Source organism: Cinclus cinclus, chromosome 5 (genome assembly GCF_963662255.1).
Source record: "Cinclus cinclus chromosome 5, bCinCin1.1, whole genome shotgun sequence".
Lineage (NCBI taxonomy): Eukaryota > Metazoa > Chordata > Aves > Passeriformes > Cinclidae > Cinclus > Cinclus cinclus.
In genome coordinates, this window is record NC_085050.1 from 65,111,503 (window position 1) to 65,183,591 (window position 72,089).

A 72,089-nucleotide genomic window follows, 5' to 3' on the forward strand; every position below is an offset into this window, starting at 1 on the left:
AAGTGGTGTGGGAGAGGGACACGGGAAAGAGATTGCTGCGATGGGCTCATCTGGCAGAAGCAAACAATCATTGAAACAAGATCCTTTTAATGAAGGTGTATGTTTTCCACTTGATCAGAAGTTGATAATTAAAAAATGTTGTGTTCTGTCAGCGAAATTGAATTAATTTTGGAGTTGGAAGTATATTGGAAACCGCAAATGTGTTTTTGTCTCCTAAGATCATGGTATTTCAACAAATTTGAGTAAAATTAAACCTGTTTTAAGAAATGAAAGCCCGCTTTCAGCTTGATATGACACAACACTGTGGAGATGATGAAAAAAGAAGATTAATTTTTTCTACTTCTAGCTTAAATACTTTTCTTCTTGTTCTTACCTATCATCTGAAAAAAGGCAGAAAAGAGTGATGCAAAATCCTCTTAACATTAGGTGCTCAAAACAGTTCTCTAAAGCCTCTGAAAATTAATTCTAAACTGTGCCTTAATGGGCCATGTCGTGCAATGCCTTGTCTAATAATCTTGCTGAAACAAAATTTGGCTCTTGCATTTCTACAGCCTTCAGTGCCCAGTTGGTTTTGATGTCAGCTGAAGGCACTCATGGTGATATATGGGAATTGATGGTAGGCTCTTGCAGGCCTGCTTCTTCTTAAACTGTGTTGGCAACTTGGGGAAAAGCAGGAATGCTCAGTTTTAATATGTCTGTTAACAAGATGAAGGCAAAATATTTTCAGGGAAGCAGTAATGTAAATTCTAATCCATTCAAAAGGTTTACGGTCTTCTGAACTCGTGGTGAAAGTATGTCCTTGAAGGCAAGGAAAAGAATTATATATGAGAATTATATATTTTGAGAGGAATTAACTTCAAAGATAATTTAAAACTTGTTTTTACATCCCGATGCCTATGGCTGAGTGCATTTTTTGTGTTATAGGAACGTCACAATTATGAATATCATATAAATTATTCAATATAATCCTGGATTTAAGAAGAATCCTACTATTAATATGAGACTTTTAAGTATTTCAGAACCCAAAAAAATAAGTTAAGAGCACAGTAGCTTCTAGATTCTTCAAATGGTCACCCACTTCAGTATGCCGAGTAAAATTTTCCAAATGTTATTATACCATGCATGCTAGAAAAGTTAAATATAGTTGTTCGGTGACTACAAATATGCTATGAAATCCCCTAATAAGCAAACAAACATATGGGGCTCTAGATTAGAAGTTGCCAGGTTCCTCTTGTCAGTACTGACTGTATGCCAAATTCTGCCAGAGGTGTGCAGTGAAAATAAAAAATTGAACTTTGCAATTTGCATTTCAGTGGCAGGGGAACTTGGAGCCAGTCTTGCTAGAAATTATCACTGTTCATGTGTGTTACACCATGGCAAAGAATGCTGTCAATAGCATGAAGTCTGGCATCAAAAGAGAGTAATTTGACTTCCTAATTACCTGCTCAAAATCTTGTTAAAAATGCATTATAACAGAAAGCTAACAATGACTATGAGCATGTGTGGAAGCTCTTAAGAAAAACTTCAAAAAAATTCAAAGTTATTTGCACTCTATGTACTAGTCCCTCCTTTTAAACAGATTCCTCTTACATTTTCTCCTTGACTATATGGGGGTTTTATGGTTTTCGGCATCTTTAGTCCTTTTTTCAATATCTCGGTTTTCTACACCCCTGTTTTGATTGTCTTTGCTCACCTGTTTATGAAATGGCTTGTTTATATCTATACTAGCCCTCTAGTTTTTAGAGAGTAGGAGCTCATTTCTTCAGAGAAATCAGGTAATATTTTAAGCTTATTATCCATCTTATCCGTTTAAACCTGTTGCTCTGAACAGTTCTAATGAAATGCCTTGAAGATATCTTTCTAGGAGGCTTTTTTGGGTCTATATTCTATTTAAATGAAATAATTTATCTGCTATCCAACACCATGTTATTGGCTTTTCTGAATCACTGGCAGTTTAAAAAATAGATTATTTTTTAATGCTATTGTGAATCCCTCTCATGGTGTGAAATTTGATTTAAGCTGTAATCTTACATAGCAGATTTCCTCACAAATTTTATTTCTAGGTGCAATGTGCATTTTTTTTTTTAGTTTCAAAAAGGCAAGCCTTTGACAGAGTGGTTCAAAATGAAGTTATCTTCATTAAAATACATCTTATGAACATAATACAACTTTCTTTTAAATAAATGTGATATGAAATAAATGTTTAACTAAAACTTCTACAGGAAAAATCATTCATGAAGAAACTTTTTTTGAGTACTAGTTACATCAGGGCTGAATTTTAGTAACCCTAGAATACCATACCCTTTCCTTTGACTGCTAACACCCTTTTTGTCTCATATGCACAATATTTTATTTAAACAGAATAGCAAGCAGATTATCATAAATGAATGTGTTTTCACTGAGAATTTTGATTTATTAATACTGTTAAATAACATGGTACAAATATAATGGAAAATATTTGGATATGATAGTGTGTTTTGTCAGTGAGGAATTGTTTGTGGACATAGGTATCCATATTGACCAAATTTTCATATTTTGTTGGAAGCTTGGGCCAGGGTGAGAAACACATGTACATAATCACACTGACCTCTAAATGATGGTCCTTGGTTGAACTTATTAAAGGGAAAACATATACTTCACTGTACTGAATGTGTGATATAATAATCTTATAGGAACTAAAGAGAAATCTAGACTTTGTACTAAAAAAGAGTCACTTCATCTTTCAAGGATTTCTTTATTAATAAGTGCATCTCAAGGTGGTTAAAAGCTCAAACTGAGAGTTACCCTTGAAGGTAATACAAATTACATTTGTATTGTGCCAAATGACCAATGATGCATGTATTGGAACAATAATGTACTTCTCTTAAGACATTTTTTTTTTCATCCATTCTATTGCTGTGATTTGCTAACACACAAAGAATAAATTGTAACAAAAAGTAAAATACTTAAGAGAATAAATTAATCTCTATAAAAGCTGTGCATGGATTGTATTAATATTTAAATATATGATCAAACTATGACATTCTTGGTTAAAAAAATGAGCCATTGATAATTGAAAAAATACACCCTCAACCAGTTTGATTAAAGATGTAAGCCATAATCAGTAGTTCTGATTTTTCCAGAAATCCTCTCTGGACTTGACCAGTCATAACAATTTCAGAAAGACCAAATGCAAAAGAAGTGACTGTAAGTTGTTTGCTAAATTGTAGAACCTTTGGCAGGGCAGTGTGTAGCCAGTGTCAGCATGCTCAGAATCCAACTGAAAATCACAGCTTAGTGAAGTTGATAATTTAGCAGGAATATCTGTGGTCTTAGCAATACTGAAGTAAATGTGATAGGAGCTTACATGTGCTTCTTGGGTATTCCACTGCTTTCAGAGGTGATGCATATGAGGTGTAGATGTGTGATCAGTTTATATCAAGCATGGGAATATGGAGTAAGATCATATGGATTCTGCTGGATTGTCCTTTTCTTGTTATGTATATCTGCTTCAGGCGATCTGCAGTGTGTGGAGATATTCCAGGAAATAAGGAGCCAAAAATTGGTTGTTAAAGACAGATATTTTTATTGGGTAAGTCTGACAAACTTATCAGATGGAATTGTGAGTTCTGAGACTCCAACAGTGAAAAGATTCAGCAACTAAGACCTTCACCATTTGACTAACCCAGCTGGAAGTGTGCAGTAAGTGGAAGTCAATACTGCACAATCTGTCAATTCAAATACAGATCACTACAAAAATTCACTTGCTCTGTCACTGGGACCTCATTACTGATAAATTACACTGGAAGGAGATAGCACATTTAACAAAGAGCTCAGCTGCTGTTTGCACAGACCTACTGGAGAGCTCCACCTGGTTTGAGCAGGATGTTCTGCAGTTGTGGCTATGAGCTGCAGTTTGAGTTGCAGTATATCCATCAATAGAAATTATTGCATTGCACAGGGCTGCTCCATTTGAGGAAAGGACCAGAAGGTGAAGGGACTCCTATTTCTTGTCAGTGTGCCACCATTTAACAGTTTATCAAATTTGCCTTATTGAAAGGCTCTGAAGCATTTTGAGAACTCCTGGCAGTTCTGTGAATATCTTGTATCTTATTCTCTCATACTGATAGAAATTTTTGCTATGAGTAGCTGCTAGGGTCCAGAGTAGTTTCTCTGTATTATATACATTTATAACATTAGTTGGTAATTTTCCTGCTATGACTGCACAGACAACTTCAGGTATGAAGTTGTTCACAAGCCTATTGCTTTTCTTCAGTCTTGCTCATTTAAAATTGTAACAGATTAAAAGCAGAAGTCATTAGACTTGGGAATTAAAAATATAACTGAAACTTCAGGTTGCCCTAAATAGCTTGCATAGTCTCATATATTCTGGTATTATGACTTCATATATTAATACATGCTTTCTTCAAATAGTGGGAAATTACTTGGATACATTTCACATCTTTTATTTACTGATGCTCTTTTCTTGTATTTAGTTAATTTATATTTAGCTGTTAGTCACATGCTTTGATATCAAGGTACCTGTAAAATATAAGCTGCAATATAACATCCAAATTATTATTATAGTAACATTTGGTATTTCTCAACAGAAATACGAACATGCAACCTCAGTGTTTTCATTTTCCTTTGAAAGAAAAGATGTTCTGGAACATGTATTTTCTTTACAAATTAGTAATAAAATTCTTCAAAATGGAAAATAATTTTACTAAATAAATTGTGCAAGACATTTGAAAATGGAATGAATAGGAAAGCATATTTGTTAATACAATTTCGTAAGCAAAATATGTGTTCTAAAGAAGTAATTCTTTGGTGTTACAATTTGGTTTCGTCATCTGATGAGTAACATGAAATGGGTAACATTGAGCGGTATCTGCTGATTAGATAAATTAATTTTGTTCTCAAATAATTATATTTAACTTTTAAAAATATTTAAAGGCATTCTTTTCTTGCTTTTCATAGATAGGAATCTTTATCTACTAAGTGAGATCTGCTCTAGAATACAGTTATTTGCATGATCTTCCTTGTTCAAATATTACCAGTATATAAAAACTCTTGTTCTAAACTTTGGTTATAATTAGAACTAGCTTCTCTTTTTCATGAAAGAAAACATTGAATTTATAGGTTTTTCTTGTGTAATCACCTAGGCTGGATTTTTATTTTGTATTTTTCCTCTTTTTATTTTAATTTTGTAAATATTCAGAGAATAGCTGTTTAAAATAACAATCCCCCTCCCCCTACAAATCCTAAAATTTAGCAAGGAGAACATTTTCTTTGATACATTATTCAGTTTCCTTAGGGTTGTCACATCAAAGAGAGCACAAAATTATTTTACGTTAGTTTAACACTCTTCCAATGCCCAGAGAGTAGGAAAATCAACACTATTTGTGTAAGAGAATACAGGAATCAGGAAAAGCATGCGTGGTGCTTTCTCCCCAGTGTCCTTCCAATCCCCAGCTACTCACTGCTCAGGGTGGTTTGGACAAATTTCTGTGTTCAATTACCTCAGCTGCATTTTTTGCTGTTTTTTGAGAAGGCTCAAGAGAGACTGGTATTTTGGCATGGGAAAGACAAATTTCTCCTTAGTTTTGTTATGGATCACATGAACTATTTTGGTATTTCCTGATGGCTTGGTTCAGTGCCTTATTTGTATGGGAAAGGAGAATAACTTAACTCATGCTTGGTGAGCCTCTATGCTACTTTTATAGACAAGCAGATTTGTCTGTGTGATTTTATATGCAATATTATATGCAATTGTTTCTACCTCTGTTACAATTACAACATTAACAAAGCGATAACAGTCCCTTTTTATTTTTTTTTCTTTTTAGTTTTGCAGCCTAGCAAGCAAACACTGATAGACAAAGTTAGACATGATTGCAGATGTGTGTGGGGGTATGGAAATCTCTTTAGGCTGCTGATGTGTGCAAACTGTGTGGAAAAAAATACATAACCTACTTTATGACTGTTTTGTGAGAGTGTAATAGAGAATTCATGAATATTCAACTGCTCACAGTTGTAATTTTGTGTATTTTTAGACTAACATTAATAGTTTTCTATAATTAAGTAAGGAAGCAAACATGTTTGTGTGAGGATAATTCTGGGAATAAAGTTGGAAGGATTTTAAGTCAAGGATATTTGAGGATTTTAAAGTCCAAATGCATACATTTTAAAGAAAGTTTCATTTAAATGGTTGTCACCATCTTTTCAGCACGACCCAGTAATTCTGTTTAAGACTAATAATGTTAAAGTCCTAAAATATGCTTAGCAGCAGCAATTCAGCCCTCAACATTTTTCTCCTCCTATTTTTTCTTGCCCTATGAGCAATGTGTGATAGTTGAGCAGTATTACACTTGACCTGAACTTGTGTTCATTTTGCGCATAGCTCCATGCAGCAGCAAAGTAAACTTGACAGCTTAATTCTACATTAGGGGAATGTTTGCAGGGATAATCCTGTTCACACTGCAGGATGAGGATGCCCTGCTAGTGGCTTTGGCCTCTAAAACCATTAGCTTTAAATTGTGTGCTCGCATTGTCATCTTATTAGTGTGCAAACCAGATCTTTTTTAGCAGTTTATTGGTGAGAGTGGGTAATTTTATGATACGTTTTCCTAGCCAATGCCCACTTCCTTTTAAAATGCAGCCGCAAAAGCCAGCAAAAATTTCACTTCATACGGATTATCTGATAGAAGACACATGATTTTATGTTGTAAAGCTGTTTTGTATTAAATTGTATGTAATGACAAAAAAGACCATCTTGGTCTAGAGGTCTAAAGATAATATTTCACAGGCCTCCACAAGTGGAGGCAGAGAGAAGCAGACAGAATATACATTAAGATATATCCCTGCCTTTTTCTTAAATACCTTACAGTAGGCCATTATTACTCCTGTATACATAAAAAGTTTGTTGCTATGGGATAATTTTTGGTTTTTTGTCATGCTGTCCTGAGGCTTCTCATTGAAGATGGATCTTAAAAATGGCTTGATCATTTTATTTTATGGTTTTTGTATGCTAACCTTAATTAGATATTAGGGAAAAAAAATATTCTCTTAAATTTGTTTTTTGGGTGGTCAAGCATTGGAACAGGCTGCCCAAGAATATGGTGAAGTCGCCATCTGTGAAGGCACTGGAAAAACATTCAGATGTGGCACTTTGGGATATGGCTTAGTGGTAAACACGGCAGTGCTGGGCTGATGGTTGGACTTGATGATCTTAGAGGTCTTCTCCAATTTTAACAATTCTTGGATTAATGGAAAGAAAATCAGCCTGTAGGATCAACACGAGTCTGTTATTTCTTGGCAGATGTAGAGAAAATATATTGATATGGTGTGTTCAAATATATTTATTCTCATATTTTTTTAATATTTATATATCTTTATTTGGAAGGGCAAGTGTTAATATACTGTCTCCTTTATGTATCCAAAAGCTGAAGTACATTACTTCAAAAATATCAACAGTGCACCTGAAAATTTATAGTAATATATACCTTGTTAATATCTTGCTTGCAATGTGGCTGCTTTTAATCATATCTAGAGGTGGTTGTCCTAGCTTTGAAAATGTGGGAAGAACAGGAAAGGCAGACAGACTCTTCAGAGTGAAGCAGCAGATAAAGAGTGATCCTCACGTCCATTTTTCAGTTCCATTTTGAAACATGGAACAGAGGACACTAAAGATGCTTGCTCTACTTGGCCCCCTATGATAGAGGTGAAAATCCAAAACCCAGGACAGTGTTCAGCCAGAATTCTCAGTGTGGCCCCACGTGCACTTGTTTCTGACGCTAGAGGGAAGGTACTAGCCCAGCTTGAGTCTTTTGTGCCCACCTGTGTATTTTAAAATACCTGTGTATTTTATTGTCCTTGGTAAGCAATCTGCCCTGTGCAGCTCTGATCCTCACATGGAGAACCACCACAGCTCCTGGGTTTTTCCTGGTGTAGCTGCAAATTATAATATTGAATTCAGTCCAATTCAATCCTGCGAATCAATCTGAATTCCATTTAGGTGCTCAGTAGAAGTGCAAATTAAATCTTTGGCTTCTACCCTGCAACCTTCAGTGCTCTGAATCTCACAAGCTCAACAGGAGACGAAACTCTAAATTTTATGCACACACTTTGCATTAAGAGTCAAGACTCACATGTCTACTTCATTTCCAAGTTCCTTCTGCATGTGAAGACTGAAGACTTTTTACCCAGAGCTATAACCAAGAGTTCATCATGTTTATTGCAGCTGAAGTTGTGCATGGCTTCAGCAAGGTGAAAGCCTTGCTGGCATGTACCAAAATCTTGAAGAATGGGTAATAAACACAAGAATCACCAAGAAATAATCAGTATTTCTTTAACAGTTGGTAGAAAAACACTGAACTATGATTAGAATTAAGTTTTCCCTCAGAATTAACAATTTCTCAAAGTCTAGAAAACTTGGGAAGTGGAATGCATGATAAGAATATTCTTGGATGTCCAGTACCTGATAATAATTTTTAATTTTTTTAAAATTTATTCACAAGAAACTACTATTTTGGAAATGAAATTCTCTGCACTACTGGTCCAGAAGTATGTGAGAGAATAAAGTTATTTCACTAATAATGCAGCAAAAATTAGATATAAAACTGAATTGAGAGATGAGGGGAAAATATATAGCTTCAGTACATGAAATTTAAAGCTCAAATGAAAAGATACTTTTCTAGAAAAAAAAAAAAAAGAAAAACTGTTATTACTTTTAAGGTCCCTGACAAGGATTTAGTGATTAATTGCAGATTAACAGTTGCTGAGTTTATTTTTCATTTGTGCATTATGTTTTCAATGTATTAGCTTTGGGATTCTTGTTTTGTGCAAAACAAATCTAACCTTTTTTGATTTTTTTTTGTTAAACTTTTCAAAATGTTATTCAATATCACAAATGGAGGTTAATTTCTTGCTTGAGACAACACAATATTTTTATACCTCATGGATTTATGCAGAATTTTCCCTGTTTTGGATAGTTTTCTCAAAGAGCTAATGACAAAATTGTTTGCTCTTTTTACAGAAAAAAAAAATCTGCCTCTTTATAGTGCTGGCACTGACAGTGTTAAGCTTTAGCAGTGTAGTCCAAGTCCCAGATAACTTGGATTTCACATCTAACCTGTTTCAGAATAAAGACTAGCATACAGATTGTTGTCATTTATCTTGACTTACAGTGCATAGTAATGTCCATTATAGGAGATGACCAACTGTAAGCACAGTCCACAAACCTTCAGTGAAGACCTTTTATTTACCCAAATATTTCAAAATGTTAACTTGTACCCATCAGTCCAAATCTCGTTTTGTAAGGCCACATAAAATTAATGATTTTCTGCAAGCACTGACAAGTAATACCATAATAATAAGAAATGAAAACACTTAGAGTTGCATATCAGAATATCATCACTGCCTTATACTACCTTGAAGACAATACTGGAATAATACTGACCTAGTGGGGTGATATGCCTTCTATTTTATGTTTTATAAAAAACGTTGTGAATCAAAAGGGAAGATGATTAAAGTATACAAACAATGTTTTTAAAATCTGAAAATAAGAGACGTTTAATGAAAGTTAGAAATAGCTGTGAGGAAGTATAATCTTTCATGCTAGAGATCCAGCCTTTCTTTGGGCCTTGTAAGCATAAAGAGTACTCTAAGGAACCACTTTCCTGTGTTCAAGATCTTCACCTGAATGAAGTAGTATAAGGAAAAGAATAGTAGCAAAGATTATGCTTTTCCCCCCTCTTTTCTGTATGAGTTCATGCACCTGCTGCATACAAGAAATTATTGTCCTTTGAATAACCTACCAAAGACTTTCAGAATCCTTTAAAATATATCTCCAGTCATCATTGTTTCAAAGACAGAAACAAATGTCAATTAAGTGCTAACTGAGTTTAAATCAATACTGTGATGAGTGGTTTGCTGATAGGTGCTCAGTGCAATATGCTATCCCTAACAGAGTCAGTAGAAGACCCAGATAATCTATTTAAGTATGTCTCAAGTCAGCACAAAGCCCATAATGTCCCTTTTCTTAATTATTTGTTTGACGGAATGGCAGTGCCTAAAAAGTCACTAGAAATTAAGATCAAACTTTGAATGAATGTCAACTGATACTTGAGCTATCTGTAGCAGAAAGAAGCATGAACAGGGTAGGTTTTCAGAACCCAGGGTTAATAACATAAGTATTTGAAAACCTTGCAAGCCAAAGAAAAATGTTAAATATCATCATGGCTCCAAATGTTGCACAAACTTGCTACCTAGTATAAAGTAATACAGTGCACACTGGATAATAGGGATATACCCATTTTATTCCCTTTTATTCTTTTTGCTGATGAGGTTTTACACTCAGCACGCTACTTTTGTGATCCCAACTCCAATAAATCAGTTGCACTTCTATGGATTTTAGGGTACTTGTGTCCAATTTGTTTTATATGGGAGGAAGATCTGCAAAAAACCCTCAATGGTATGAAGGTAGCTATTGATGTACCTTGAAGAAATTTGTATTTTCTTTGGACCACTGATTTTCCTTGTCCAATATTACAAACCCCAAAGTTAAAGGAATTATACAGCTGTGATCACGTCCTATTGATCTTGCACCTATTTTTCCTTGTTTTGGAAACAGAATTATCTATGTCCACAGCTGTACTGTTTCGGATTGCAATCCTTGAGGATAAATTTGGTTTCTGTTGATATGCTGGTTTGCTTTCTGCTTTGGCTGAGTTCTCACTGTTTACCCCACATCAGGACTGGCATTCAGTGGAGTTTTGTGAGCTGATTCAGCACACACAAACCAGGGAGTGCAGCAAAAGGCAAATATGAGGTGTCCTGCTCTCAGAAGTGACCTTAATCGTTTGAGCAGCGAGTGCTGCGCTGCCCCCAAGGGAGAAAGAGAAGCTGTGCAAATGAAGAGAGCCAGGAGTGAGGTGCCCTGTGGTAGATTATCTCAATGATCCTGGTGGATTTTGTCCAGAGATACTACCTTTTATTTTTGGCAGAGACTGTTGAACATCAATCTGACAGTACCCCATGGCAGCTCTTCTTGCCTTATCAGTATGGGTTATTCACCTTGCCCTACAGAGAGCTAGTCAGGGATAGAAAGAAATTGAGATGCAAGTGCCTGAAGTTACCCTGAGCTTTGAGTTTCAATGTTGTTGTGCATCTGCAGTAATTTGACAAATGAATTATGCAGTAGAAACCAATGACTTGAATAGTTTGGTGGGAGGTCAGACTGGTGCCTCTGTAGTTCAGGAGAATGCAAGAGAAGCCTTAGCATGAAACAGCTAAAAAACTGCATTACTCCCATATATGAGTCTTATTGCTGCATGAAAGAGGTTATTTCATGTGTGTTTTATCTTTACATTTAAGTGCAGACCATATGGACAAAAATGCTGCTACACGTGCTTATAGCATGGGTAATGCTAATTGCACAGGCTTAGCATTTTCTTTGATCTAAGTCAAGCCACCCAGGCATTTGAGGCAGTATATAAACAACATGAGAGTAAAATATATTTACTGACCAGAAGCCCTGTGGTAGAATGGACTGGCAAAGGTGTTCTTCCCTGCAGCAGCAATATATTTGTGACTTTAAAATCTAGTCTTCAGATGCTGACTACATACTTGCTACTTTAGCATACTTATTGATAAAAAAAAAAACAAACAGCAAAGCAGAAATTCCCCCCCAAGAAGTGAAACTTCAAAATTAATGTGTTTTGACTTTTGCTGTCTAGCTCCTGCAAAAGGCTAGTAAGACTTTTGGTGTGTTACCTCTCACTCCTCCGTGAAGGACTCTGACTTATCATAGAATGTGCAAATGTCACAGCCGGCTAGTGGCAACCAGGAACTAGCAGTTGTTTGTGACAAACTATTGCATAGGTTACAGTTTCAAGCTTTTTATAGATTTATAAAGTAGAATGATTATATCATGATTCTTTTTCTGTCAGAACTATTTACAATATAAGAGTGGGCCAGCAGTCAGATTTGCTTGTTATTCTTAACCCAATGAAAATAGCCCAAGGGGTACAGACATCACTTAATGTAACTGGGATTGTGGGAAAATTGTAGGCAGAATCTTCACAGCTACAAATCTAAAATCACAGTTACTGAAGTAGGCAGCCACACTCTATCAACCTAGCAGCTCCTAATTCCAGGATAGTTGGCTGGCATGAAGAAAACAGTACATGACATATGCCAGAAGTTTATTCTTTATTGAAAGAAACACTGATTTTTATTTTGTCACTTTCTTCCCCCAAACACTGAGGGGGAAAGACGCCTGGTGCTGCAGTACATGCTGTAGTACTGAAATGAAACACTGTCAGGGAAAGCAAGAGATGGAATCATTTGGGGAAGTTGTAGCCAGGCTTAATAGCCAAACTCCTGTTCAGTTCTGTATGTGAGTTTGTCATTAACCCAGTGCTTGCCAGGACAGGTCACAGCACTGCTCCCTCGTGACCTTAACTGGGACAGCTGCCTTTGCCAGGTCTCTTAGTAGTGCTGGGGAGCCTTAATCTACCCTTAATCTAAGGTATGGCTAAAACAGCTTTGGTTTTAGTGGTTTGATGCTGGGTGTTTTTTGGTTGTGTATTTCTGTTGCATACTTATGGGTTAATAACCCCAAAACAACCAAACCACACAATATTCTGCCTTCATGCTCCATAAAATCCCAATCCACGCATGGTTTAAACAGTACTTTTATTATATGGAAGTGGTAAGCGTTCCTTAAAAAAACAGCTTTTTAATTACTGCTCTGGGCACTTGAATAAGTGCAAATGAATTTCCTAGTAAACACAGGTGTATTGAAGTTATAGTCTGTGACATGCTGGGGAATTTTTAAAGCATAACCATCATTAAAAGGATATTCATGTGTAGTGGTTTTGGTTTTTCACTGCTTACAAACCACCACATCCAGCTAGTTTTCACTGCTACTTCAAGTGCGCTAATTCTGTTGCTTGTGAAACGCCAATTATTTTGCAGCACAGCAATAATATTTAGTGACATTGTTTTTGAAGACCCTTTTCTCCTCCTCTTGGTTATTTCCAGTGCCTTGGTTCTTACAGCATGTTCCTACGTACAGTTGTACCACTGCTATCTGGGGCAGGTGTGCACGGCCAACACAGGAAAGTCTTTGGCTATTGTCACTTCTAACAACAATGAAACCCTCTCAAGAGCATTATACAGTTCTAAAGTGTTATGTTAAAATAGATTTTAAAAAAATAGTTCTAGAACAAATCTGAACTAAAATCTGAACATGAAGGAAGACAGTGATACTGCCAGGTTGGAAATGAGGTCACTTCAAAACATTCCAGAAAAGCTGTGAAACACAGCTCTGAACTAAGCTCCTTAACAGCTCCTGTGAGTACTTGTGTAGAGTGTCAAGCAAGATTATGCATTTTCCTACTGTAGACTGAAATCTGCAGATTTATTTATTAATGCCTATAATCAGACAGAATCAAGCAACCAAAAAAGAGAAGACTAAGATAGCTTAGGAGCCAGGGTGAAGATATATAGGTTAAGGGAGTCAAAAATCTGCTCCTCTTGTTTTGTTCAAATCCTGTGCAATTCATTTTTAAAGGGACCATCTCATCATTGTGCAAGACCATGTTTTTAATCACCCACTATTTTTTTTCCCCCTTTCTTTAAATTCATTACAGCAGCATTTCCAGGGTGTTAAGGAGGGAAGGCTGGAAGGGAAAAAGAGAATCATATTTCAGGAGGTTTTTGACACCTAGAAGAACTGCTTTTTAATGATTAACACTAGTTATCAGATCTTTCCTTTCTGAAACAGTATCACAAAGATCTCCTGCTGTTCCCAGCAGTGCCCCTCTAATTCCGTTCACTAGCAAAATTAGCAGCAGGAAACCAACCTTTGAAATTTTCATCATTTATGAATAGCATTGTTCATGTAATAAAGGATATGGGCTCCTGCTGTAATTGTTCCTGTGTTAAGGAGGCTGCAAGTTATTTTCTCTCCATCAGTCTTTAAAAGAAAAAGAAAAATCAATAGAAATAAATACACATACAATTAAATAGTGGATTTGCAGCCAACAGAGTGACTAAAAATTCCTTTCACTTTTGAACTCTTCCTATTTTTTTTTTCCCCTGCTCTGAGGGAGAATATTGTACTGCCATTTCTTCACAAACACTCGATAATGCTAAAGGACTTTGAAGTTGCCACTGGAGAAAATAGTACAACAGATGGAGCATGAATAAACTCACAATGCTGTCTCTTTAATCTGAACAAAGGCAATTTTTCTTGGCAAAAATATTTAATATTTAATTCCATTTACTTATAGAAGTTAGATCCCAGATGACAACACGAAAACTGAGGCAGAGCTGTATATACAACAAATCCTGGGGTTTTTTTTATTAGGAGGATTAAAAAAACTTCATCTAGCTTGTGTTATAATAGATGTGATAGATCTTCTTCAATACTGGTCTGGCCACTGGACCCAAAGGAATCTGAGTTAGACTCTCAGTAAGTTGCTAGTACTCTTTTTGCTTTGTACTGTGGAAACCAGACCTTGGCCCTCACACTTAGTATGTCTTTTCTCATGTGTAAATATTATCAGTGGTTATGGGTAATGTTCCCATTCTGGTATGAAAATTAGTGTTTGAACCTCAGGTGTATTTCCACTATAAATAAAACTTTTATGTACTTTTATTACCACTTCCTGAGATTCTTTTTCTTTTGTTACGCAGCTAAAGATGGGATTTTAAATCCTTCCTTTAGTCATATCATTCACCACAATGGTTTTACTAAAACTCTTTATCTGAAAGATTAAAACAAGGTGGTTTTGATGTTTCTGTCAAGCATCTTGCAGTTAAAAGACTTCGGGACACCCATGTTCTCTTCTTTGTCCTTCAGTTTTTAAAAAGATATTATAGTTCTAGCAGAAAAATGTGAAATAAGTTACTGTATATTTTCTATAGACATTTTTTACATTTATACATTTTCTGGACAGTACAGAATTTCATATTGAATTGGCAGTTGTGTTCTTTCACTTTCATGCAATAACTGGTGCTTATTAACCCTCAAAAGTTGCTTATCTTCCTAAATTCTGTTCCCCCTCCTGATTGAGGGCTTCATGATCACTACTGCTCTTAAGATGTGAGGAGAGAGATACATGGCGAGTCAAGGTTTGGAAGTTCAGGCAGCAATACTGCTTCCAAAATTTGGGTAATGGTTCAGAATTTGAAGGGTACACTCAATCTGACTTCTTTAAATTTGTTATAAAGGCAAGGTGCTGGAAAGCAAACACTCAGAAGAGGTTAATCATGAGCACCCTGTGCAATCTAACTGAGTTTGGATAAAAAGTCACAAAGTTTCATAACAGAAATATATCAGGGCAGCACAAATTAATGGAATTTCTACCTACATAGGTAGAATTGTTAGATATTCCCGTGTCTAATCATAGGAACAAAGGAAAAATATTGTAAGGCTGTAATAACTCTCTTTTCCAACATACTTTTTGAAGTGACACCAACAATTAGTCAAATTCTTCCCCCCATCACTGTTGCACAGAAACAAAGGGAAACATGTGACATATTACAGTTTTTTGAGAGAACAGTAGCATGTGGTTGGTGTGTTTCAGTGTCTTCTCTTTCTGAAGCAAATGTAGGAAAAGTGTGCTTGAAATGGCTTTTCTGTGCAAGAGATGCAGTTCAGACTAGTTCCAAGTGGAGGACACAACTACAATCGTGCTGTGTGTGTTTGCTGTGCTGATACAGAACTGAACTCCAAGTCTTCTATAAGCACTTAGAGACCAGCAGAGAGTACCAGTCCTCTCTCTGACCTCGGTGTCTGCAGGGCTGCTCTTCTCACCCCTCTCAACTATAGCTGTGAATTTTTTTCCCCCATCATCTTAAACCTGCTATCAAAGTGATGCTACCACCATTTCTAATGGGCCCAGCCTTGACCAGCAGCAAATCCATCTTCAGAGCCACCAGGCACTGGCTCTGCTGGACATGGGGAAGCTTCCAGGAGTTTGTGACAAAAGTCCCTCCTGCAGCACCCCAGCTACCAAAGCTTGGCCATGTAAACCCAATACAACTGTTCTATTGTGTTTCACTGGTTTAACAGAAATTCAGTGCGTTTTTTTTTTTTTTTTGGACACAAATTCCTGCTATGCCTTCAGAATTCAATTAAGTACTATGCACTCCTGCTGTGCCAAGATAAGAATATCAGAACTTTTAAGAGCATGAAAATGTTATCTACATAGTAGGTCTCTTTCTGTTGCTGATCCCAATCCATTTTTCAGCTTTCCTACTATTCCTTCAATCATTCCCTCCAGAAATACATCTAGATTACTCTTGAACTAATTTATATGCTTGGCAGGCACTGCCTTCCTCTATAATATATCTCTGCAATAAACAGTTTTATTTTCACCAAATATGTGACTTTCAGCTTTTCTGCAGGCATTGTTACCAGATTAATGTCAGAGATTTTATTTAAGGTTTAATCAGCAATTTAACTCAAATTTGATTTTGTTTTTTCATTGTGTCTTACATATCTGAAACATATTGGTTATTTAAAAATTTGTCTCTGCAAAGAGAATGTGTCTTTATCCCAGTTATAAAACAAAAGGATCTTGTCAGATATTTGAAATATGAACATAGACTTAGCTACTTTTTTCCCTGAAGGGAAATTGCACATGTATCTGCATTGAAACAGCAGGGTGAAATAATTTAAACAAGCAAGTTAAGCAAGTTTGCATGCCTGAACTTGTTGACATTCCCCTTTTTGTTGTTTTTGTGAGTTGTTTATTTTGCTTTGCTCTGTTTTAGTAGTGTTAGCAGGTGCTTACAAGTGGTCCACATGTTAAACATAAAATCAAGCCAGCATTTTCAAGGAATATTTGTTCTGTAATGGACTCTTTTCCTTGTTTTGTTTGGGGATTTTTTTCATCCCAAAAGAGACCATTTTTTACCTTTAATTTTCTTAATCAAAGCTTATATAAAAACCAAAAAAAATTCCCTGAGTGAGAGGCTCCTACAGAAAGCCAGAGTATGACTTTAACAGTATTTAAGTTGACTCTTACTGATATATTTATGATATTCCTGTCATGACTACAAATTAAGCTGAATGTTGCTTAATCGTGCTCATTTTTATATAGGTGATCTTTATGATGATCATAACTGTGGTGAAGTAAACTTCATCTTACTGTAGGATCTTTGAGAATCTTCCTATATGAACCGTCTTTCACGAAAGGCAAAAGAAGACCTAAAATTTCAAGTCATCAGTGTTATCTAGCTCTTTGTAAAGATTTTGGGAAGATAGAAGTCAGAAATTTAGATATTTGGGAGACTCAATAATGGAAATAATAAAGTTCTATGTGCCAAAACTCTTTATAAAGAAATTTCAGAATCTAATTTATTTCGAGTTACCTGGGGATTTTGTTTATGCTCTCTTTATATTTATACCCCTTTAAAGCTCATAGTGCTTGTGTTGTAAAACACTATAAAAATAAATCAATATTAAAAAATATTAAGTTTGGGTTGTAGACTCAGTCCTTAATGGCTTACAAAATGACAGTTGTAATTTACTTTTCTGGAATGAAAAAAAAAAATGATAATTTGCATTCATGATGCCATCTGCCCTATACAGGAATTTTGTTCGGGTTTTTTTTTTTTTCAAGCATGCTCAAGTTGCTTAATTTTACTCTCTAAACAGAGAGAAAAAATGGTCATCGTGAAATATTAATTTTTAATGAGATAATTTCCCAAAGTTTTCTTTGGAAGACAGTGGCTGCCAAGAGAGTACATTTCTTCTACATTAATCTAGATGTATTTTGGAAGGAATTATTTTTATATTTTGCAACATAACCAAGAAAAGAAACATCTAAGTATTTTGTATTTCATTTAGTTTCTGAATGTTGGGAGATGATTTTGGGTCAGACTAAATGACAGAATATCTTTGTTGATTTGGAAGTATTTGTAGATAATGTACTAGCCAAATGCTTTTTATAGAGCAAGGACTGACAGGAAAGTTTTCCATTAGACAGTTTCTCATACTATTGATTCCAAAATGTTTGTGCCTTGATTGTTTCACATTGTGGCTTTAAATTATGATCTTATGACTATATGCAGTTTACATCAATAAAATGGATTTGCTTCCATCTTTGATTGTAAATGTTCCTTTGGGAAATAATGTTTTTGCTCTGCATTGGATTTTGCAAAGTCTTCTGTGAACAGAGCAGAGAACAGCACACTGAAGTGTCTAAACTGTCAAAAGCCTGTGAAAATGGCAAAACAAAAATCAGGAAGTCAGAGCTGGATAGATTGTGGAAATAATACTGGTAAATAAGAATGATCTGCATTCAAATAATTAGTTTTACTCAGGTTAATTTGAATCATTACTTCGAGGTTATAGATTGCACTACAATTTTCAAGAAGATTAATACTAACATGAAATCTTTATTTTAAAGTTTTATAATTCAAATTTTTAGATTACATAAGCACTTTACTAACGCATGAAAAAATATTTTCAATTTCTGTGCTGCAATTACACACACGAGTATAAATTTGGAGTAAAATGAACTGGCCTTTTGCTCTCACGCACTGTTGAAATATTCTTAAATGATAGAGACTTTTTTTAAGACCTGCATTTTCCATGGATTTTGAAACAGAAATTAGAAGAGCAAGAACAGAATACTATGTCAAGATGTTAATAAAAATAACGTTCTTGACATTGGGTATACTTACAGGAGAAAGGTTTAAAGTTAGGAAATGTTTGAATTTCTATTAGTAGTCCGTAAAAGCCATTTATTTCTTCCTTTTCTCTTAACTCTGTGAATTGTTCCTTAAATAATTGTTATTAAATTTTAGGATCTCCTTTATTTTAAAACATTACACTATGCAACTTAAAAAAATCACTGAGGTATTGAAAATATTTGTCTGAGTACATACAGGGGACTCACTAACAGGCAATTAGTTGCTAAAAGATTGTAATCTCTGACTGTGTTTTTTTTCAGTCAAATTGAAAAAAAATCTAAAACAGGGCAGAGAGAAGAATCTGAGGAAAAGGATTTGCTCGGATATGGAAGACACAAGAGGAAAGGAGGATTCTTTCCATTAAATGAACAAACAAAAAAGTCCAAAATAAAGTGCAAACAAAAGAACAACAAAAAACCCCCAAAGAAATAAAAAAAACCCCAGTCAAATGAAAACTAATTATCCCCAAAAAACCAAAATAATAAAAAAAAGAACCCCTGAAAATAACCCCCTCCTTATCTCCTAATTTCCTTCTTGCATTTTTTCATTTTTTGAACTGTTATAAAGCAGTAAATAATACAAAAATTTATCTTGTGTCTTAAGATTTAGATTAGATGCCTCAAATTCTTAAGGGTAGTTTTCTGGTGAACTTCTGGAGATGAGTCAGGGCTTTTTCTCATGAGAAGGAACAAAAGGAAAAAAAAAAAAAAAAGCCAAAACACACTAGCTAGAATTCTTTGGAGAGAGAAATAATTTATTTTTAACTGCAGTTTTCATTAACCACAACCCTTTGATGGATAAAATGTCAGCATATCAAGAAAAGCATAGGGATTTGTTACAAACTTATACTCAAGATAAGAATATTTGATAAACACAGGGCACTCTTCCGTTTCAAGTCTATTCCTCTTGCCCTTCTTTGGGGATAAATCAGATGCTGAATAACCAACCCTTCCTGGCTTAATAATGGAAATATATCGTGCCTCTTTCAATATGGAAGCATAATTATCCATTGATTTGACCATTTTGGATGCCTTTCATGCTTAAGCTTAACTTTGAATATTAAATCGTGATTTGAAGGGAAAGTTCAGCTGTCAGTTTTAAGCATTTCTTTAATGAATGACTGAAGAGGGTCAGAGGTTCCCAGATACTAAGGCACAGAAATGAAGAGTAAATTAAGTTCTTGATGAGACCATGAAGTATGAATTTTTTTTTCTTTTTATTTTCAGTAGGTCATTGCAGTAAGCTAAAATTCGATGGCATCTCATATTACCCTTGAGTTTACTTAAAAACAGATCTTGATGCTAAACAGAGCGCAAATGCAGAAAATAATTTATGGTGCACAAATGCAGAAAATAATTTATGGTGGGATTTGAGTTTGTTTGTCCTCCTCCTACATTTTATCGTAATTAAAAATATCTTTACTGTTACTAAGAGCCCTCGTAAACCTTGTGTAACTTTTTTGCAACCTATTTAGTACCTCAAACCTAGAGGTATTTTGAATTTTTTTTTTTTTAATTTTTATTTTAATGAACATGTCTAGAATGAACAGGTCAAAATATACCTCAGCTATTTTTTTGGTTTATCTTTCAGTGCATACTGTTCTAAAAGACATATGTCCTATAAATGGACAACAAATTCATATGCTTCAAATTTCAGTAGCTCAATAGAAATTATTTTTATACCCACGGACAACTGCATTTTTCTTGTTAATTTGATTTTAAAATGTTTTTATTCAGGCGTTAACTAGCAAAAATATTTTGGATTTTACTTTAAAATACACCGCTAGAAAAACCTATGAACATGATTTAAATTTTTCACTTCATCTCTGCATGTAATTGCACAATAATCCCTAATTTCTATTTAAGCTATGAAAAGGGCCTAAAACTGTGATGGTTAAGGAAAAAACAACCTGAAAACAGAATGTGCATATTGGACTGAATTAAATGTACTTGCACATCAATCACTTTTCTGAAAAAGGACCTACTACTTTCCCCAGTAATATGAACTATTGTTTTTGTCATAGTCTTTCTTAAAATATCCTTCCTAGAAAGAGTCAGCACTTTTGCTGCTCCATAAATTCTACAAGTAGTGTTGGAAATGCTGCCTTTTTTTTTTTTTTTCCTTCATTTCCCCAGCTGTTGGCAACAAATATTTACAGAGTGATCTCACCATTAAATAACAGTTACATTGTCGTGTCACTGGGATGTGTGCTCAGTCACCAGGAAAATCTTGTGTACTTTGGGTCCATTGCTCTTTATTTGTTTTCACGTAAGAGCAATCAGTTTCATGCCTCGATACATTTTTTTTTTCCTCAATTGTCAGTTGCAAATGACTTCTTAATTCTGCATCTAAATATACAATCAATTATGGCTTCATTTTTTTTAGTGATAACTTTGTGTCTAGCAGTTGGAATCAGTGCAGATATGTAACAACTGTTATAAGTAATGGAAAAAGTACCATAAATCTGGAGGTATCAGTAATTTTGGATATCTTTTAAAGATATCAAATCTTTCTAAATTTGGTAACTCCTGAAGTTATAAAAATTGATTAGAGAAACAAGTATTCTGCATCTTCTTCATTTCAGAGGAGGGGAGAGTAATAGGAGTAGTTAAATTGTTTTATCAGCTTTTGTCTTCAGGCAAAAGATTAACCCAAGAGAAGAAAAGGCAAAACCTAAGCATGAATGAGACAAACAAAGGCATTCAGAAGCCAAGAAATGGTTGAGTAGGCAAGCAAAAAGCCATTTAAAAAAGATTTTGATAGAAGTTTTATGTACTTGTTAACATCAACAGTAAGCAGTGATATTTTAAATATTTGAAAATGTTTATTATCTGGGTTTGCAGAACCATACCTCCATCAATGGCCACAAGAAAACAGTTCTCAAACATGACTTACAACAGCAAATTTCCTTGAGAAGTGTTTTATCTGAATTGCTAGAACCTTTAAATATCACTAAAACAAAGAATTTCAAGGCAACCTGATATAATTTCTCCTTTCCCAGTAAGTTTCTAATATGTCAGGCAAAGCATTAGAAAAGAGTGAAATCTAAAAATGGCACAGCTTAACCTGTCATTTTAATGCCAGATTTGTAACTTGTTAACTAAAGGGATTGCAGCAGTGTTTATTGACTCAAAGAAACAGTTTGTATGTTTTTAAACAGTCTGAAAAAGAAAGTGTAATTGTAATTATTGTCTTGAACATCTAATTATATTGACAGATGACATAAAGGGGGAAAGCACTGCAGCTTTAGAGGTTCAGGTGAATCAAAAAAAAAGAAAAAAAAATCACAAAAGCTACAAACAGCTATATTAAGAAACTTATCATGCTTAAGAGAGTCAATCTTCCAATAGGTTTCTTCAGCAACACTCATACATTTGTAAACAAAATATTTCTGCTACACGTTGTGTTGTTCTGTGGGTGAAAAGATTGTTATTTTATACTGTTGATCAGTAGTCTATGTAGGTGAAATATAAAATATTTAATGAAATTTGTAAACAGGTCTAAAAGAGTTGAGAATATAAATCCTCAACCCTGACTCCATACATGGGACCTGCATAGATTAACAAACTGGATTTCATGCAAAAATCATGAAGCAAACTACCCAAAGAAATTGCTGTAAAGAACTAAATCAAAATCCATCATTTAAAATCGTTTTGCATCTTTCTCATAATTTCCCATCAAGACAAGAAAAACATTGTAATTAAAGCCAACAATGTTCCATTATGTGGGAGGACACAGAAAGTTTTAGTGTTTTGCAAACATGCAATTAAGATTATTTCAGAGGAAATTTATATATGCTGTATTTTCCACTTGATTTTACAGAATTTTCTGAGGCTAATTTAAATTTAAAAACTGCTGGAAGGGAAAACCCAATCTTTCTTATGTCTAGAAATGCATAACAGGCATGAAAAGCACACAACATTTTGCATTGTTTTAATTTGATTTTGTTTGTCTGTTTGGAGGGGATTTTCTTGGGTTGTAAGGGTTTTGTAGTGCATTGAATCTGTTTTTTTATGCAAGGTGACATTTGCCAAATGATAAACAAAATTTCAACTCCCTTGTTAATAAAATAATTATTATTCATTTAATTCCTGGTCCTCATAAAGCATTCTACAATAACATTAAAAATTGAAGCATAAAGAATTGTGGACATTTTTATAGATAATAGTCTAGTGCTTGCAGCTCCAGTTAACAAACAAACAAACAACAAAAGAAATTTATGTACAGGAAGTTGTTTTTTTAAAATTTTAGCTGTGGAAATATAGCTCATTATTTATGCCCCTCTGGTTTTTTAGTGAAATGCATCAATATAGCCTTGCAAACACAAGCCACGATGTAAAATTTTAATTTGTCTAATAGGCATTTTGGCACTTAAGTAAAAGTTTACAGAATGGATTATACTTGAGAAGTATCAGTTCAAGATTTTACATGAAAGATGGATTTTATCCTTGTTAGCAGTGATGAGGCTTTCAGGCTTTTTAATCTGTATTTAAAATAAAAATGTTCTTAAAGGCAAATCATATATCTCCCCACTCAGCCCTCAAAAAGAGCAGCCTGTATGCATGCATAAGGGAAGAAAACTTGGTCATTGCCTTTCATGGGAGACTTTCAGTTTTAAACTGCTTTAAAACATGTTATGGGTTTCCTTCGGTTCTGTTTTTGTACAATGAAGTTGTAGATTGTTACCTGCATTTTGAAAAGTAGCTTCATGATGCTGAGTAATTTTCTCCTTAGAAAGCAAAATTGTAACATGAGGGCCCCTGTATTTACTGTGAAAACAAATTATGTTCTTAAAATGTACAAATTGTAACTTTATGTCAATTTAAATGCCAATATAATATTTTTATGCCAAATATTGAAGGCATTTTTACCATGGGATATAAAAGTTGCTATGTGCAGCTTTTTCGTTGTGTTTTTATTTCTTTTTTTTTTTAATTTCTCCTTTCATTTTGTGCTTTACTACCTCTTCTTTATGTAAATGGCATTTCCTTTACTCTTTAGAAGAACTTTTAGATCAAAGAGCCAATGACTTTTGCTCACAAGGCTGTAAATCTGCATTATTTAGCTGTGTAGCACTACATTGATGTCAACTTCTCCCTTACCATTCCACATCAATGATAGATACAGAAGAGGATGCATTTTTCACTAACCCATAACATGTTGCAAGACATAAAAATTGTTTTTCCTAAAACTTCCAGAATTAAGCTCTCAAAGAATGAGCTCCTTTGCTCATTAATGTTTCTGACCAATAGCAAAAGCTCCCTTAGTGACTTTTTGAAAAGCCACAAGATTTGATACTAAGAGTCTACTGCTTGGACTTTAAGATAAGCTGTCTGTTGTGCCACATTAAAGCCTCAGCCAGCTAGAAAAAGCTAAGCTTATTCTGTTAAGCTTCAATAACTGTTGTGATGGCACTATTTTTTAAGATGGCACCACTGCTTGTCAACACGTGGTTTGTCAAACCGAATTTATTTTAGGTAAGATGGGTGGTATTTCGTTAAATTTCATGTAAAAACTGAAGGCCAAACCTAAGGAAAAAAACAAAGCAAAACTGAAATGAAACCATCCCCCCCACAACCTACCAAAAAAACCCAAACATCTTAAACTACCACAAACTTGATCTTGTGTATGAAAGGTACTAAACTAAGGAAGATTTTTTTACGTGCTAACGGCCTGATAAATGCTGCCTTCACTTGAAAGTAGTGCTAACAATATTTCTTAAATTTATTAAAAATATTTCTTCAATATACCATAGCTTTAATTCAAGTTTCATGCCTATTAAACAATTTTTTTTTTTCTGTAAGTTGTGGCATTTCTACTAAATTTGTGGTGTAGAATCAGCCCACATCAAGAAGACATAGCTGCAGTAATACCTGTACCCCTATTCCAAGGAGTCTGCAGTGGACAGAGTACTTTCACAACCACTTCACTATTCCTCACTCATTGGAGAAATCACAGAAGTTAATACATTAATTTTCAAAACCTGTATTGAGCCTGGTATATGCCTATAGAACTATCTCTGGGTGAATGCTGGACTGGAAAACTTTCATTGTTGGTTAAAATTTTAGATTTTTTTGCTCTGTTTTAGATTCGTGAGGATTAGGGAAAAAATTGTTAGATTTGAAGGAGTCGTATGCCTATATTAAGAGCTATTGTTTTATATAAATTTAATTATAGCCTACCTTTTGTGAAAGGTATGTCTCTGAATAGCAGGTTGAGCTGTTGAGTATCCCACAAATATTACATTTCCCCAACCACAGAAATATGAAAGCTTGTTCACATTTTATACAGCAGTTCAAGCACTGAAAATAGTGTTGTGCTTTCCTTGCATGCCATTTAGATGTAGTCAAAGCTTAAAATCATTGAGATCTGCTCAAAGGAATGCCATTATTGAAAATGAGTAAAGAATTAAAAAAAAAAAAGTTGAAGATAAATTCACCTGTGACATAGTATTTATAGTACATACGCATAAATATTACTGTATGGGTATTAATTACATGGTGGAGTGTTATAAAGCTACACTGATGTAGATGTAGATTTCCTACATTTGAGAATAGTAAATTAAAGGTCTTCATTTGTAGGAAAACTATTTGGCCTAGAGCCAAAGCAGATGAAAAGATCCATAATTACTCTATATCCTTTTCCTGTTATTCACCGTGTCCCATCGAATTTGACTTTGAAAGCTGCTGAGCTGCCTGAAATCAGTTTCAGAAAACAATTCTAAGTGTGGCAACAACCATGATGTTACCTTTGAGTCGGTGATTATTTCCTCTAGAATCCACAAAAATCTCAGCTTCTTTATTTCTCAGGGCTGCTCATAACACCTGACTATTAAAAAAAATGTCAAACTTATACTCCTAATGTGAATGTAGTCTCCTAGAAATCAGTGTAAACACTCCCTTTACAAATGTTCACAAAGGGTCACCCTGTAAGATTGGCTTTGGACATGAAATTCAGAAGCTTCAGTTCAGTTAAAAAAATCTAGGCTTCTGCAACTTGGACAAGGGGTTTTGAAACTGAAGGGGGAGCATGTAATGACAGGAGAAAAAGGAATATCTTTAAACTGAAAGTGAGTATGTTTAGATGAGATATTGGGAAAAAAATTTACTATGAGCTTGGTCAGGCACTGGCACAGGTTGCCCCATGCAGCTGTGGATGCCTCATCTGTGGATATGTTCAAGGTTGGGTTGGATGAAACTTTGAGGAATCTGGCCTATGGCAGGGGGTTTGAAACCCTTTAAGAATTTTTAAGGTCCCTTCTAACCCAAACCTTCCTATTATTTTATGATTCTATACTAAACTGTTGAATCATGACTTGTATCTGACTTTGTGGATTAAAGAAAATGTTCTTAACATTAGTGGTGTCACATACAGAAGCAAGAAATGTGGTTACCTTTTATATTAAATGTGAGTTTTATATCAAATATGACACTCTTATTTGGGATAATTTCCCATGTGTAGATATTGATTCTGCCAACAGTGAAATTTCTTCAAATATTATGAATCACTTTTGACACTTTTAAACAGGTATAAATTGTGTTACATTTCTTAAATGTTAAACATCAATTAGTTCCATGTACTCAATCCCCCTGAAGTAATTATACCTGCATTAAAAAAAACCTGCAAAACAGTCAAGGGCTGCGCATACTTTACAGTCCAGAGAATAATTGTTTTGCATGGTAGTGTCAGAAAATGTTAAGTGGTTCTGAGTTGACTGTACTTGGTGTTGTCTTTTATTCCTTTTTCTTTTTTTTTTTTTTTAATTTTTTTGTTAAGTACTTCTAGGGAGGGCAAGGGAAAAAACGAGTGATATACACAAAGACAAAAAGAATGCTGGCAGTCCTGGCCTCAGTAGTTAAATCAATAAACTCTGTTTTCTATGAATATTATCCTGGGAGAGTCAAGTTTACAGGGTTGGGTTTGCATGGTAAGTTTTAGGTAGTGGAGGGGGGGGGGCTACATAGGGGCTTCAATGAGAATCTTCCAGAAGCTTCCATTAAGTCTGATGGAGCCAGTGCTATCCAGCTCCAATATGTATCCAACACTGTTAGTTTTTATCTATCTCATACATTTGGGATTTGTATATCTATCTGTGATTTATTACTTGTTCCATGTCTTGCCTCTGGTTTCTATACTCATAAGTGAGATATTGTGCTCCTGATATATGTGTGCTCTTACATTCCCCACGTCCTTACAGTTAAAATGTAGGGATGTTTTAGTGGTCAGAAGTGGAAAATCCACAGTGAGGCAATGAAGTAAAATATATTAGGAGTTTCAAAAATAAAAAAAATAAAGTCTGAATTGCTTGAATAGTGTTCCAACTTCTAAGCCATCCTTAATGATGTTATCCCCTTCCCAGTGGTACTAATTGAAGATAAAACTGTGTAACTTTTGTGGGTTGTAGTCTCAATTTCCATATCTCAACAGTCTCAGAAAGCTCAAGGATTAACTTTTTGTATGACAATTTATGAAACCAATTAAATGATACGGTAATGACTTTTACCTTCCCTGACCCTTAACGCTATATTAACAGTACCTATTTATTCCCCTACCTTACCTACTTCTGGGATCCATCTAATAATTTATTAGAAAGACTTCTTTCAGATGTCATAATACCACCTGTGGTAACCGCTGTGCCGATATCTCATTACAGATTATAATGCTCCACTTCAGCACTGGATGCCTTTGAATTTTCAGCATTTTAATGAAGATGATTGGACAGTCTTGGAGCCTTATCTTTTAGTGTCTTAGGAAAAGTAATAAGTTCCAAAAGAAAGCTGGGGAAACTCAGGTGCAGTCATCACAACATAGTGGTATTACAGTGCATTCATTGCAGCATGCCCCCAGAAGACCTCCAACTTGCTCACTATTACTGCCACTGTAGCTTTCTCACAGCAGATCCATCTACTTATTTGAATAACAAGGGCTTAGAGTTAGAATAATAAACCAGAACTACGAAGAAAACAATATATATATGGAATTTTAGAAGTAATATAATTATTTTCTTCCAGGGCACAAGCCAGCATCTACTGAAAGCAGGAATTAAACTTTCCCTGGAGAGAAGTTATCTCATAAGTGCCTACTGTTTTTCTTCACCTGATATTGCTGCACACTTCTAAAGTGCTGAGCCCAGGGTACCTGATGTATGCTAATATCCCCAGATTGTTGCCCAAGGCAGCCTTTAGACTCTTTCACATTATTGCTATGTCACAAAAGACAGCCAGTGATCAGGCTGGTTTATGATTATGGAAATGACCGGTGCAATAAGTAGAAGTTAAGTGTAAAATAGGCCTTTTTTTTTTTTAAAGGAATTATGAGAATGAAGATCCTCTGCTGAAGTCAAGCACTGCCTAAGGAGACAGTCAACTGTTTTCTTTCTTTTTTTTTCCTTTTGAAAATGTGGAGGATACCATGCTCATCTTTGTTACATAGAGTGGTTAGAGTTTTCTTTAGATGCATATTTCCCTTAAGATTATTTTTCATAAGCTCCTTGTCCTATCAGATGCAATAAATTAATCTTATGTTTCCTCACATTGTTTTGTAGCATTAAGCTTCTAGTTTTTGTATGTAGTTAATCCTCTGCAAATTGAATTTTTTGATCATTGCTCCTAGTATGGAGTTTCTTGCCCAGTGGGGAATTGTGTGTGTGGGCAGGTAAGTGCACTTAAAAAAGGCCTTTTTATCACTGAGTGGCTTTTCATCACTAATTTTTCCTTGTATAATGATACGCTTCTCTATGATTTTAATTTGAATACTCTCAGAGGCAGAAAGTCTCTTTATTGAGTATCACTTCATGGTGTTTTGTGTAAGAAATAGTAATTAAAAATTATCTGCTCTCAAATTTTGGTACAGATTGAATACTAATAGAACCCCCATTTTCTTTTGTGATTTTTTTCCTTCATTTTCCTTATTCACACTTCTTTCATCCTTTATAGGTTTTGAATATAACTCTGAGTACTTGTTGCCTTAGCAGACCACAATTGCCCAAAAAAAGATTGAAAAAATATTTCTGAAAATAAATGATGAAAAGACTCTTTCTCTGATACCACAGTACTTTAAGAATCTGAAATGAAGAATAATGTATTATTGCATTTTTTTTAAAAAGGGAACATTACAGAAGCATAAAAATAAACCTGGTACATAGCTGGATTTTAATGCCAACAGGCTTCAAGTTTAACTCTTCTCAGATTATATATTATAAGATACTGGGGTCATAGGTCATGAAAATATTTCTTAAAATTCATGAAAGCATTCCTTTCAAAAAAAACTTGAGAAATGATAGACCTCAAAGACATTTAAAAAGGTGGGTTGTTCAAGAGTCGGCAGGAGCAGAAACATGGTAGGATTGTGAATAGAAGCATAATATCAATGCAATAAAAAAATATGGTGATTATATTCAATGATTTACTTGAAATCAGTGTATCTTTAAGGAGAACATGGTTTTGCCTTCCTATTTCATGTGTGTAGAAGTATTTTGTGCATTTGTAGAAAACTAATACCGCTCAAGATGAATAAGAAAACTGCCTGAAAGAATCCTGCTTAATCATTCTAGGCTGGATTTCATATCAAGTCCAAAGCTGAACTCTCGAAAATACTGATATATGCAACACATCCTTTTTTGCCAAGACATTAAACCAGCTCTCCTAAGCAGCTGATATATTTAAAAATATTATAACAGACCTTTCCTTCTTATGGACCAGGTAATTTTAGTCTCTTCTCATTCCTTTTCAGTGCTATTTTTATCCTAGTGAAAATCTCCAATTCCTAAGAACACCAATACCAACTGGAGACAGAGTCCATTAGAATAAATCCCGTTAAATATAACCTCAGGTTGTGCGCTTAAACGGGATGGATTTTCCAACCCATCATTAAGGCACACTGTGACTTAGATCAACATAATGAGTACCAGTGCCTGAGGCTCTGTCTACACTAAGAGTCTTGGTCTAAACTTTTTCCAAATGTACTCATTGAATCTGGCAACTTAAGGAGTATATATATATCAATACTCCTTTTTTTTTTTCTATTTTTTTTTTCTTTCATGCAAACTAAAGATAGTTTGGTGACGATTCACATTAAATTATTATGTGTATGTCTGGGGAAAAGTGTATAATTGTTTACCTGTGCAAATGTGCTTTCTAATGCTGGCAAGAGTTCATGCCATAGTTCATTTCAGTGTTCATCGTGATGTATTATGAAAATTCCTTGGTGTCTCATTATATAAAACCAGCTTCTATTAAATAGGTATATTAAAGATGCCCACATGTATGTACATGAGCATAATCATTCTGAAAGTGCTTGAAAAATAATGTAGGATTTGATGCAGAACTACAGTTTAATTCCTCAGTCCAGTTTAGACCTTATTCTGTCAGGGATAAAAGAAGAATAAATAATTCCTGTATAATACTCCTGGTAAGCGAGTTGAGTGCAATTAAAATAAGAAAACTGGTAGTATTTGAACTATTCATTAAATCAGTATGATAAAATAGTTACATTAATTACTAACAGAGGTAATGTGTGAGGCATGACTATAGACTACAAGAAGCACACAATCTGTCTAAATTAATTTTTATTTCTGTATTTCTTGTAGAGAAATGTAAAGTGAGTTGTCCCTTTGCTGAATTGAGGAAGTGAAAAAAAATTTAGAAGTCCACTATCCCGACTTTCTGTAAATGTTAAGATTCTTTTTTTGACAATTCTATTGCATTTATATCTGTTCATTCAGGGTGAAATTTGCTGGGCTTGTAACCTTTGCTTTTGAAGACTTTAAGGTAAGTCCTTCTAAGCTTTTCAGAGGATGTGTTCTGTTATTGTTTGGTGTGTACAGATGTTGCCATACCTTGAACAATATAATTCAGTAAACAATTACATCTCCTGAAGCTATCTTGCTCTGAAGATCTGACTTTCCCAGATCTTAATGGAAACCTTAATCACAAAAAAACAGCAATCAGATTCTTAAAGCCACTGATTTGCTTGAATATTTAATTGCTGTTCATAAAAACAGAAGCATAAATAATTATTTTGTGGTTTTCATAATTATATAAAGTAAATCAAATTCCAGTACAATAATTTAGAAGTAAAGTAAGTAGGATATTAAAATATGGAGAGTTTATTGTACGATGTATTTATGTCTATATATTTATTCAATCAATTATGATTCTCATAATATTAATTTTATATCTAATTATTGTACGATGTATTTATGCCTATATGTTTATTCAATCAATTATGATTCTCATAATATTAATTTTATATCTAATTATTGTACAATGCATTTATGCCTATATATTTATTCAATCAATTATGATTCTCATAATATTAATTTTATATCTAATTTATCCAAGACATTTCTGAAGTGTGTCTGTAAACTTATGTACAAATGTGTGTGTTTGTATGTGTGCACATTACATACCACCAGAATGGGCTGGGTGAAGTACAGTTTGAGTTAGGATATGTAGGAAATATTTTAAGAAGGGACTATTTAGTTTTGTTTATCAAGGAAGCAAAACCATGCAGAGCACCCAGAAAGTGTAGCTTTTTTGGATTGAGTTTCATTGACTATATTCACTTAACTGAAAGAAAATGTGGCCGAGCATTTTGTATGATAAGAAGAAATGAAATTTTGTGAGACTCTTACGGAAATGTAATAGCATCTGACAGATTGCATTAATGTTTGTTTCCACACTGAGAATGCATTTTTAATTAGCATATAAAGAAATTAGGGTAGTGTCAAAATTGATATGATGGATGATGAAGAATAAAGTCATTAAACTACCGTTTATCTGACATCAAATAATGCAACTCCAGTATGAACTTATCCTCACAAAATGAGATAGAGAGTGGGAATGAAAAATGGCCTAAATTACAAAGAAATATATTAATGTGGACTTATCCAAACCGTGCCAATTCTTTGATGAAGTTATGGAAAGTCTAGCCTGGCATTTATCTTGACAAAATGCGTTCCTGAGATTTGATAAGAAAATGTGTTGGCTTTATTTAGGCCTGGTGAAATGGTCAGCAATACAGGCTGTCAGAAAGCTTTCAGGTACACTTACATCTTTGTATTTACCATGTCTTTTTGTTTGTTGCCTTTAGCTGTTCAGCAGGGATCACACCTGGTGCAATCCTGATGTGATGAACAGTTATATTACTGATGTGATTTGATTTCATTTGATATGCTTTCATCAGCAATTTTGCTGCTCTTAGTTAGGTACACTATTTCTACTCCTTGACCATGGACTGACTCCTGAAGCTGAATCCTCCTAGAAACTCTGGGAAATATTTTTCCCCCCTCTTTCACACTGTCTGCATAAAGTGAACTTCATATTCTTTATTCCTTTATACCAGATTAAGAAGTGTTTATATCAGATTAAGAAGGGATGCCTTAACAAAACTCTTAGATCCCTTTGGGATAAATAGAAGTAGCAATCTTGTGGCAAGATGTCTGGCAGAACTTCCATTGCCTTTCCCTGAACTGCAGATCTTTTTCATCTTCTGTTCATCAACAGCTGCTCAAGCCATGTATGTACTCAGTAACATGTAAATGTAGGAAGATAGCCACTTGAAAAAATTTACAAAATTCTTTTGTTTTTTTTTTTCTATAAATTATTGAAATTCCATACTTCCTCTTTGGAAAAACTAATGAGTCCTTTTCTTACATTTTCATTGGAAGTGTACTTTTACATTTTGTTGTTTTTTATTTTGCATGTTGAGTCCTGTCATAAATTCAGAATGTCTTAGTTTAGTAATGAATAGGTAAAATTTATTCTGCAACTCCCTTTGGCAAATGGGCAAAAAGGAACACAAGTCTTATCAGTTTTCTGCATTTCAAATAGTAACTCCTGCTATCCACACTTCTGTGACATGTTTTCTTTTCAGTCAGCCTTACCTGTTTTTTTTCATTTCAGATTTTTTGAGAGAAAGTGACACCTTGGTAGGATACATACTTAGTTTTTGTCTTGTAGATGTGCTGTTAAAATAATGGAACCAAATTTCCATTAGAAGAAAAGCTTCTTCTTTTGTGGCTTCTTGATAGCATTTTAAATGTATTTGTCTAGCATTTAAGGCTTTAAGGTTCATGCTCATATGTGCTTTAATAGAAAAGTTTTCTGATCAATCTTTCTAGTGCTTTGTTCACTTAAGCTGCAATATTGAACATGAGCCACACACAATTGCCATAAAATTCCAAGGAATATATTTTCTTCTCTTTTCCTGGTTTGCTGTTGTCTTATTGTCCTCATACAAATCTTGAAAGCAGACAACTGCCACATATTTCTTTCAGGTATCAAAAAGTGCTTAGTTTCATACAGAAAGCCCTAAATTACCTAGGAGAAGTCTTTTGGCAGAGAAAAGAAAATGTTGTTTTGAAGTTCTGAAATTCCTTTCTTGAGAGGTTGAAACAGGACTTTTTTGTAGTTTGAACAAGGCTTGAAAAGAATTTGGCTAAGCATCAAAAAATTCCAGGGATATTTCCAGTTGTTTTATAGTTTCTACTGTAGATTTTTTTGCTTGTTTTGTTTTGGTAATAGCTTGCACTCTTGATGTGTTTGTCACTATGGTCTCTCTAGAGATTCCACAGTCAATATAATCTATCATAATTTGCAGCTGGTTTATGGAATTTAAAAAATTTCACCTGTTATTTCTAAAAATCTGTCAGATTTTCAGTGACGCAGTGACATCTATTAGGCCAGTAATATAATCTCTCAGTACTTGGTCTCTTTATATTATATATATGTAAATATATATTATATATTTATATTGTAACTCTGTATTTTCACAGCAGATCAGACCTCTCAGATTCCTAACATCTTAATGGGTGATGCAGGATCTTGTTAATGGGTTCTGTCACATCCCTAAAGTGTGCAAAATTTAAAAAAAATAAGATAAAATAAGGAATGAGAATAAAAGTCACATGCTTAAGATCAAAGAAGTTATTAATGTCAGTAATATTGATGGTGGTTTTCAGGGAAACTAATCTGGAGTAGAGACTTCATTGCTAATGGCAACTCTCTGACTGCTACTGGTGAAAATACACCCAGTTACTTCTACAAATAACCCTCAATTTAACCTATAATAAAAATGATGCAAACTATAAGAAACAGAACAGGGAATGGAATAGTAGTTTTTGAATTGATCTTGCAATATTGCTTCAATTTTTTTTCCCCATATATGTACTTAAAACCAGCCACAAAAATAATTAACATGAAAATGTTTCCTTTTGGGATTCTTGTCAGTCATGAAAAGCATATTTTGCAGTGTTCAGAAAGAGTTTTTGTGGTTCATTAGATTTTTTTTCCATCTGTATCAAGGCATGATTTGGCAGAAATGGGAGCCTCTTCAATCTCAAAATAATAATAAAAACGAAAATGCAAATAGCATCTTCTTTCATTCCTTCAAAAGACTTTTCTCCCAGTATCTATTCAGTCCTCAAAATCTTTAAGGGAATTATTTTGTGCTCTAATGCAGACAACAGCTTATTAATTGATCATGAGATGAATTTACTGCTGTTTATAACTCTGCCCTGGCAAATGTCATGTATTTAGCAAACAACTTGAGGAAGGTGAACAGCCTGACATGTTCTGCCTTTTTCCTTGTTTTTCCTTTGGTTCCTGATACTTTCAGCAATACCTTTTGTTTATTAAGTTGTTTCTGTCCATATTAGCTGTTATATGCAATATTTTACTCAGTAGAAGGTCTTTAGTTTAATTTGTAAAGCTACATTTTTGACATGAAAGAAATAAAATTTTATGCTGAGGTAATGCTCTATATTATTAACATTGGAACACCAAGTTTGAATAGTCTTTTAATTGCAATATATAGCATAAAATTACAACATCTTCCTATCCTTGTTCCTACCCATTGTTCCTATCCTATATTCATTATAATTTGACATTTAATGTTAGCTGCCTATCTTACCACCCATAACCCATCTGAACCTGTACTCATGAATCCAATTACTGAAAAGATTGGAGCGCTTGCCTGAATCTCCTTCTTTCTGGGGAAAGTAGTCACGTGTCACAAGACAGGAGAGATCAGAAATATCAAAGCCTTTCAGAAACTCACACACTTGCATATACTCTCCCTAAATATGTTTCCTTGCAGTATGGCCTCAGGGGTAAAAATACCCAGGCCATTAACCTAACTTTTTTTTTTTTTTTGGTAAAAAAATGGTGAATAAGTGAAAGTATCTAATAAAAATAACTTTACTCTGTTCAATTTAGTATCTCCACACCACTGATATTTTGCTGGATTGCAAAACCTTGCTCTCCTGCACTACGTTTTGAATGTTTCCAAGTTTCAAGTTGCATTCTGTTGCCCCATGTACACATATATTTTTATTTAAATCACAGAATATCCTAAGGTGGACCCACGAGGGTCTTTGAGTCCAACTTAAGTGAACAGAACACAAGGGAGTCGAAGTCTTTAAGTACTTATTTAGTCTTTTCCCTATGCATTACATTTCTATGAGATGGGGCCTAGCATTAATTGTACTTTTTCAATATTTACCACAGCAGAATCTGGCTTGAGCCCTTATCAAGGTTAGAAATTTTCAACTCTGCATTTTAGGAACTTTTGCTTCTGGAAGTGCAAGATATACATGACACCAGATAAAGACATCCAAGACTCCCTTCTCTCTAGCTTTCCTACTGTGCCCAAATTTTAAAGACAGCAGTTTTTTAAAGACACTGCTTGTCTCAGCCAGAAAAGGAAGAAAGAGGATTTTATAGCAAAATATGAAAAAACACATCCTTTATGTTTGTAAGAATTAAAATTTTCTGGTCACTTTCCAGCTGTGCTGAACTGTACTTATATAGGTCAAATTAATTTGAAGTAGATGAACACTAGAATATTTGGCTGCATCTAAGAAGCTGATTTTTTCCACTTCAGAGGTTAATGCATTTCATGTTATTCCCTTTCATTTATCATACTAGAACATGAAAATAGAGCATAATAAATTTATTACTTTTGAGCACCAAACCACTTCACATAAACAGGATGATCTTATCAGCTGATGCAGGAGAAATAGAATTAGAGGAGGTGATAAAATGCAAAGCCATTTTCTATATGGGCTACTCATAAAACTTCTTCTTGCATTTTAGTGGCTCTTGTGTGGTGGTTTGTTGGTTTTCTCTTCTAAAACTTTACACAGCTGCTCTCAGTGGCTGTCTGGGAGGGAGTGAAAGCAGATAGGTGATATCTGATCTCCCCTGAAATTTTTTGCACTTTCACAGAACCATAGAATAGTTTGGGTTGGAAGGAACCTTAAAGATCTTTTGTTTTCACCCCTCCCTCCCTGGCAAGGATGTTTGCCACTAGATCAAGTTTAGTAGTATTTTATAGTAACTCTGGGCCTTCAGAAACATGAAGGCTACGGTGCCATCACCTGACTATCTCAGGGTGGAATTCACACCATATAATCTTTATAATATATTTTTATATTATATGTCTTTATTTTCCAAAAGTCATTAGGATTGTCTGTTTTTCATGTCCTATGTGCTTTCTAAACTTTATTAGAAATCACTCTTAAACATTTTATATAATAAAAACAATAATTCTATTATCTAATTAAATAATTTATTAATAATTAAGTAAATGTGTTTTAATTAATAAAGTAATTTTATTGTTTAATTAATAATTAAAATATCTATAATAAAAATAATGAAAAATCCCTTTTTTTCTGAGCCAATGACTCAGTCCTTCAGATATCTGAAAGCCCTCTTGTATGTTTGTGATTCGCTATAATATATTATTCGCTATTTATTTATTACTTAGCTCTTTAAGTGTTTCATTCTGAAAATTGTTTCTCTAGAGTAGAAAAATTCTAAATGGAAATATGACAAAATAAAATTATTCTAAGGAGGAAGCTCCATTCTGCACGTCTGTATGAAAAAAAGCATAAATGAGAAATATTGTAAAAGATAAAGTTTAAAACGAAAAAGAATGGAGCAAGTTGGTTTTTTTTTTTCCTCTCCTGTCTAGGAAAATATTTTAAATTATTCGAACAATATTTTATTTGTTTATCCAGATTTATGTAGGTTTATCAGGAATCTTGTTTCTGGTGTACAAAATTCAGGTGATTCGGAGTGACTGGATTTTGAGTGATTGATCACAAATATGTGTTTATGGCAGGTAGGTGAAAATCCTTACTTAAACAACTGTAGCTAGACTGAACTAAAGAAACTCTTTCCCAACAATCTGCTTTTGAAATGCTGAATTTCACAGTATATTTTCTCTCCTTATGCTCCTGGCATCCCTATTAAGGGTGACTCCAAGAATACAACAGAGCACAAGATACAAGTTTGGAAAGATGCCACATTCTTTAAGTTGCTTGAATTCTTGTTTAATGGATTGCAGAGCTGGTTGGTGTCACTAGAATTCCACAATTACTTGACTAGTTCTTTTGTTAACTACTGAATCAGTAAATTTCTTTCAGGACAGATAGACCAGGTAAGTTCTTTGTGTTTGAGTTTACCAACCTCAGAGTTGCAACTTTGCAGTGGCATATGGTGCTATCAGGAAGCTTTGATGCAGGAAGAGGACGTTTTTTGTTTGCTTTTAATCTCTAAATTTTATTGCACATTAAATGCTCAAAATCATGAGATATGGGTCAGTACCAAATCTTTCTCTGCATACTGATATCTAAAGATGCTTAAGATAAAAAAGTTCATGATAATTTTTATCTATGAAAATACAAAAATAAGCTTCAATCAGTTTTCAAAGTTCCTTACTATGATTGTAGACCAACATTTTTTTTTAAACTGAAAATGTACATCCTATGTATGTCTGTGTTAATTTATTTTATACTATAAAAATTCAAATTCATTTGTAGTCTGAAGGATCTCAACATGTACAAACCCAGCAAAGCTTATGGGATTAAAGTGCCTCTCAAAGATAATATATGAGAAGAACGGGTAAAAACTTAGAGTTCTTCGGAGAGAAAAGTGTCACTTTTCTGTGTGCTAAAATTGCATCTGTAAAAAAACACTCTTCCAGCTAACACAGCCTTAAAGATTGGAAGAAAAGAACAAAAGTAGAACTTCCTGGTGGAGATTTTTTTTGTTACAGCTATTAAAAAATGAAAAAAACCCAACCATATAACAAATGAATAACACGTTATTTTCTTAATTGCTACATATTTGGAATATTGAGGCAGACTGAGTCATAAAAAATAAGGTTATAATAGAATCAAAATAAGTTCCAGAGAACTGCTTTCCTTTCCCATTATTACATGCTCTTTTATACTTACAGGAGTTTCTGGCTTTACTGGCCTTTCAGCGCTAAGCTGCTCCCTGGAGCTGCTGTGATCAATGACAGGAAAGCATCACTGATAGATTGTCCACATCTTGGATGCTGAGGACAGTCAGACACATCCAGCCAGGAGATTTTGTCAAGACAGGCTTCTTATGGGTAGGAACTGAGGTAGTTTTTTAGTAGCTTTTTGATGTAGAGACCTGAGCAAGTGCAGAACATGAATGGCTGCTTAAGCCCTGCTCTTCAGACATGTGAGATTGTTATCAAAGTTTCTTTATCCTGCCAGCTAGTCCCCATCAAGGAGGTTTTGACTGAGGGATGTCTCTGGGCTTCCTCTAAGGCTCTGTCTCCAAATGTACTGGCTTGCCTTTGCAGAGGTTTTGCCAGAAGGCAGGACTAATGGTCAGCCAAAGAAGTGAAATGAATCATAAAAGGTCCCAGATGTTCTCCTGGCAATTATTGCTGTTCTCTTTTTAGTTTCAAGTTTCAAATCTGTCCAGGTAGCAACTAAGCCTAAGAGAAGTTCTCCTGTTTGTAGGATGTTAAATGAATTTAAGTTTGCAAAAGGAAAGTCAATGTTTGACACACACACAAAAAAGAAAGAGATGAAGAAACCCCTGCACAACCAAAGACATCCATACAGAAAGTCAAGAAGAATCAATCAGCATGAGAGAACAATACTCAGCATGGCTTTGCTCATTTCTGTACCCAACTCTATTCTCACTGAATAAGTTGAAGAGGAACTTATTTGGGTGTTGGTGTTATTTCCTGTAGAAGCTGGTGCTGAATTTATTGGTGCTGAATCCTGAGACTGACTGCAGATTCCATCTTCCATGAATCATCTTTCTAAGTTAACTCCCATTGTGAATGTGAAAAGTTTTGTCAGACAGGTAAATGTTAAGTGTTTTTTTTTTTCTTTTTGTTTTTTGTGTTTTTTTTTTTTTTCCCCTTAGGTTGAGCTAAGGAAATGAATTAAAAATATTTTTCACTTTCTACAGTATGAATAGGGTAAGGTTTCTAGCCCTTCAGAAATTGAAAAATAGTTGTAACACAAATTTTCCTGCCAGTAACTTAACTGACACATTCTGAGCTACAATTTTGTGATGATTTTTCTTATTATAAAAAGAAATTAGTCTCTCTGGATGTCAATGTCTTTCAAACTCAACTTTTTATCGGGCTTAAAATATGCAAGAAGTATTTCTTTAAAGACTTTCTTTGCATAATTTGTATTCATTATTCTACAGCAAGTGTTTCTTTCAAGAAAAAAAAAAAGATGAAGAGTATGTTTAGAAATTATGACTAAGTTTAACAAATTTAAATATAGATGTGGCCAAATGTGCTCTCAAACTTCAGGAGCTTCTGAATGTGAAATGGATTAAATTCCTGGCACATTTTCATACCCATTGAATTACTACATAACTGTTTAAATCTTGGATTTCTTTTTTCTCAAGAAGAAAGAAAAAGCTCTTGTAGTGAAAGATTAGTTTGTAACTTCAAGTGGAGCCTGAAAATGAAATTTCTTGCTCTGTGCAGAAAAGCTCATATTTTGTCTGAATTGTTTTACCTTCCCTTTATAATATTTCTCTTCCTTAAATCTCCTTTTCTCAGTACTTCCATCCAGTATTTTTCTATCATATTAGAAATGCGCTCTTTTTTTCATACATTTTGACATGTTTAGCTCTATAGAGAAGACTATCATCACAGTTCTGCAAAGAAGCCCTTCAATTCTACACCATTTTCTTAAAGTCTTCCACTTTTAAGGTCTTTTTATGAAGACTTGTACTGCTTCAGAGACTAGTGTGGAATAGCAGCTAGCAAACTTCTGGCCTGTTCTGTAAGAAATGTGTGGTTTGTTTTTCTTTATTTACTAAAGATTCCACTTCTGAGATTATAAAACTGTTAATGAAGAGACTTTGCTAAATCATATTTTCAAAAAAAAAAAACAAAGGTGAAAATATTCTTAAAATTTTAAAATGTTTCTTTCATCACTTTACTGATTTCTTTTTGGTGCATCATTTTAATGGAACCAATGTACTATGAAATTGCACTATGATTTATATTAAAAACACAAAAAATTTGCTCAGGTTTTGAAAGCTAGAAGAGAATGGAAGAAGCTGGGAAAGGTCAAATTCAAGGTAGACCTTTCAAAATAACAAAGAGTATTCCCATACTCAGAATTCGTCTACACGTTAAACCTTTATAGAGATTAGAAAAAAAAGAATTGGCAATTCAACTCCGTTCAAGTACCAGTGAATATGCACTCTCTTTTTTTTTTTTTTTTTAGGTGCCTCTTAGCATACTCTCAATTTTAATTTATATCCAGTTTGGCCATATAGACCATGAAAACCACTAATTTAATAGTAGGTAGTGGTGTAGTAATGCTCATGAGACTGATACAAAGGCAAGGTAGCTGTTTATAATTAAGAGCTTATGTGGGAAAATTGTTGTAGCATGATCTAAGACAGATGGTCAGTGCACCTGTTGGCTTTGACAATAATAAAAAAAAAGAAGTAAAAACTATCTCACTTGTTTATATTTTTAATTTCTAATAGTTCAGTGCAACATATCACATTACTCATCAGTAATTATAGAAGCAAAGATATTTTCCAACTACTTGTCAAATCAAAATTAATCTTTAATTTAAAGGGAACTTTTATAACAATAACATAAAAATAACAATTTAGTACTATTATGTTTAATGTAATGTATTTTCCTGTATATGATTCTTATCCTACATTAAAGACTTTCATTATTTATCAGAAGTGATTTTTAATAGATTAGTTGCATAAATGTAAATGTAGTTTAGTACTATTCTGTGTTGGCTCTGTGAAGTTAAGAGCATTTTTTCAAAACTTGAAGGCATTTTCTTCATTTACTCATGCTTATTCCTAAATGCTGTCCCACTCAAATCTCCTCCATTTTTTGGTATGATTTTCATCTTGTGTTATCAGAGAAGCAAAATATGAAAATATCTTGAATCCACAGGCTGTTGAAAAGAGGGAACTTCTTTTTCTATTTATAGTTTGTCCTCACCAGAGATCTTTTCCACAGAATCAGATACCTCTGGCTTTCACAATCCATTCATGTGCATTTTGACCTTGTCACCTAGAAAACAGTCTGGTATCGGCCTGGGAAAACCAGATAGCTTTTTTTCACTAAAATCCATTCAAGTTTGGATTGTCAAGTTATTTCTTTTCTTTAAGAAATTTTAAGAAAATAGCAAAGAATAGGGTTGTAGGGAAAGGACCTTGTTTCCTTATTTATTTATTTAATTATTTTTTAAAAAATTTATTTTCTACTATAAATCGTGCAGCTACTTTTATAGCAGAAAAACCAAATGTTGAGGTATTAGGAATGCCAATTTTGAGGCCAGGAAATAAAAACATAAATCAGTGCAGGACACTTGCCTCTTGCTCTACTACTAGTGGCAGATGTCTCTACTTGGATTTATGAATTTGAATAAAGTATGAATTTGCATATGGATTTTTTTCTTTTTTATGCTGAAAAAAAAAAAAAAGCACACTAAGTAATTTTTACAGCCTCTGACAGAAAAAATGAAGACATCAGAGCTTTCAGAGGTATCATGTGGACATATGGAGCAAGTAAGTAGTTCATAATGCAAATGAAGATAACAGTGTGGTTTTGTGGTGTTCAGCTGTAGGCAATGTATATCATCTGCATTTATTAACGTTCAGGGCATCTGTAGCTATTTGAAAATAAAATGAAATTTTCTGGATGAAATGTATTTTGGAAGGGAACACCCCAAAAAAAGGAGTATTAGAAAAGTCTTCTAGTTGCTCTGCCTTGTCCACTCTTCCAGATGAGGGATATTGCTTGTCTAGGTTAATTTTAGAGCTGCCTTTCAGCTTTAGTCTGGTCCTTGATCACGCTCTCATTTGGAATCCTGGGGATTGGAGACTTACTATCATTGCTCTCCATTTTTCTGACAGATGTCCTTTTATTTAAGCTTTGATCTCTAGTTTAAAACATTTTTGTTGTTGTTGACCTCAGTGACAAATGTTGAGCAATCACTATTTTGTGTGAAATTATTGACAATAGCATGTTATGTGGACATTATTCTCACAGATTCCTATCTCATGGAAATGATGGGTAGGAAAGAAAGTGTGCATGATTACCTGTTGTGGAAACACCTAACGTAAAAATTAGAATTTCCTTATTTGCTCTCCTATCAGTGACTTGGTATTTTACCACTTCTTTGCATTTCATAAACATTCATAAAATATAAAGATCTTCGAATACTTAACTGAGACAGTGCTAGTGGAATATCTGTCTCATAGCTGCTCCCAACAAATGTATGTATCCAACAATGTTTTTATCAAGAAAGAGCAATTTTGTCACTGTGAGGAGAAGGGGCATATTTTGTTATAAAGTTGATTTTGACCTGCACAGCCAGGATGACTTTGTCTTGTTTTTCTAAGCTCAGTGCCTCATTGCAAGACTGAAGTGACCATAGGTTCTGGACTATGTCACCCCCCCCTTGGAATCTACAAGGTCATTGAATTCAAGGACAACAATTAGGTTGTACTGGTTTTGTCACTGAAATTAAGTTTTGCCCAATTACCAGCCAAACAAACTATTTTTGTAGATTTTCACTTGTTCTGGTAATTATTAAAATTGCCACCATCTTAACAAAACTATTTTCATCAGATAACAATACTCTTTTAATTAGTGCCTGCTCTGCTTTTTCAAATATAGTCATTTACTGAAGTTTATAATATATATGTGTGTGTGTGTGTATGTGAAGTATTGTGAATGCTAAACAAAACTTTCCAAATCTGTAATGCATGATTCAGAAATTATTATTACAACAAAATGTCCCTATTTTACAAAATATTATGGGCAGGCTACAGATGAAAATTTCTTGCAAAATTGAGAGAAGCATTCTACAGCAAGGTGCCACTGACTTTTATGTTGTGAAGCTGAAGACTACATGATTATGTGGAATGGGACACAGGGAAATAAATAACCCTTCTGATCTATGCTTGTGCTCCAAAACCACCCGTACAGAGTGGAAATGTAAAGTTCATCCCAGCAGCACTCCAATGCAAGAGAGGTGTGGAGATAGAGGAGAGAGCTCAGCAAAGGAGCAGCTCTCATGCAAAAAGGCTGAGAGAGCTGGGACTGCTTAGCCCAGAGGAGAAAATGCTCCAGGAATCTCATCAGTGTGTACAAACACCTGAAGGGTGCAAAGCTGACAGAGCCAGGCTTTTTCTAGTTGTGCCCAGAAGAGATAACAGGCACAAACTGAGATGTGGCATCAGGTTCCTTTCAAACATCAGAAAACTGAAACCAAGCTCTGGCACAAAGATAATGTGTAAAGCTCTTTCCTTACAGATTATTCAAAAAACATCTGCATGTGTTCCTGGACAACCAGGTTCTGGTGTGATCTCATTTGAGTAGAGAGGCGTTCAACTTCCAAAAACCCCTTCCAAGATCAACCTGTCTGCGATCCTTTGTGAATGTCCTAAAATGGCCAGCCTTAGTCCTGTCCTCAAGGCAAGTCAGACTCATTTCCTTCTTTGGATTGCTTAGGGTCAGCTTCTGCCATATCACATTACATTGTGTTGTATGTGATGCCATTTAAGATCATGCAAGTAACCCAGAGTGAAAACAGGAAATTAAAGGATTTTTTTTTCACTCTCCCTACAGCAGTATTTTAAATTGTGAATTTCTGGCTTTTTTTTTTTTTTTTGTATTGGTTTAATTTGCTGAGAGAAGCTTTGAAATCACCTTGGCTTGCAGGGCTAGTTTTACTATCAATCCAGTTTTATTGATAACTCTTTTTCTGATGAAACCACTGAGTCTGAAAGCTAACATATTTATTCTTGTTCTATGGTTTTACAAGAATATAAGCCTATGCAAGGTACAAAATGACCCAAAAGTACATTCCTAGAAGCTATGTCATTGGGGGTTCAGATATTTTATACCCATCTTTTTATCATTTACAAATGTCACAGAAACTTTATACTTGGGTGTTTGATAAGTAAGAGTTATAAGCACTGTATTGGGGTGATTGTAATTCATGTAGAATTACATTCATTAGTTTTGCTTTGAAAATTAGAGTTGTAAAAATTGAACTGGAGATTACTGACCCCTCCCATAATTGCAGAACATGATATATTGTACCTCTCAAAGACACAACAATTTTCAGAGTTCAGGCTATTTTGCAATGGCATGATGCAGGAGAACTTAATTTTACTAACATTCCTGAAAAATGAGTTACATATTAAAACCATGCATCTATAAGAGCTTCATTGTAAGGAAGGGCCAGCTCAATATGCAGAGTTTAATTCCATCTTACTGTAATTGTAAAATTTGCAAACAAAATATAAATTAAATATATATATATATAAATTTGTTGAAAATACTTTATTTTGCTTGTGTGAAATGATGTGGTAACTCTCATGCAAATATACGGGAAATCTTCTGAGGACCATTTTTGAGCACAGTTATAAAGAACAGAGGATTAATTTTTCTTAACTTGATTTGTTGCTTAATGATACTTTTGGACAATGTGGGTCTTTGTTCCCTTCCTCAGGTGTAGATTACTTTGGGAAGGATTCTTTCTGTCCCCATTCCTTTAAATTTGGCCTGCTGTTTTTTTTCTTCTTTATATTTCTTCTTTCCTCTGTGAGGAAATACCTGTTTGCACTTTATTTCTTTCAGTGTGTTGTCTGGAATAAGCTGTCTCTAACACCTCTTTTCAGATTTGTTTTTACAGGACATCAGGTCCCAGTGCAGACACACTTCCTTCAATTGGATATCTGTCAGCTGATATGCTACAATTAGTGAAGACAGAGCTGCTTCTTTAGCTATGACGGGAAAGTTGAAGAAACTAGATAAACTCACAGCCATCCTGTTTTAGATGGACAACTTTCTGGTTTTCTGAACCATCAAAAGCAGAAATATGAGTGAAAAGTGATGAAGCTTTGTGCACGTGTTGGCTGATTTACCTGCAGCACTACAAAAGAAGCATACAAGGATAGCACAATTAAAAAAACCCTTATCTCATTTTCAAGGATAGCCTGAATTATGAAACCACAGTTTTGGAATGCCTCTGCCACTAAAGACCAGCTGGACAAGGTTTCTATCAGAGTATAAGAAGCCATGAAGGCTTTTGATTGGCAGCCCTTCCTGTATTACTTCATTTGAATTCCCAGGGTTCATAATGAGTTTGCAGTAAATTGAAAGCAGAAACTACAAATTATTTCTGAAACGTTTTGCTGTGAAATCACATACAAATAAGAAGGCAGAAAATATTAATTATATAGAAATGGAATGTTTCTTTTGAATTTTGTATCTTATTTTTAGGGTGGGGATGAGACATTGAATGCAAGACAATAGTCTTGATGTCACAGTGTCATATATAGTGAGTTAATAATCTACCAAATCTTAATTTTTTATTTATCTTTTATTTATATGACAGTGTCATTTGTAGTTAGCTTGATCTGCCTATTGTTCAGAATAATCACAAGCCACGTTATCACAACAGCAGTGCCAAATGTGAGCTAATAATCTGTGCTATGAAACAGGGCTGATAACTTAGATTCAGAGCCACGAGAGTGCTGGTACAGCACTCTCCAATATCTGTCAGGATGGCACATGTTCTTAAGTTGTGAGTAAAGAAAGCAAAAACTCTTTAGATTTCAAGTACATGAGAGAAAATGGTGGTGGAAGGATGAAACGAGTGATGGGGTAGCTAAAGAGGACATCAAAGATGCTTGTAGAACCTGCCTTTGGAAGAACAGGAATGAAATATAACATACATAAAGAGCTGGAAAACCAGACTAAAGTTGAAACCAGGGAATTGTGCTCTCTGGGCCTCTGTGGTCCCCAAGCACTGTGAGAAGGTTTTGGAAGATGGAGGACATTGCCAAGGAACTTTCCTGGTTGAAAAAATTTTAAGGTTGAAACTTTGTGCAGCAAATAAACAAGCATCTTATTGTTGAAGCTGAAACTCTGGTGGGCTTATAACTGGCAGTGTTAATTTGGCTGAAGAGAAAGAAGAAATTAAATTAGCAACTTGATAGTCTTTTGTACTTATTCTTTTCCATGTTTGCATAGCCTTTAGTCTCTGGGGACTCCTGAGAACCTGAGAAAGAAGTATTTGTATGTCAAATAATAGGTATTTAGAATATGAATCAATGACTTTCATACCTTATTTTGTGTCTGTAAGATCATAGAAAATTTCTTTTATGTCATTACCATTTTAAAAATTGTACAAATGCCCAAAAACATAGAAACAGAAACTTTTCTGCAGGTTGCACTCTACATGGAAATACCTTATTTCTTCAACGATCAGGTAGGTTGTTCTCTGTTTGTTTCTTATATCTAGTGAGTTTTTCAGTTGGGAACAAGTATCTTATTTTGTCAATATTTGTAGAGTGTTCAAATCCACTGAAGATCTTCCCATATGAAATGTAATCCTAAATTTACATTTACACAATCCTAAATTGACACATTTATGGCTCTAATCAGTTTACTTGTCTAGGTCTCTGGTATGAAGTTATTTAAGTAGAAGATTCTGTGAATATATAAAATAGTTTTGTGTGGTTATGTTTTCTAGTGTTTATTAAAATGTTCTTACTTTTGACATGCAGAAAAGTAAGAAGCAGTATTGTGCAAGTGACTTTTATAAATTGTGACTTGTATTGAGATGATAATGTCTCTGCAGTTTTTGCTACCCTGATGGATATTTAAAGTACAGAATATTTGTTGCTATTTTGCAAATGTACAAGCAACAGTAAAGAAAATACATCTACGTCTAACTGTATGGCTTTCAAGTAGAGACAATTATGACTGTTTGTTAGCATTTCAGAAGAATTAATCTGTGTTTTTTCTGCATTAATCTTATTTTTTTGGCTTTGAAGTTCAAGATATTTCTAGCTACAGGTTTTTACTTACATAATTCCTTTTATCTAAGTAAATTTATTTTTTTTTTTTGGACGGGAGTGTTAACTGAGTAAAAATCATTCATCTTGCTTAGAGAGATTTTTAAAAAATACATACAATTCAGTAGCTGATATCCTTTCTTCCAATTCGTAGTGCACAGGCTTCTATTTATTTAAAATGTGAAACTTTGTCCGTTTTCAAGTAATCTTCAAGGGTAAGCATCCATCCGATTTGTATCTCAGCATTTATTATGACTGATATAAGTGTATTCTTTAAAAGAAACAAAACAATATTTTTAAAAGAAAGTGTTGATTTATAAAACAAAAAAAATCAGCATAGATGATTCAAAGGATAAATTACTGTGCAAGAGAATGCCTAATTTGAACACTGATTTCTGAAGACTTCTGAAGATTTTGTATTTAGTTAAAAATATAAAATTCACAGAATATTTGGTAAAAGTTTATTTTAAGCTCACAATAGCTCAGATATAACATTCTTCCAAACAGATCCATAAGGAATAAAAGTTTTGAAAGCCAGAAATGTTCTTGGCTGAAAAACCACTTAAATTGTTTCTGTTGGCATCATACTTAATGCAACAAAAATGTTTCTGATTTCTGCTTAGAATTAGTATCAATTAAATAGATTCATGTCCATTTCGATATTTTATAAATATATTATATCAACTCACCCTAACTTTCCAAAGAGGTTAATTATGTTTTATCAAATATCTCAACAAGTAGTTCAGAAACCTTTTTAATAATATACCAGTAATGAGAAACTTCAATATGGTTCTCTAGTGCATTCAGAGGATGATAGAGTATTTAATCTTAAATTGGTAAAAAAGATATGGAATGATAGACAGCGCTTTGATCCTTTAATATTGCTCAGATATGCACATTAGAGGAAACACTGGAAATCTTTTCTGTGCTCTGATTTTATTATATTTATATGCCCACAGCTTACTCTAAGCTTTCAGCGGGTCCTTTCCCCATCATTTCAGTCAGAAGGATCTGATATTTAAAATTAAAATTAGAAAAAAGTTGGTAATTTGATTTGAGGCAGTTGACTGACAAAACTGATTAACAAGTCAAAGACAATTTTCAAGGAGGAAGGCTCTAAAACTTGAGAGAAAGAAAAGAATAAGAGTTCCTCTGAATTCCAGTGCTGTCACAAGAGCTCTAATATGTCAGACATAAATTCTGAATAATATTTTCTATTTAAAACTGTACTCCTATCAGAATTTAATTGTGAAAGCAATATATGTAAATAGCCTTTTATGAAAAGTAATATTTAGAACACACAAGGCTTTAATGAGTTGTCTGTCTCCTAAGATCTAATTAGCAACTTGACAAAATGCACTCCCTCTAAATCCATTAAGAAAAGAGAAGTCCGTTTTGCTTGCTCTCATCCCATCAATGACTAATGAAATTAATATTTTACTGTTTCTTGAGAATATCTTCAGGTTTCTATAGAAAATCCTTCAAAACTTTATATCCGTGGGGAAGAAGAGATGCAACTTATTCCTGATCTGTAAAATTATTTCTGACAAAATATAGAGGTTTGTGGTCCTGCAAGTGAGACAAAGGCCATACTACAGAACAGAATTGGAATCAGGCTGGCTGGTTGTGCTTACTATTAAATGACCTTTAATAAAATCCTTTTCTTCCACACACAGTTTCTGCAATTCATGTTCCTAGACTATTAGAAAATAATAACATTTTGAAAGAAGGAAAACGTGTATTCAGCCAGTGACCTGGCAACACCAGGCATAAAATGTCAATCTCCTGTCTCAGGTATCCCTGCTGCTGTTGTCTCCTGAATTAACAGACAAGGAAACAACACATTTCAGGATGTATGGGTTAACATCCCCAAAATTGAGGATATGAAGGCCATAAACTGAGCTGCATCTTCACCAGCAGCTTGAAAAAATACTCTTTGTTGTGCACTGACATAATTGGGCACTTACAGACCAAGGACATATTTTAGATACAGGACTCCTAATAATACATTTCTCTAAATATTTTCCTTCCAGACTCAAAAGTAAAATTTCTTTTTCCCCTTTCTTAAATGTACCCTGGTTTCAGTAGAAGAGAATTATGGTAGTGTATTACAAAAAATACTGTTTGTTTAAAATTATTTCTTTGAAATAATGATTAGCTGGACATCAGAATAAGGACAGTGCAAAATATGTCTGCTTAAATGAATCGCCAGACTAAGAAAAAGGAAAACAAAGGCTCAATTGGCAACTAGCTCACAGTCATATTTCAGAATCTCAAGACCTGTTAGAAACTTCCTATCCATCCATGAATAAATGCATCCAAGGTATCTTTTAATTGGTTCATGGAAAGATTGAAAATTTAAAAATGTTTGGATTCTTAGATCTTAACGGTCCTTTCCAACATAAATGACTCTATGCAAAGACCTGTACAGTTAAAGAACACGCATTTAACTCAACAAAAAGAATGTGTCATAAGGGTAACTGATCTTAAGACTGCTGTAAAATGATGTGTTTTACAATATTGTGTGCGTTGTGCTGTGTGGTAAAGCAGATGTTTAGATTAGGGATGCTGTTCTCACTCTAGAAGACAATAAACAACAAAGTGCACATTCCCATGTGCATTGCTTCAGCTTTATGGCACGCTTTCACTGGATGCTCCAGCTATGGAGGAACAGAAAATCTCACAGACAGCAAGGGAATGAGTAATTTAGTTTTGAAATGAAGTTATTAATATGTATGAATAAAAAATCAAGTTTGAATGAAATAACTATATTTAGTCATTCATTATGTGTCAAAAATTGGCGAACATTAAGAACCATTTTTTCTTAAAAAGATAAAAAATTAAGTAATGGGCACATTATATAGGTATATATTTACTTAACTATAACAAATAACAAAATTCATGGTGTCCAAGGCAACAAAGTGGTGAATAAATTGCAATAATTTTAGTATATTCACTTTACTCCCTATTTTTAGCAAGATTAAATAACATCAACTGTGCAGCATAAAATCTGAACATCCTAACAGTCAAATTTTATTTACACAATAAAATAAAGACAATTTTTTGGGGGATGGAAGCACTTAATAATTGCATTTACAACTACTGTGAACTTTTATAATAAATGAAAATTGCTACTACTGCTTTAGCTCACCCATTTATTTTATGTTATGACGCCTCCTGAGGAGAAAATGCTTATTTCAAACCTGCTGGGATACAAGGAGGGAACAGGGGCAGGAAAATATGGACAAACCATATAAGTCATGAATCTTCGTTAATTGCTCAGCATGACCATGTGATGCTAATTTTAAATAGCTCTCTGAAAGCATCAAAAGAAAACTGATGTTAAAAGACAGAGAACTGATGTTTTTAGTAACTGTAGAGATTTGCAACTTAGAAAAGAACCAGTTTAAATTTAAAGACTTAAAAGTAATGACAGAAAGGCAGTGTCTTCCTTAATGTTACTGAGATCATTAAGCCAGTTTTTACCAATTTAAAAAAAAATAAAAAGTTCAAAGCTTGCAGAACGGCCAGGTTTGCTAGTTTGAGGTATATTTTTCCTTTCAGACTGGTTTTCTTGTGTCCTTTCCAGCAGCGGCCTGGAAGGGATTCCTCAGGGCTTAGTGGAAACCTCTGGGCAGATCTCTGCTCCTCTGCAGCCATTTTGAAGTGTTGGCAATTTTTTTTTTTTTTTTTTTTCAGTAGCAAATTGGCGAAGGGATTGACTTGCAATTCACAGCCACTTAAAAGGTTTGTCTTCTACTTCCCCATTCTTCTGTGGGCAGATTGTCCATCAGCTTCAGTATATGAGAGAAAAAGAATTTTTTAATTTAGAAAAACTGACTGTATTACACATTTTGTAAAAAGTTTTAGATTAGCCTACTATAAGAGGAGCCTTGCAGAGCAAAATCTAACAAAATTTATTCAACATATACTTATTAATATCCTGTCTGATCAGAAGAGACCATGCAATTCTTTAGGGTTTGGGTCTCTGCTCCTAACAATATCAGATAATACGTAACCTCGAGGATTCCACCGCCTTCTAGACTGCTTTAGGCTTCTGGAGAAAATGTTTAGGAGATGCCAAGCACCTAGAGAAGAAGTAATTTCATTTTCATTAAAAATACTGCATTGTTCTTGTTTCATGCCCACCAACACTAAGATAAATTATTTTAGATTACTGATCAATTTAATGAGTGATGCAAATGACCAGCAACTTAGAATAGTGGTTTCCCCTTGTATGAAAGAGAAGACTGCTAAAGGCACAGAGGCAAAAAAGATGTCTTAACAATCCTGGGGGATGAGGAAACTAAGATTAAATAGAGATGAAGGAGGGCTGAAAATCCAAACATGCCTTTGCTGAAAACCTGTGCTTAAGGACTCACATAAATGTTCTGCAACTCCAAATCTAAAAGATGGTGGAATCCTCCAGGATTCAGTTTGTTATCTGAGAGAAGAGCCCTTGATAAACATAGGAGTGGGGGAGGATAAAAACAAACAAAGAAAAGAGGTTGAGAGGGACTTTAAAGTAATCATCTAGTCTATCCCAGCAATACAAGAGGTAAAAATAAAAGGCATTTGGTCCACCTCTGCATTTTTATCAGAGCTGATTCTCCCAGTTCAGGAGCAGGAGAAAGGGTTAGTATAGAAATAGTAGAGCTGTGTATGAGGTTAGGTTGGTACTGTGGATGTGAGAAATGCTGTGGTAATACTGAGGCCTAATATTCTTGGTGCTGGATCATTCTAAGATTACCAGATAGTTATGTATTGGTATATCACTTGTCAATAAATCAGATCTTCTTGTATCTTAATAGCCCTGTTAATAAATGCAGTTTTAAACACAAATACACACAAACACACACACACACACACACACACACACATATATATTTCCATTGCATCCATAGGTATGAGAGGAGAGTAGAATGGGTCTGCTAGGCTCTTGTAACTTGTAGGAAAAGGGAAACATAAACACATATGTATGGTACTACTTTTATCAATGAATACACGAGGTAAAAGGAAAAAGAGATGGATATCTCCCAATTTCCTAAGATCTTAATGAAATATTTAATTAGCAGCAGCAACATCGTTGTACAATAAATCAATTAATCTCTCCTGCCCTTTCCCTTGTGAACCTTTTAAGAACTCACAATTAATTAATTGAAATCTTTTGTCACTTAATCATTGCCCTACAACCCTGAATTATCATGTGATGCAATAGAGCAAAAGGCCATATTTTTGATGCACACGGGATGACCCTTCCAGCTTGAATTAATTCACAGTGGATTTGCAGAGTAATTTATGCCAGACTGCTGCTTTGTTTGAAATTTGAAGGGACCTTCTCTGATATGCTGATACGCTTGCTGATGAGGAAGATCTACATATGAATACACCTAATTTATACATGTTTTCAGTCATAAATATATACTCATGTAATAAGAATTATAATGTAATATGTAACATGCAATACATTTTTTTCCCCCACTGTTCATCTTGCAGCACACATACTTCATACCTCAGACCTGCAAATCAGATCACAGAGGGATATCTGTGCTGGAAGTGCCCCCATGAAGGAGAAATATAAGAAGAGCTTAGCCATATTTTACCTCATATTTCTCACATATCAGAAATCTTGTGTTTGAAGTGGGGGAAGAGTGGAAGACTTGGCTTAATGTTGTATATTCAGAAGATAATCTGCTTAAAGAATGAAGCAGGGAGTAAAGTGATGAATATTTCACTTTGGTCTACTACAGGGTCCCAGATGTCCTTGAGCTCAGTCCTTGCTTGTTCACTCGATTACTACATCTCTAAAAATAGGTCAATAAATCATGAAAGTTAATTAGGGTGTGTTGGATATCTGCAGAGAGAAGATGGGGTTATTAATAGTTATCTTTTTATATCTTACCTTTATTCTTATTTATGGGTTAACATGCTAAACATGTAATATCATGTAATACTCAAGGTGATTTCCACAATTACCACAGCTCTCTTTGAAAGTCTGTCATGAGAGAACTGCAGCCAGATGCTTCCCAAAGGTCAACAGATGTTCAAATTACTTTTCTGCCATTAAGGTGACAATGATTATACTCTCTCTGTTGCTTCATGTTTATGTTGGTAGACTTAAATATATACAAATATAAAATAAAAATTCAGGAATGATTAATACATATTTATAAGAAATTCATATTGTTGGCAAAGTTTGTTTTGCTGACACTGCTTATAAAAGCACAGGTGTGTGATAAAAGATTTCAGTTTGAAATAAATATTCTCCTTAGTTTTAATTGGGCTGTTCTTTTCTTTTTTCTTCTTCCTTTTATGAAGCACATTCCATCTTTAACAAATTATCTACTAAAAAATAAACAAGATGTCCTAAAGTATTTAAGTTACCAAAAGAAATCCAAAGAACTTTCTGCTTTTCTTGGTTTTGCTTGTTGTCTTAAAAGCGCAGAACAAATATTCACTTCACTGTAGTAAATGCACTTTGATTAATATTGCATACTTCATTTTTATATGGAGATTCCAAATTGTTTTCTGAATTCTGCAGTGAGAAGATGCTGTTTAGAAGGCCTCAGAGAAGGGGGAAAAAAAATTATGCTTTTCTAGCAGAGAACTAAACCAACAGGTGCTGCATTGAGGCAAGCAAGCACCTGAGCTTTCCTGTGCCAGTTCCAAAGCATGTCCTCTTTCTTCAGCATGCCTTTCCTTTGCTGTAACAGAGAGCAGAGCAAAACCCCTTTGACAAAGGTAATTTGACCAACACCACAGAGGTCCCATCCTTTAGCTTCTTGTTTGATCTGCAGTCACATCTCTGCCAAAAGGATTTGTGCTTTCCTTGGCCCAGGCTGCCTCTCCTGAACTAATGAAAACTTGGACATTAATATCCTTAGAAAGAGTTTCTAGAAAGAAAAGCGTTGAATGGGACTAGCTAAATGTTCATGAAGTAATGAGTGGAAGACAAGCTTTAAGCCAAATCCATCAGGCTGTAAGAAACCTGTTTCCTCCTGGTTTTCAGTGAACTAGGGTGATGCAGAGCATCTGCAACTCTTCCTAGGACTGCTAAGCTGGGATTTGCTTGAAAGAGAATGTGCTAAAGCATAATTTTGTCAATTAAATTATACGCAAGAAATGTAACCATTTTGATAAAACTTGGTCTTCTGCTTGGCTGGTGGCTTTCTCCTTTAAAAACACGATATAAAAATATAGAGGACTTCTTCACGTTCCCATACTTATTACTGCACTTCATACTTACATGGGAGTCATTCCATGACAAGAACAAGGCAATAAAAATGAAAGCAAAGAATTCTAAAATAAAATGGCTTTCAGACTAATTGACTGTTTTAAAAGCAGTGTATTAATAAAAATGCTAAATGACTGTTGAATTGTTGATACATTTATACATGTAATCAAGTGCTAACAAAGACTTGTTTCAGAAAGGTGACAGTAGATTTTGATTTAAATGTTGGGGTTTTTGGTTTTTTTTTCACAAGGAAACAATGTTAGAATATAAATATGGAAAAGCAGGCTCCCACATTTAGGACAATGATTTTAAGACAATAAATTAAAGTTTCATAGTGTTCTTTTCTGGAAAGTTCACAGCATCCTGCTGGGCATTATCATGGTCTTTGTAAAAGGAAATTCAAAGGATTATTATGGGGACAACCAAGTCAGAGCAATCTGGAATATCCTTGGTCGCTGAGAAGAAATATGAGGCAGCTGAACCATTAAGAAATAGGCATTAGACAACGTAGGGAGGCTTTGTTTGTTTTATTGCTTTACAGCAAGGCTGAGCCTGCTGCTTTCTGTTCTTCGTGGGTTTTTCTTAGAATTAGCCCTGTGTTACAACCACTATAGACTCTGGAATAAAAATGTTGCTTAAGCAGATATTGCGCCAGAAAATGAGTCCAGATCATTAAATGTATTTGTTTCATTTAAATTATTTAGTATGATTTTCAAAAAAGATGTTCTTTTAGTAAAACCCATGACTGGTAAAGACATGTGAATTAAGTCCACCTAAATGTAAATATTTCACTTATTAAAGTTTGAAGCTGAGATACTTCAGTTGATAAATGAGGTAGTTTGTATATATATGATTTTTTGTTTTGTTTTTTTTTATGTTTGTTTGTTTTGGGTTTTTTTGCGTTCTATAACAATCAATCTATATGAAAATTTCTGGGTTTTTTGTTGTTTTGGTAGGAGTTTTTTGTTTTTTTTAAATGGAAAATGAATAATATATGAAGCTACTGGGGAAAACAAAGTTCTGAATTGCAGAGGTTTGCTCTCTTGCATGTTTTCTTTGCAATATTTCTGATGGTCTGTGATATCTGTGATATGGCAAAACTGAAAAATTCTATCAAATTGCATCCTGTGGACTTAAGAGAGAGCCACAGACAAAATCTGTAGCTTTCACTGTGCTTCTTTTGTATCATAACTCTCAAATAATTCCTCATGAGAATAGTTAATATGAATTTACCAAGTGAAAACAGTGCTTGACCAACTTTTGAGATGAGATGACCTGTGTGGATAAAGGGAGTGCAATAAGTACTGTTAACTTTGATTATATGTACCTGCTTTTCATTTAAGTCTCTGCTGGAAAATTTGTGTTGCCATAATGTTAAACTGCCTTCTTTGCAGGGGCCATTTTATGAAACATTATGTGGTAGCCAAAGGAATACTTTTAACATTTTATGTAATTATTCTCTTAGCTTCTTTTTTCCCTTCTCTTTTTTTTTTTTTCTCTTGATGGCGCAAAACCTGGGTTGTCGATATTTATGTTATTGTTCTTGAATCATAAGAGGCAACTTTTGTTATTATATAAAGGATACGGGTTGAAATTAATCCCTAATGAAGCTTCATCTAAGCACTTCTCTCAATGATAAATATTATCAACACCCTAAAAACAGCTCATCTGTATGTCAGAAGTCACATACCAGCATAAACCCCACAGGATAACTAGGGAGAGGCTTGTACAAGTCTGAGCCTGGAGGTTATTTTCCAGTGTGGCAATTTGAGAGAGCTGGAGACTGTGCTATATTCTTATCTCCTTTTAACTGCTTTTTTTAAAGTCATCTTCCTTCATTAAACATCTGAACTCTAATTCACAAACATGTTTCTAGTCACAGCATGTAAGTGCAGCAGTATTCCATGGTGATGTGCTAGGGGAGATTTACTTCTTCAACCAGTTTTGTTGGTCTTACTGTTAAGAAGTTAGTCTTCATGTGAAAGGTAACAGTGAATTTCTTTGCAATCAGCTAAAGTATAGCTGATGGGAAAGAAGCAGAGTTTTGAGATATTTTTCCTCTTTTTTTTAAAGAAATATTTTTATTATACTTTATTTCCCTTGGTCTTCAGCAGACTGTCCCCACAACTACTCAGTCCACTACCAAAGAGTCATTCATCTCCTACTTCTGCTTACAAGGAACCATCACATTAAAGGATGTTGGCTCTCATTTTGTCCTGCAATCTTGAATATCTTGATCCATCCCTAGCTTTGAAATTACCCCACTGACCATATTTCAATGTGGTTTTCGTTGGATCTTAGGCACTAGACAAGGCAGCCCATCTAAAAGTCAACCAGAAATGGATATCAATAAGTTATATTAAGAAATATAAATAGCTGAATAGGTTTTAGATTATCTATTGATGTTAAAGTTTGTGGAAAGTAACAAAGACCAATTATTTTATGTTATCTTCTGAATAAAAAGGTATTGGTTCTCAGGAGGAGCAGAAGGGAACCTAAAAGAGTACGTCTGGTTCAGCTAGTCTATCCAAGTGTTGCTGTCATCAAATACATTTCTGGGATGTGATCGTATTTCAGAAAAATGTTCCATGCCCTACAAAACAAACCAAACCCAATTTAATCTGATTTCACTCTATTTTGAAAATCCTGATGGTCTATTACAGGCAGATAGATGTAGATTTTTTATGAAAGGATAAGACAGTTGTGGTTTCTTCCTGTTCAGAATTATGCAGGTACTTGGGGAGAAAGTCAAGAAGGATTTTATTATATATTCTTCAATTATGTAGTAGTAAGATACTCAGAATATATTCTTTGCCTCAATGTCTATGTGATTATTATTATTATATTTTGAGTGGAAAACAAAAGCTCAGTAAAAAGAAGGTAAAGCTCCTGTACCACATAATAGTCTAGAGCTGCCTCTCCGATCCCAGGCTTCTTGCACTAAATCTGTCTTGCCCCAAACAGTGAACAAATGTCTGACTTTTCCCTGAGCCCTGTATGTAATGTAGATTTTTAGAAAAGTTATTTTTGAACTGGTTGCACTTGTGCTTAACAGTGCGAGAAAAATAAGAGTTATTACTAAAGGGAGTGGCATTTACTTCAGCTGCTATGGTTTGGTTTGACTGGAATCAGGAATCAAAGCCAGAAGCTGTCACAATTCAGACTGGTTTATTAAGTGATATCAATTGCAATTTCCATTAGTGTATGGGAGCAACTGAAGTGGTCAAATTGTCCTTTTTATTAGCATGTGTCTGATTTTGCCGGTATCCTCTGGCTGTAAACCTTTAAATTCTGCCTGGTTTACATTGCTAGTTTGCAAGAACTGGTCTAATCTGCTGTTCCCAAGGGCAGGAAATAAATTCATTTTTAATAATAGCAATGAGAATAATAGAAAATGAGTCAGAGCTACCATGGGACACATGACATGGATCAAAATACTTCTCAAAGAAAGCTGTTTCTGTGAAATCTGTAGGGTAGGTGATTACTAGTGGGAACTAAAAAGGTGATTATTAATCTAACTTTTCTAATAATAAGAACAGCTGAACCTTGGATGATAGTGATTATAATGGGCATAAAATGGCCACTTTTTTATTAAAAGCCATTAAAACCACCACAACTTAGAGTTTACTGTATGATGATGGACAGAGCTAAGAGAGGCAGTAGTTTCTGTGCATTCAGCTTTCAAATTATGAAAAATTATTTGACAACAATTTTCCTTTAGCTATCACTGTTTTGCAATACTCCACCTTTATTTTTGTTTTAGATTTTTAACAGTATTTTTATACAGAAATATTCATTGCTGTGATGCCAAATTGATTTTTTTTTTCTTTTATATATTCTCTGTATTCTTCACACATACATTTGTAACTCTGTTGACTATTTTGTATAGTTATATAGTTCCTAGAAAATTTTCCCAGTACTTTTCCCTGCCCTGATAGGAAGAAAGACAAAACACATTCCAGAGCTCCAGGCTGAGTATCCTATCTTGGAAGCTGAACCCTGGGAACCAAGGTCAAGACCAACTCTTTGAGACACATTTTCATCAACAATGTTTAGTGGGGCTGGAATTCAGAGAGGGTTGAACTGTGGGAAATTGGGTCACCTCTTATGTCTCCAATTGGTGATTTTTTTGTCAATTATGTTAATTTACCAAATTTATAAAACTGCATTCACCCCATGGGGGAATGGGCATTTTGTGGACATTTTCCATATCTGCCCCCCCCCCCCCCCCCCCCAAGACCATCTCTTATATTGCTTTTTATACTGATATGATCTCAAAAGTGTGCTGTTTCATTTCTAGGTTCTTTAAGGCATTGGTTTAATTAACTATTTCCAGGGACAAGCCTAATCTCAATGTTTAACCATCCAATCCAGTTATAATGACAGAGAGATTAGACACTTCAGCAACTCATCTTGATTCCATCAATTTTTATCATGACTGCAGGCAGATGAAAAGGGTACCAATAGTGTTAGTTTAACACTGCGTATTTTCAGCTATGTTTTTATTGAAAACTCTCCCAGCTCTAAGCAAGCTACATAAACATGAAACTGCTTAAACTATTAGCCAAATGAATTTATCTTAAATAAAATATTTATGCATTTCATTATTGGATTTGTTTGAGATGCAGTGAAATAATTAGAAGCAGTGCTTTCTCTTTTTTATAGCCCCCTAGTTATTTTTAAAAATATATTATTTATATGCAAATATATACACATTTTAGATTTTGTCTAGCTTAAGTATCTCAAATACTTTTTTCTCAAGTTTTTCAAGGTCTGTTTTGAAATCTTAGATTATTTTCCATATGCAATAGATAATCATACACTCACAAACATAACAAATATTATTATACATATATATTAAGGCAAGTTCAAAATATATAAAATAAACATATTCCTTATAAAACAAAACCCACTATATTGTGGTGTCAATTTGTCAATGGATCCTTATTTTGGACAGAATAATTTTGATGTGTTTGGAAACAAATCAACTAATCAGTAGCCCCAGTTATATTATTACCATTATTTTTGCTGTAAATAATTGGTTCACATCACATTTAATTTTAGAAATTACCTCTCTACATCTGCCCTGGATCAAATGTGTTCAGGTTCCTTCTTGGATACCTTCCATAAGTTGGATTTCTGCTCAAATTTAATTTAGTAGTCTTTGCATTTGCCTTAGAGGGTTTTCCATACTTTTCTTCAATTCCCAGCAGAAATCTTACTTGTTTTATATATTGGCTTTGGTTCAGTTGATTCTCAAGTATTTCTTATTCATAATTATTTTGTATGTATCCACCTACAGCTTCCAATATAAAGCCTTAACATCTAATTTATATAAAGAAAATTCTGCTGCCTATCTAAATAACAGTGAGTCTTCATTATTAGTCAATCTTACTGTAATTATTTTATACTGTAGTCTGCAACTAACTCACATGTATTTTTGACTATCGTCTTCATTACTTCATATTATTTCTGTAGATATTCTAATTTTATGGAATGCCTCAATGCATCATTTGCATAGCCGGGGGGGGGGGAGGCAGGAGGGATGTTGTTTATTTATGTGTGTGATAATCTTATTTTGATGTTTTTCTGCATACAGTAATCTATTACGAGAGTAATTGCTTTAGCCAAATGTGAGTGTCCACAAGAATTGGACAACATGTATGAGTGGAGTAAATGTCAGCCATTTACATTTTAATTACGGAGTAATAGTGCACAAACCTCATGTTGAATTGTGTCTTCTGAACCTAATTGCATCATGTAGTTAATATTGATTGCACTCTTGTTAGTGACATCAGAACACAGCCATTAGTTACTAAGACGATTCTTTTATTTGCTTCAGGGATGCTCGATGCCATAGTCATGATTAAACACAACTTCCATCTGTTCTAGCCTTAACCAAGTTATATCCGACCCAAAGAGAGTGTGGAATGATTCCAGACTCTATCACATTGCTTGGCTCAACATTTTTAGCTGTGGTAACTCTTTAGTTTCATGTAAATTTTGGCAATAAAAGTCTTTCTGATTTAAGAAGTGAAATCGATCCTTCAAAAAACATCACAAATGAAAGAGATAGTTGTTCAATGTGAACAGAGATCACTGGTAGATGCAAATAATTGCAGTTATGAGTAAAATCTATGTCCTTTTACTTGTTTTTTGATTGAGTCTGACATCTCACACCTAAAAGTTAAATTTTCATATTTTAAAGGAAATTAGTAAAGTCCAGAATCTTTGCATTTGTACTGTTCTGGGTGTAACAAGATTTTAAGTTATCAGCAGGGTAAAATAATTACAAGCAAGAAGCTGTCACATTACATTGGTATTTTGGTTTGGTGTGGAAAGCTTACAAGGTTTTTTGTTTGTTTGGGCTTGTTTGGTTGGTTGTTCTTTTGTGTTTTTTTAAACAGACAGAAATGACATCATGCACAAGAGGAAAAGGTATTTTAAGAGCAGTCAGTGCATGTAAACCCATTAACGTTATTTAGAAGTCTGTTACCTCCAGACAGTTTTGCTTATTCAAGCCTCTAAAACAAAACATAAAATTTCTTTGGGGTGCAAATGAAATTAATTGACTATGAATTAATTGAATCAGAGAAGGGTGATACATACATTCAAATCAGTGAAAAAGGAGGGGCAAAGCAGGACAGAAAAATTTAGTTGAAGGCAAAAGAATTCAGATGGCAAATATGAAGAATGAAAGGAGGGACTTGTCATTCCAAGAAATTTTAATTTCCATATTAACTCAGAAATTTGTAGGAATTTGCGTATTAGATCAAATAAGTGAGTTGGTTTGCTTGGTACCCTCCCGTTGAAAGTTTTCAGCTTAGATAACTCCTACAGTCAAGCATGGAAATTAAATCAATTTGAAGTTGATAGATGTCTTTATATCCCTTGATTATAAGTGTGCTTGAAGTTATGCATTTAGAATTTATATAAATATAATTCAAACATTTATATGTGTGAATGCATACGTATGTGTGTAAAATTAACAAAGAGCAAACTCTTCACATCATCTTCATTTGGTAATAAAATAGGCAAAAAAGGTTTGCAGGAGCACTCTTTTGGCCTCTTTTTATCTCACAGACCACTAAAGCAGTGACCAGCTATCCATCAGACTAAGCTGACTCTTGCCCATTTCTACATTGTCTAAAGTACAGTCTGAAGTCTGAAATTTCACTTTATTATTTTTATCTCCCTCTCTTCAGCTGTATTTATCTCTTCAGTCTTTCTTTGTGAATTACTCTTGTCGATACATCTATTTATACCAGAAACTGCAGGAAGGGTAGAAAAGTGAATACCACATGGTACTTAAATCAGGATTAGTACATTACTCTGTCAAGCTTTTGCAACCTCTGTATTTTCACAAGTTTACTACTGACAGAGACATTTAAGAGAGAAAAATATTGCATCACAAATGTGAAAAAAAATCAGTAGAATGACTTGATTAAACTGACAAACCATTCCCTGAAGTTTGTTGTATAAACTTTTACCTTAAAATCACAGTTCGAAGGGAACAGAATGTTACAGTAATAAGATGTAAAGTGACTTTGGATGTTCTTTCCTTTATATACATGAAACACAGTATTAAATTAGAACTGTAATGGTAAAATATGGTTTGGGTTTTTATTTTATTGACTCTGCATTGTATTCACTTGTATTTAGACTTTTTTTCTTTGTACTCCTTATGGCAATTCACCCAGGAAATCAGCTCTTTGCAAACAATAGTAGGCATTGTTTCTGTTTGTGGGATTTGGATGAGTACATATTTAAATATGGAAATATAATATGGGGATAGGAAAACATTCTTTGTTCCCCAGTAAAGAATGTGGGAAATCCCTTGAACATATGGAAATCCTTATTTGATTAAAAAGCAATAGCTATGTTTTATTAAGAGTAAACCAAGAATAAGCTGGTGCTTGGAAAGCTTTTGTCTTGGGTCTAGCTTCTACTGTTAACATCTGTAAAGTTCCTGGGTTTGAATGCTAAAAGCAATGGACCATGTGTAAAACCAAGAAACTTTTTATTGGGGTCAGAAAAAGAGGCACAGTAGTTGTGTTGAACATGGTAAAACCTAATTACTAACCTAATTACTGGAGATATTCCATCCTTTAGCTTTTCTGAGAGCATTGGAATAGACTCAGAATCCCTTACTGCTGTGAGATTTGCTGCCTTAAACTAAACTGGGTTGTATGTTCTGGTCCTGGCATGAATCTACTCTCCTTAGGTACGAGTTTTCCAGTTTAGAAGACAGTTCCCCAGAAATAAAATGCAGAATATGATCTCCCTGGTAGGAAATAGAAAACTAGTGAATAGAGACAGTAGCAGAATAGGATTGCTTTTTCTCAGTCCGTGAAAACCGAACAAGGAAAAATCTGTGGCAGGCTGCCAACTGAACTTAAAAAATGTAATCACAATGAAAAATAACGATATAATAAAATGGACATATTGCGATCTGTATCATTATTTTGATGAGATGACTGATGCATGCAATGACTTCCTCTGCTGTCTGGTATTTTCTATCAGAGATGTGACCTTTGCTAGACAGGCTGACAGCTTTATTGGAAGTGAATCTCTAAGCACATATGTAATTTTTTCTTCCATATGGTTGTAAACACACAATTATTCCATGTATTAAAATCAGTAATAAAATCATGATCATCTTATTATGGAGTTTCAGAACAGAACAACAGATTTTTGCAAGACCTTAAAGGAAAGATGTCACTTATAGTACAAAAACGTTTAAAATACCATTCACCTCGTGAGGTTGGATGGGGAAATCTGAAAATATAAACAGAAAAATTGTTCCTTATTAATGAAATTCATTACCTAAATAGTGAGGCGTCAGACAGAACCTGAATAATTTTCTTTTCTCCTTGCTAATTGCTCAGATACTGGGACAGGGTTCTGCTACATGACTTCTCTATAAAACACAGTTCCTTTCTAGTTAATTACAACAACTCCTGGTAAGAGATACTTAAATAAAATAATAGACATTAAAAAGATCCTCTCTTCTTATATAAACTACCAATTATAGGTATGTGAATAGCTCCAGGTGAACCAAATCTGTTTGGATTTAATTCCTAAATTTCATCAATATTTTTGCTTCAGTTATATCATCATGCCAGCATGTATCTTTATTTTTCTATAAGTGGCAATTTGTTTATAGGAAGAATATACAATGTAAGTCATGCATAAAAATAAGTGGATACATTTGGGGCAAACTGTGAAAAATATTTGGGTTTATTTATTTATTAGATATAGTCCAGAGTCATAACTATTTCAAATGTTCATAAAAGTACTTCTGTTGGTAGGTACTCCACAGTTCACTACTATTAGCTTGAAATACAAAAGTGGACTAAGACCTACAATGCTTGAATATTCATTATTTGTCACATAGACTATAAGCAAGGTATGAATAAGTGGCTGCCACATAAATATAAAATAAGAAACAAAAACAATAAAATAAAATAATTAACAGAATATGTTGGTTTAGATGGATGAAATCTAAATCTAAAAGCACATTTTGACTGTTGTTCCTGTTGGGAAACAATTCTGTTCAAAGTTCAGGTACCATTATCCATGGGGATAATGAAGCCAAGAAAGTAGGTGTATCATGCACAGACATTCATATTTTAGCCTGTCATTCATTCTTTAGCCTGTCAATGCACTGCCACGTGTTTGGCTTTCCTTTGGGAAGTTATCCTTTCTGTCACTGCCCTAGAGCCAGGCTGTTTTATTTGTGTGGAATACTGATAATTTATTCAGAGCTACTCTAGTTGACTGTAAGGTTTGTTTTCACACTAGCTACTTCACATATTATGAATGGCAATGTTTGGTTACTTTCTGCTCTTATCTCAGTTTGGGAAGGAACAACGTCTAAATTAAGAAAAACCTAGAGGTATGAATCATAAAAGTTTTTTTTTTCATTTTGATTTAATAGTCTTTATTTAAATAAATTACTCAATAGCTTCATTTAAGACTAGATATACTGATTATGGTTGGGACTAAACACCTTGTTTTAAACATAAAAATTTCTTCTTAGACCATTTACTACTGTAGATTTTTTTTCTATATTTTCCTTTAAATCTTTTAGCAGTGCCATTCTGATTAAGGATTCTTTTAAAAGGATCTGGTGGTAAAAGAGGCCCATCACACATTACTTCCTGGGCTCTTCAGTTCTATGATTAACAGAATATAACCTAAATCTCACCCGACTTTCTATTGTTAGGTGTTTTTGGGGTGCTAATTAAAGGTGCTTCATTAAAATACTGTCAGTGAAGAGTAGACACTGTGATCCTATAGGCTAGATCAGTGATTAGAAGAAAAAGTAACTGTAGTTTAATTCCATGTTTTAGGTTATAGTAGGAATTGTCACAGTACATCTGAACTCCATCCACATGAGTAAACTTTGCTATTTAAATCACATTGTTGAATGCTGTTAGGGTTTTATTATGTTTGAGGCAATATTTTTTTTCCAAACAACTGTCTTCATAAACTTCTATCTCCTAATTTTCCAGAGTGCTGCTTATTTGAATAACATAAATACAAAACATTTTGGTATAATTTAAATTCCATAGAGATTTAAATTATAAAGCTATTTAGGGTGTGCACTCTTCTGAGTTTTATTGGAGTTGCTTGAATATTTGCTGAATTTCTGTAAAAGTGATAAGATATAGTCCCTTCCTGAGAATGTATGGAAAGAGAATTAGAGCATAACAGGAAATTTGCGCATTTGCACGTTTGGAAATGTGCAACTAGGAGCTCATGTAAAAGCTGGAATCTGTTAAGGGCCTGTTGCCTAAGCTGGTATTCTGTGTGGAAGATTTAGCACTGATTTTTCTAATTTTTCAGATTATTCCTCACTCTTCTAAACAAATCAATAGAATAAAACATTTTTATAAATGATTTTAAATAGCTATTGCATGTCTCCTCTCAGTTTCTTTATTATATTATTTATTGTGTTTAAATATACATATTCTGTTAATTTATATCTCTTTCTTCCTCTCTTTCCTACTTCTCTCTTTATATGTTTGGAGAGAAACACCTCTGTGAGGGAAGTTCCTTTTTAAAGGAAAAGTTGTTACATTTTCTCATGTGTGCAGGCACCCAGCCTGCTCTCTGCACTTTCTCTAGGGTATCTCAAAAGTCTCTATTCCCAATACACAAGTCTTAGTTTCAGTGGCCTGACCTTTTCGAGAGGAATAATATTCCTCATGAGAATTTCCTACTAGATCTACTACTGAACTCAATGAATATATGATCTTTCTTGACAGTGAAATGGGAGCTGAAACCTTTGAATCTATCCAAGGATTCAGGCTACTTCAGTAAGGCTTTGCCTAACAAACTAACTTTACCTTTAAGCTCTATAAATCATGAAGTACTTCTTTGGTCTTGGGCCAGGAGACTGAGCACCATGCATAACCATGCCATCGATTTGCTGGTGTGTCATTATATTTCCAAAGGGTAATGCCATAAATATCTTCATAATTTACTGCAGATAATGGGAAGCAGACTCCCTGGCTCTTCTCTTAAACGTCTCAGAGAAAAAACTGCAGAGCTCCCACAGCTTCTTTGCCTAGGCTTGTCCCAAGAAAGATTATCTATCTTAATATCTCCAGGATTTTGTAAATGCAAAAGAAAATAGACCATATGAGCTGGGGTATTTTCCCCGTTAATTTCACCTATTTTATGTACTTACTTGAGCAGTCACTTCATCATGCAGTTTGACTTTGTGCACATTCGATGGCCAGAGGTACATAACATTCCCCTCTTACCCGTGCATTAAGAGCTAGAATTTGTTTCCTGAAGCCTTTCAGATTCTCTAGACCAAATTTATTTATTCTACAAAACTTAACATCTGAAGTCCATTTTCTAAACTCTACTATTACGTGTGAGATTCACAGCAAAATAATGTTGCTCTCCAAAAAGACCAGCAATGCAGCACCACCCGCAGAAGGACAAAAGATATCCATGTTAGCAAGTACTCAAGAGCCAAGGCTATTGCAAATATTTGCACTATATTTTTAAATTAAAGTTAGATCATGCCATAGAAATAGAAAGTGGTAATTTCTGAAGTTTCTCCAGGTAAATAAAAACCTATTTTTATCTTTTGTCATGGGCTATTATGGCAGTCAGTTCAGCTACTGTGGCTATCAAATCAAGGAGCTGATGGGATATTTCTTAGCAGACATTTATTCCATCATTGTTCCAATAACTGAAGAAAAGTAATAAGATAAATAAAGAAAAAGAAATTACTTACATCATGTGGCAGTTGCTGATATATTGTCTTACATGAAGCTAACAGTATATGGAAACACTTTTAAGTTTCTTCTACTAATCTAGTCCTGTTTGAAATACCATCGCTTGATTCTATTTCTTTTATATTAACACAGTGTGAAACAGGATTTTCCATTTAGTTTAGCTATTAACCCTTTTTAAAATTAATTTAAAAATAAAAAAATTAAATTAAAAAATCAAAAAATTATATTTCTATTTTAAAGTACTAGTTGTTAAAAGGAAAGGCAGACAAATGAGATATCAGTGGACCAAGAATTGAGTAGATGTATTGAATGGTGATTTTCATTCTGGCTGTGAAGTTGCTTCACAGCAGACATTATACTGATAACAGGAAAGATCCAGATGTGGGGCAGTTTATGCTGCCTCTGTGTGATTACCCCCAAAAGAAATCAAAATCCTTGCCTTATTTATTACAGCTTTGCTAGCAGTACAGTAGCTTTATCATACAAAAGTAACAATTTAAAAAAAAAAAAATAGACTGCAAGTCTTTTGGTTTTTGGCATCTATTTTACAATTTCATTTAATGCAATTTTGGAATGTAAAGCAGGGATGCCTTAAGAATGCTGGTAGCTTAGCTGGTGTTTGTAATTGTACACAATAAAATGACCAGTTTCTATTTTTGGTGATTTTAAAAATTTCTTTATATGCGTTTTCCTTTTGCTTTCCTTTTTTATGATCCATTTTCTTTTATTTGCACTGCATTAAGGAAATAATTATTTTTTTGCAAAAGGCTTGACTAGTATACATTTACGGAGTACTTAATGTTAACCATTCTGGCTGGTTTTTGTGAGATTGTCAGCTTTACAAATAGCCCTACGTAAAAACTTGTACTCAGTCCTAATCCCCAAAAGGTAATATACAAAAAACAAACAAACAAATAAAACAAATCAAACCAAACCAAACCAAACCAAACCAAACCAAACCAGTAAAAATAAAGCTTTTTATGTGTTTAACTTAAGTCCAATTTGTTTAATTTTCCCTTACCCTTTTTGTTTTGATTTTGGATTTAATAAATGGAGCTGTTTTATTGTGAAAGATGCAGGATAAAACCATTATGAGTCTTCTGCTCTCTAGTTCTATATTTAGAGTTAACACAATTTGTGAGAATAGAATTTTGCTCATTTAGAAAAACAGATAAAATTTGCAGCTAATTAAATTTTTCCACTCCATAATTATTTTCTTTTGGCCAGTTCAAAATAATTCTGTGCAGAAATTATGCAGAAAAATGTGGTAGACACAAATACTTTTTTTTTTTTTCTGATGATCCCTATAGTCACAAATTATGTGCAAGAATCAAATGCTAATTATTTATTCCGCATGGCCATAGGTGGTCCAGGCAAGATATTGTTTTTTTCCACAACCTAGGTAAGTATTCTAACCCCTGGGTTCATGAACTCAATCTTTTTCTTGTTGGTCCAATGACTATTGAGCTATTTGTATAATTTTCTTTCAAGACTTCAGAGCTTAGATCAACACTGAGGGATGGTTCTGAGTGAAAAGAGGAACGTGTATTCCTTTCCTAGGGCTCAGACTGCTAAGAATTTTAACAAAACTATTTTTTTCTCCAAATCTCACAAAATTTTTACATTAAAAATCCTTGAAACTAATAGAGCGTCCCAATGAGAACTTTGTATATCAACATGTCATGTTCTCTAACTAAGCAAAAAAACCCCAAACTTCTTCAAATTTCTACGTTGTTCAAGGAAAAAAATACTGGTTTAACTGTCTCAGAAATTTATTAAAACACAGAAATGACTGTTTATCTTACTTTTTATTTTTTTCTTTTCCACTCATATCTTCTAATTAAAATAAGTGATAGAAATTTGACAGGTTATCAGAGCTCTGTATAAAGAAATTCTTTATTGCCATAACATTTTATTATCTTGATAACTTTTTCATACATTATTAACCTTTTCTAGCATCCATCTGTCTTTGCTAAGGATGCGTAATTGTGAAAATTTCACACTTCTGAGAAACTCAAAATACAAGACTAAAACCACCACAGAAGTCCCCAAAACAACATACAAACAAAACAAAAACAAACAGAAAACCTGCCCGAAATATTAGATTTAATCTTAGATAAAGGTGAAAAAGATCTTTTGTCTCTGAGAATTGTAAGCAAACATGGTAATATTTCGCATGCAAATTCCATTAATACTTCTTGCAGTCTGGAATCCAGTGAATTATTTTTTGGAAAAATCTGCATTATTTTTAACGCTTTGCAACCATATATCTATTAATGACCGTCCAGCTCTGATGCTCAAAGCAAAGCTAAGTGAACACAACAGATATTTTTAAAAAGACAAATAATGTGTTTTTTTTTGTATTAAGTTTTATTAATTTCACTCCACTGGGCTTTAAGTTCTGTTCCTTTAAATTGCTATGTAAAAAGGCACATGAGCATAGGGCCATTGAGACTTGCTTCTGCTGATGTCAAAATAATTTATATGCAGAGGAACTGAAGAAAATTCTGAAATATAGTAATATAAAATAGAAATATAGAAATATAAACCACAAATATGCAAAATAGGTACTATAAATTCTATAATTCATAGTTAATTGGATGGGGCTTGCTTTAACTTAATTAGATGTGGCCCTCTGGCCCTAATGCCCACAAAATATTCTGGTCTTAAGGTAACTGGTTCTATAAAATGCCAATATTATATTTCAGTTGTCTCTGCAACTGTTGTGGTTTGTAGGGTTAAGCACAAGGAACTAGGAAAAAATATGGGATTCCTATTGAAAGCTTTGGCTGGGAAGAATAATAATCCTGACCTGAGAGAAGCAATTCCCATTGTCTTCCCTGGAGAATGAAACTCTGTATCATTCAAATGCTCTTTTGTCCCAGAAATAGATTTCAATAGAAAGAAAGAGCATGCTGGTTAATATGTTTTGGTTTTTTTAAATTTATATTTCAATTTCCCATTTTCCCTAATCAGATCTTAAACTCTCTGAGACAGAAACTGCCTTGATAAACAAAGCCCTAGTAAAAATTATGCCTGTAAAGGTAATAATATCTGAGAGTGTGAGTTGACAACAGCTAAATTAAGATTTTAACTCTCTTTTTTCTTTCTCTCCGTAATATGAAGTATCATTCCCACCCAGTGTACATTAAGAAGGGATATTTTTCTGTTACTTATACCTGGTGTCACATGCACGTCCACTAAATATAGGAGAATGAAGTTTCCCTGATATGAGGGACTTGGCTCCAGTAGTTAAGTTCATGGATGAAGTAGAAAAAGAACATCACAGACTCACAAAAGTGGTTCCTAGCACTGGATATGATCAAAGTGAAAACATCCAAAATAGACACATACAGCAGAGAGTAATATTTCAAGGGAAAAACTTGTGAGTTAAAATCTGTGCATTATTGCTTTTTAAATGCATTGGCATTTTGCAAGTAGAAATGGAATATTAAATTTACAGAAAAAAAAGCATAAATCTTATTTGAAACCTGATATAAACCCCTAAGCAATTATATGCTATAAGGCGCATAAGTTTTTTCAGAACTTCTATTTGGCAGCTGTGAAAGTGTGGGGCTGAATTGATAAGGAAAATCATATTTAAAAAAAGAAACCTCAACAACAGAACAACCCTCAAAGCAATGAACAAGGTAGGGCATTCCTTTTTTATTAAGGACTTACAGTTATTGATTTTTCAGCTTTATTTGTTAATTAGAAACGTGTAACTATTCACACTGGTCTAGGACCTCAAGATTAAGTACCTACAAGGGGCATAAAAACATTCAACTAATCAGAAAAGTTTAACAGCTTTTAACGATTTGAAACAGAGTGAGATTCAGAACATTTACAAATATTCTTGTTCTGAAATTCTAAGAGTTATGGTCCATTTCAAAATTATTAGCAGACAGAAAGTTGTCAGAATTTCATCTTGCAACATTAATATTCTCAGGTGTTTTTCCTCACTTCCAGATTGCGGTTTCATTCTTCCAAAGGATTCACTCTTTTCAGATGATTTTGGTGTGAATATAAATAAAGGAAAATGCATTTACACTTAACATTTTGAATAATCCTTTTGTCTTGGTGCAGGTGAAGGAATACAAGATGCAAGAGACTGTCGTAGCTGCAAAATTTAGCTATTAATTCTTCTGAGAATTGCCAGTAATTTGTCTGGGGACATTTTCCTTCTTACATCTGACAACTGTTTCTAGAACCATTGTAGGAGCCCTATTGCTTTGTTTTTCCTTTAGAAAAAAAATAAGAGTTTTATAGGTATTCTTTGACTACTGATGTGGATTATTCTAGTGCAATACCATCTTCCAACCCTGAAAAGGTCAAAGCTATTATAGATTGATCCATTTCATCTCCTACTGAGAAAAATGGGAAGACTTCAATGACTTCACAGGGAGCTTAGCTGGCGGAGCAAAGTCTTCCTGAGAAGTACTATGTGGCCTAGTTGAAATCCACCAATTATACCATATTTTGCTGCAAGGTCTGGGTAAGGTCACAGCTACACAAGTTCTTTATTTAAGCACACGTTCCTACCATTCAGATCATGCCAAGTTACCACTGGTTAAACAAAATCTAAAGTATATAACAACAACGGTAATCATTTTATCTTGTTCATCAAATAAGAGGGGTTTATTTTTATTTAACTTCTTACTCCACAGTAGTACTAGTTAACATTAGACTTTGATCTTGGTCCCACAAGTGCATGAACATGTAAGTAAAGTCAGTGATTCTGAGCATTTATTGAAAAGAGTTGAAAAACAGGCTCTGGGACTGTCACTCTTACAAATATGCTCATGTTCCAACTTCTCCATTATTCTCCAAACATCCTCAAGCAATGATCGCTTGCAAATTTTCTACTCTGCTTTTCTGTTTCAAACTAGTGTTTTTCTTGAGGGGCCATGAAAAATTTGTCATTCCAACGTCTTTCTTTCTTAAGACTGTGTGAGATATCTTTGATTTACTCCTTTCTGAGGGCATCCCTACCTGGCAATAAATAAATATATCTCGGGTTTAATGCTATTTCTCCCCTTGGGTGTCTTTCAAATGCTTTTAACTACAAGGGATTTTGCTGAAGTAATCCATCAATGCTAGTAAGACCTCATCCAAGTGGTGGAGGGCAGTATAAAGTAATATGACTGGCTCTCAAGGACGTTAAAAGAACATTTACCATGAATAAAGCCATGTCTGTTTCTCATAGGTATGTTCATCTAGGTTTGACAATTTTAATTAAGAAAGTAGCACAGAATTTGGGAATGTTTCCCTAATTTTTCCTAACAGTTGGGAAATATTTTGAATGTGGACAAAAGCATGTACTTTTGATGGAGAGAATGAAAATGAAGGAAAATAAAAGGAAAAAAAAAACCAGAAAAAAAACCCCCACAACAACAGAAAACCCTCCCAACCCTGCCATGACTCACTCTACATAAAAAAGTAACCAAGCCCTTTTATTTTAATATTTTCTGCAAATGAGTGAATTATTAGTGCAACTAAAAAATTAGAAGTTTTTTTCTTTCCATTCAACTAATGTGAAAACAGAATAAAAGAATAAAAGCCAAGCAGGCAGGGAAATTCAGAGTTTATTCCATCTACCAGTACTATTTCTTATTTTCAGGTTTTGAACCAAACGGTAAACTCTTATAAAATCAGACAATGAATTACTACATATTTTAAATAGTAATAAAAATATATAATATTGAAATGTTCATGTGGAAATAGTTCATATTTTTCTGTATA